A 72,089-nucleotide genomic window follows, 5' to 3' on the forward strand; every position below is an offset into this window, starting at 1 on the left:
CCATGTTACTAGATTCAGGGGAAGAGTGGATAGGAATGTATCCTTGAGAGGAACCATTCGACTTATCTTTCTCATCACACCTAAATGGCATAGTAACAAGGTTTATGAGTTTTTGATAAAATGAAGGTTTAGCATCCTTTGGGTTCAAAAACTCATCTAATGCTTCATCTAATTCATCTTGGCTATACTCATAATAATCATCAAAAGTATGAACATTTTGCAAATAAAAATCTGACATTTTGAAAAGATCGCATAAAATTTAAACACACAATGCAAAGAAACACACTCCTCTTCTTTTTTTTTTTTTTCTTTTCATAAAATGAAATGAAAACACACTAAATCTAAATCTAGATCTAATAAATGCAATGCAAGAGGAAGCAATGATAGATTCACGTCGGGTTCACCAAAATGTGTAAGGGAAAAAGCGAGACTAGGTTAATCATGCCCTAATCCTACCTTTTGACACACATTACGGAATACGAAAGAGCCTAGAGATATCGCACAATTGGCTACTTCTTTTGGTGAAAGAGAGAGCCACGGTATATCTATTAGGATTTCTATTCCCTTGTTGAAATTGTAAGATCAAGTAATGCAAGTTCAAACCCTAATCTCAAAATGCAAGTATGAACTAATAACAAGATTGCAGAATTGAGATTAAACAATGAACAGCTGTAAGTACAAGGATGAAATAAGAATTCAGATATGTACCCAGAGTCAAAATCGGACTGAAAATGTTCGGGACGGGGGCGCGGGTGCCACTGTCCTTAAAACTGCACCGGAAACCACTGTTCTGCACTCTGAAACACTGTCTGGAAACTGTCTGTAAACTGTCTGTCCGGAGGACCAGGGCGCCCAGCGCCTCTATCCCAGGGACCAGGGCGCCCAGCGCCCCTGTCCTGGCAGGACCAGGGCGCCCAACGCCCCTGTCCCGGTCTTCTGCTTTGCAATTTCACACAGAGTGCTGTCCCAACTTTCTCTCTCCGGATCTGTATCCCGCGGCGTTGTCCGAATCTCGAAACCTGCAATAATATCTGAAAAGGGGGAGGGGCGGCTATATAGGGTTTTGCCTTAGTCAAACCCCCGCTTCGGTGATTTCCACCTCCACGAATAGCCAAGTTGTTTTGTAAAATGTATTGTGTGTGCAGACCTAGTGTGTGTGCAAGGTCCAAAATGCAAGAAAGCAAACTAGAGCAACCTAGAAAGTAAACCCTAATTGCTTGTAAATGATAATGTAAATGCTCTAAATCAAGATGCAATGTGATCTAAAGCATGAATAAATGATGTACCAAAGCTTATGCAAAGACATGAAAACAATACGAAATCATACCCAACCCTCAAGGGAGGAGTACAAGCCAATCTTCAGTTGGTAATCTCCTATTGTTCTTCAATGTCTTCCAAGCCCTAAGTGGATGAATGAATTTGATAGATTCTTGATAGAATGATGTTGAATGTTGTTGAAGTCCTCAAAGATCTGCTCTTTCGCTGCATATGAAGTTCCTGGAAACAAAAATCCGATCCTTCCAAATGAAGAAAGAGAGCTCTTATGTATGAAACCCTAGGTCGTAAATTCATATTTTGGCCGACCTAGAGATTGAATATCCCGCCAATTTCTTGGGGTTAAGCTTTATTTTATGATTGGATCACGCTCCTAAAATTTCGGGAAAAATGTCCGGGACCATGTGCACGGGCGCCACGGTCCCGACAACTTTTCACCAAATTTTCAGGGCCGTCGGATATGATGATTTTAGAGAGAATCCTGAAGTTACAGGTGATTCCGAGATGTTTTGACCCCGAAACCAAGCCCCCAAGTTTGGAATAGGACTTAATTAGGGTTTTTGATTAAGTGATGTATTGGAGGAATAAAATGCGAAGGGCGCGCTTTACTGAAAGGGCCCAACTTTATGATGTAGAGAATGATGAAATAGGAACCTTAGACCTAATTAATTTGATTAATTAAGTGCTTAAGGAGAAATGCAATGCAGAATGTAAAATGCACTAAGGCGGGTGCTAAACTAGGTGTGAAATTGTACCACCCTAGCGAGTGCGTACAATTTACGACGCTACAGATAGATAGATATGAATTAGAGTGAAGCAAGATTGTAGAAATAATTGGATGATAGAAGAAATGAATAGATAGGATATGGATGAGGTGAAGCAAGATTGTAGAAAGAATTGGATGATAGAAGATATGAATAGATAGGATAAGGGATATGGATTAGAGTGAAGCAAGATTGTAGAAATAATTGGATGATAGAAGAAATGAATAGATAGGATACGGGATATGGATTAGAGGACATGGGAGATATGGTAGGAAGAATAGAGTGGATGAACTTTGCCCCCAAGCATAGAGGTTTCCATTTGCAAAAAGGTGATATGTAAGATTGTCATAGTATTTAGCACCATCTGAATAAGTGTTTCTGAAATTTTCAAAGATAGAGACCCAACCCACACTTGGAACCTCTAGAAATTTCAACTGAACATTTCTAGCAACTAGGAAGCAGACTCAAAAGGGAGTAAGAATCCCAAACTAGATCAAGGTACTTAGTCTTTGATTACCCATGTGTGTGCAAGTGGGTTCATTCTGGCTCACATGATCATTGTAATCTTCAGAATCCAGCATGGCTAGCTACATGAGTTACCTTGACTTCAAAAGCATCCTGGATAGAGCCTTGTTGCGAGTGAGCGTCCATAGCCCCGACGAGGTTATCACTGTAATCTCACAAATATTGCTCCATTGCCAGCCAGACGTCCATAGCCCCGTTGGAGTTACTTGCATGTTCCCATAGCCAATCATTATGATATTAGATTTCATTGCATTTTCCTTTTCTTGCTCATGCTTTTGATATTTCTTTTTTTTTTTCTTTATTTTTCTTGCATTGGCTTGTAAGTGATAAAACTTACATGGGTCTGATAATTACAGTGGCGCTGAAGCAAGATTTTAGATTTTTCACTAGCCATGTCTTCAATTTAAGAGATCACAATGATTTTTAGAGCAATTGATTAAGTGTATGAGATATAGTAATCAAAAGATGTCGGTACCAAGATACGATAAGTGGTTCTTTTCTGGATTGAGTGTGTATCCCAACCAAAAGAAAATGTTAAAGAGGAACAACCTTGGATTCTGAAGCATTTCATGAATAGATATCTAGGAAAAGGACTGAACAATAGATTCGAGCATGGGAAAGTATGTGACAAAATGACACAAATTCCTATCTCACAGATGAAGGATTTATGCAAAGGATTGAATGAAAGGGATGGAAGGATAGAAAAGAGGTGTTGGATAATAGATAGAATGTTTGAATATTTGTGCGAGGATAGAGGGAAATGTATTCAAGATGAGTGTTGGTACTTGAGAAGTGATGAAGAGATGGAGGAAAATTGAATTTTGGGACAGAAGGACCCAAAATAGATAGAGAAAATGATAGAAGAATAGTTTTGGAAAGATGTTTAGATAGAGGGTTGAAATAATTTCAAAGATGTGCTCCTCGTTGATCTTTCTTATGGATCATTTGAGGTGATGGATTTGTGGATGGAGGGAAGTAAGGACCCAAGATGGATGAAAGGGATGAAGAGTTTGATTGTGGAATGAAAAGACCTAAGATAGATTTAGAAGAAGAAGAGTTTGACTTTGGATTGAAAGGACCTAAGATAGATTTGGAGGATGAAGAGATTGACTTTGGAATGAAAGGACCTAAGATAGATTTGGAGGATGAAGAGATTCCTTGATCTTGATCTTGACTTGGAGTAGGATCATTTGAGTTTGTGCTTTTCTCTTGATTTTGAATTAGAATAGTGGAGGATATGGAAGGAATATCATGATTTTGCTTAAGAGATGGATGTTGAATGGGACTCTGTGCTTGAGATGAAAGGGGATCATCGTGGATGGAATACCAAAATTTTAGGGGATCATCATAAGATTCTTGATAGGTGGGATCTTGATCAAAGATGGGATTAGATTGGAGAGCCATGATATCGTGATCTTGATTTATGCTAGGACTCATTTCCTTTGACTGGGTTTCCTTTTTTTTTTTTTTTTTGGTTTGATGATGAATGATCAAAGTTGATGCTTTTGATAGGTTGACGCAGAGAAATTTACTCCTTTTGATAAGGGTCTTAGGACTAGGTTGTCTCTTCTTTAACTTAGTTTTTTGATAAAGACTTGTTCGTCTCAAAATATGAGGAGTGGTCATACACGAATGATCAATGGTTTCCTTCGATGTTTGGATTGAGATACTTCGTTTGGAAACTTAAGTCTACTTTTATCAAATGAAGGTTTAGATGCCCCCTCACGACAAAGTGTGTCAAATGATATGGATAAAGTCTCCCGATATGGAAACTTGATTTGACAACTTAAGGTTTAAACTTGGTATGTTGTTTGATAGAATTCTTTAGATGATGGACCTTTTGATCAAGGTGATGATAATACCTGATTTTGATAGGATAAAGTCTTATCCTTGGCTAGTTTTGGATTTGACAACTTTTGTTCTAAGACTGACTTGTTTGATTTGGAAATGATTTCTATGGTGTTTTGATTTGATTTCTTGTGATCATGTTTGATATTGGACCTGAAAGGATACTCAAGAAGTTTGAAAACTTTTTCTAGAAAGGCTTGTTTTTCTCTCTGGTTTTCTGAGTTTTGACCATGCGCTAAGCCAGAGACTAGATGCGCTAAAAAAAAATTCTCAACGCGCTAGAGAAAAGACTCCATGTGCTACACTGCCCCCTGATACACACTAACTAGTTTATTTTTCTTTTGTCTTGGTACAAAAAGGTCATGCACCAATATGGGCCACCAATGCGCTAGGTGTTAAACCCTATGCGCTAAAGTTTGGTTTCCACGCGCTAAGCTGATGCTTCAACGCACTAAACTATTTTCAAGACACGCTACTTGAAACTGCTAGAATTGGACTTCTATGAAGCGCTAATGTTAAGACTTAATGCGCTAAGGTGAAGGTTTAATGCGCTAAAAGATGGTCCCCATGCGCTAAGAAGTTGCTCTCATGTGCTAAACTGCCCTGATATATTTTGACTTGGCTGTTTTTCTGTGATTTTTGGAATTTTTAACACTTGTGATTTTGATGGATGATTTCTTTTTGGATATTCAAGCTTACTAAGTCGAATAGATAAAATCTTGATTACTTGGTTTGATATTCCCCTAATCTTGTTGGGTGAACGTCTTTCCTAAAGATAGTTGAAATGTTGATAACCATCTCAAAAGATATTTTGTTGGATTTGGAAATTTTCTTCACTTTATGATTTTTCCTTGTTTGATTTGACTTTTGACTTTGATTGTTGGATACTTTGCAAGATATTTTAACATTTATAACAAGAATACATAGCACACATGAAGATAATGGTCATCCTAATGCTAAACATTGAGTGTATATTCTTTTGAGGATGTGTTCAAATCCCCGATGTTATCACTGGTTTGATTTACAACAAAAGACACATCAGATAGACTCTTTATTCAAAGGTCATTGACAATATCATAGCCCACTAGTCTCGATACTCCATTAGCTCAAACAGCCTTGTCACCCCCTAGGGGGTGCCCATTTTTTTGTCTTTTGCCAAAAATTAACTCAAAGTGAATTGCTTCACAGTTGAGTAGTTATCTTGGGAGATATATGGTGAGTAATCTTTGGGGCGGATTCTTCCCCACCCTTGCACTATGATATTGCCAATATTTGGCGACTGACTTAGCTCAAAGTTTCTAATGCTAAGGTTCATAATCAGGCTTCCTGTTCGGCCGTCAGTGATAAACTCCCTCAGGAGGCTTCCCAACCTTTAGAACAAAGGCTTTACATATCGTAAAGATACTGGGGGAAGGCTAATCACTGCCCGCAACCGTTGAAAGGGACTTTCATCACCCTCCACTTTTGATTATAGTGGGTTGGAATACTTGGCATCAAAATCGTTCCCCACTTAGGTCATTCCCTTCACACTGGCCAAAGAATGGCTTTAAGAGTTTTTCAACCCCTCGGGAAGGCAGGCCTGCTAAAGGATGTAAATGCTTGAAGTACAGAAAGCTTAAGAGTGGTTTGGCTTTTTGGTCACCCAGTTATGGGGAGAGCATATACCTTCCACTTTCGAGACAAGGCAATCAAGTTGTTCTTTTTAGCCTTCAAGATAATGATTTGCTAACTTCTATTTGGAGATGTTGCTCCAACAAGCATGATGTTCTTTTTAACCTTTCATAGCAAAGTGTGTATTTCCAAAACTTTTGTAAAACAAGCCTGGTCAACAAAGTAAATCGTGATGTTTGGTCAACAAAATTAAAGTTGATAGGGGAAAGTTTTCCCTCTTTGCTTTGCACAAAATGAAGATGAGGTTCTTTTACTTTGCAAAATGAGGTGAATCCTTTTAAACACCAAAGGATGGTGAGGTTCTTTTTAAAACTTTTGCCAAAGTAAAGATTGTTGGTTCTTTTTAGAGCTTCTAAAAATGAAGTGTTTTTCCTAACTTGTAGGAATGAAAGGTTTGCTTTGTTGTTCTTTTTACGATGCAATAAAGAAAGATGAATTTTCTTTTAAAACACCAAAAAGGAAGGCATGAAGTTCATTTTATGCATCCAAATGAAATGATGAAGTTTATTTTAACTTTTGCAAAAAAGGAGAGTGAGTTCTTTTTAACCAACTTTTGTTGAAAGAAAGTTAAAAAAGAAACTTGAAGCCTCTAAACTAACTCCTTCCCCTGCACAAAATAGATTAGAACCTACACATAGTCAGTGATCAAATGTTAGTGTGGGCTTACACAAGCCTAAATTCTGATCTTGGTTACAAATTTTACAATCCTGATCCTGAAATGCCCTGAAATTTGTCTAAGTCTGAATTTTGGAAGATCTTCCAAAAACTAGATTTTGCATTATAACTCCTAGAGGTCCGAAACCCCTCTCAAACATCCTGACAATATATATGGAATATAACTTAAAGTATAAGTTACTTATACTTAAATGTTATATTCCATATATATTATGCCTCCCACAAGCCTAATTTTTGACTCTGTCATAAATTTTTGGCTCTGCCAACTCTATGTGCTAAACTATTGCACGGATGCACTAAGAAAAAGCACCCACGCGCTATTATGTGCCCCCAATGCGCTAAGCTATTTTTCCGATGCGCTATTCTATTTTTCTTCTGTGTCGAGACCTACAGGAAAATATTAGTGGAAGTCATGCGCTAAAGAAAGGACTTCACGCGCTAGAGTATAGACCCCATGGGCTAAACAGTAAGCGGGATGTGCTAGACTGTTAACTGAATGCGCTACTCTATTTTTCTCCCGCATTGATACCTACAGGAAAAGATTAGTGGAAGTCATGCGCAAAAGAAAGGACTTCATGCGCTAGAGTATAGACCCCACACGCTAAACAGTAAGCGGGATGCGCTAGACTGTTAACCGGATGCGCCAGGGAATGTTTCCCACGCGCTGATTCATGTTTCCCGCGGACCTGCAAAAGTGGTTAAATTCAAAAACCGATTTGATATATGAGGTCTAGCCCCACGGTGGGCGCCAGAAATGTATGCGGGAAAAGCGGGCTGATAAAACTCAATATGTGAAAATATTGTAAAAGACTTGTCCACACACACACACAGGACTTCTTGGTGCAAACTATGGAGTAACGACATATTACTCAGCTTCCCAAGGTGGGTCCCATGGTTCTCTATCTTACAATGTCCCTCAAACCAATGTTTTTTGTCTCAGATCACTGAGCAAAATGGTTTAGGGATGGCAAATGCAAGAACGAGGGATGCTTTGATAGATTTTAGTATGAGATGCATTCTAAGCTATGCATGATTTTAAGATGCAATAAACTAGATGATAAGATGACAAGGTTAGTATGAGTACTATCCTAACAGGATATATTTAGTCTATGATTGAGCTAAATGATAAAGAAAGTATTCTAAACATGCATATTTAGACTAATTCCTGATTTAAAAGAGGCTAAAATGATGAGCATAAAAATGATATATGAGAGCTTGAATGTATTTGAGCAAATGTATGATACTACAATTTTGGAGGATGATTGTTAAAAATGGAGGAATGAGAGCTCTATTTATAGCAAAAATAGGGCAATGGATGGTCAAGATTGAATGGTTTAATCAAGGGTTGAGTTTGAAAGTTGGGGATCCATGTTTGTAATTTGCACCAATGAAATGGTGACAAGTGTCAACATAGGGTTGGGTTGAGAGAAGGGGTTGGAGGGCTTAAATGCCTGAGAAGACCTCATGGTTATCTAGAGGGTAAGGGTCAAGCTTAAGTTAGGATTACCCAATGGATTAAGAGTTAATCCAAGGATAAACCTTTGTGCAAATGATTAAGAGATAATCATGGTCAAAGCATTAAAGGCCTGATGAGACCCTTGGGTTGGATGAAGGTTGAGTTAAAACAAATATTTTAACCATGTAGGAGGGTTTGAGTTAACCATTAATGGTTATTGGAGACTTTGGGGGATTAAGTGGTTGAAAGTTGGAAGCCTTTAATGGTTATCAAAGACTTTGAGGAATTAAGTGGTTGAAGTCTTGAAGCCTTTAATGGTTATCAAAGACTTTGAGGATTTGAGAAGTGACCTCCCCTTGCTTAGGGATGTGACAAAGTTTAGAAGATGGGTTAGGCTAATTAGAAGTGATTAGAAGATTCTAGAAGGGATTAGAAAGGGGTTTAGGATTTTGCAAGTGGATGGAGGGATAATAGGATTTAATTGAAATAAAGTTAATTTAATTCAATTTGGTTGTAATTTGGGGAAATTAAATAAATTAGATTTATTCAATTTAGGATAACTATTTAATTAAATTTGAATTTAATTAAAAGTGGATAGGGGGGATTTAATTGGATAAAATGATTTATTCATTAAATGGGTATAGTGAATTTTATTTAAATAAATTGAGTAATTTACTTAATAAAATAGAAGAATGTGGATAATTTAATTAAATTGGATTTAATCAAATAGAGAAATGAACATAAAATATTCATTTAGGAATATGGTCATTTTTATACGTCTACAGGTATCCCCAGGTATTTAAGCGAAAATAATCTGATATGAAATTCCAACTTATTTGCAGTCTTGGCTTGTAGATGTTTGCTTGTGTTCAAGAAATAAATCTGAGATTTCTCCTTATTCATAAGTTGACTAGAGTCGACCGTGTACACATCTAACATGTCCTTAATGATGATAGCTTCCTCCATCGATGCCACTCCAAAGGGTAGAGTGTCATCTACAAATTGAGAATGAGTGATAGGCTCAATTTGTGGATGGACTCTAATACCCCTCCACAGTCCCTGCCTGCTGTGATTTTTATGCTATTACTCAACACTTCCACCACCAACACAAAAAGAAAGGAAGGCAATGAATCACCTTGTCTCAAACCATTAGTAGCCTCAAAAAAACCACAAACCGAACCATTCACCAATAGCCAAAATCTTATAGTAGAAATGCAAAATTTAACGCATTCTATCCACTTATGATCAAACCCAAATTTCCTTAAGACTTGAATAAGAAAGCTCCAAATGACCCTTTCATAGGCTTTGGATACATCTAACTTAATGGCCATACCTTTCATTTTTTCTTTGACCCTTGAGTGAAGTACTTTCGAAACTAGCACAATGCTGTCTATGATCTCTCTTCCTGGAGTGAAGCCATTCTTGTTTTCTGATATCAACTTCAGGAGAATCTTCTTCAGTCTATTGGACATCGCCTTAGCTATAATCTTATATATTGAATTGCAAAGAGAAATAGGTCGGAAGTCCACCATTGTTACACCACTTTGCTTCTTGGGAATCAGTGCTATCATCATATGATTGATAGCCTTGACAAACTTCCTCCTCTTCCTAAATTTCTCAACCACCTTTCATATGTCATCCCCCATAAAATTCCAACATTTTTGAAAAACTTATTTCATAAAACCATCCGGTCTAGGAGCTTTTTGAGGATGGAGGGAAAAAGTGGCTTCTTTCACTTCTTCAAGAGAATGCAGGCCCATCAACAAGGTGTTATCTTCCTCGGACACCAACTTTGCTATGGAATCCTCCACCAATGGAAAGTTACCAGTCACCGGATCAATGCCTCTACCCAAGACCTCTTCAAAGTGTTCAATGGCCACAAGTTCAATTTCCTTTGAGGACACACACCACCTGTCACTACTGTCTTTGATAGCAGAGATATTATTGAGAAATCTCTTCGCCTTGACTGAGGCATGAAAAAATTTAGTATTAGTGTCCCCATCTGCAATCCACAGCTCCCTGGATTTGTCCCTCCAATATAATTCCCCCCTCTTTAAGATTTCAAGATATTGGACTTTCAATCTCTTTTCCATTTCAAATTCAACATTGGACATACCAACTGCCACCACTCTAAAATTGAGCAATTCTAAATCCTCTTCTAATTTCAATTTTTCAGAGAAGATGTTTTTAAAAGATAATTTATTCGAAATTTTGATCTTCTATTTTAGAAATTGCAATTTCTTGACAAAACAATAGCTCGGGGAGCCTGAAAAATTGTCCACCTCAAGCCACCACTCCCTCAATTTATCTAAGAAGACTTCATCCCTCTACCACATGCAGAGGAACTTGAAGTAATTTCTTTGTATTTTCTTATCTTGCTCCAATTCCAAAACAAGAGGAAAATGATCAGATCCTGATTGAGGTATAATTGAAGTAGTAAGATCAAACTGACCCGAAATCCAATAGTCTCCAGCAAAAAATCTATCCAATCTCTCCTAAATATTTGAGATGTTGAGCCTTTTGTTCGTCCAAGTGAACCTACCATTCAAAGGGATAATGTCCACCACCTTGATAGTTTCAATGAAATCCCTAAAGTCGTCCATAACTTTAGAGATTTTTCTCAGTCCTTCGGATTTGTCTTCCATCTCCAATAATGCATTAAAATCTCCGCCTACAATAACATTGTTAATTGTTAAATTTGCCACAAACAAAGAGATCTCTTTCCAAACCTGAAGCTTTTCTTTAGTTTTAGTGGGACCATAGACATTAATAAGGGGAAAAACAATTTGATCTATGCTACTTTTGACACTACAAGCCATCCAATGAAAATTTGATGCAATCGGTTGAACATCAATCGATATCGGATTCCATATGATGCCCAACTCCCCAGAAGCACCTCTAGAGGCTTGAAACAATCCATCCCATTTATACATAGATTTAAAAAATCCCAAGGCTTTTTCATCACTTAGCTTGGTCTCTTGAAACAGTATAACATCTATGTTTAATTTATTGATTGCCTTCTTGACCAAGCATTTTTTGTTAGAGGCCATTAATCCCCTGACGTTCCATGTTAGTAACTTCATTTCCCTCCAAGGGAGGGGCATCCTCCCTTGGTTCTTCTCATGAAATCCACCACACTTACAATTCTTTTTGTAGAGGCTCTATCTTCTCTAACTTGTTTGTGACTTCTTCTGCCCTTGCTCCCCTTGGCTCTCCCCAAGAGGATATTAGCAGATTGACTGATACACCTAGGATCCAGATTGTCCAATCCATCACTCTGATCTTTGTCTTCCTCTAATCCTCTTCCATACTCACCTTCCGAACTAGAGGAGGAGACCGACTCCTCATAAACCACTTCTGTCTTCTTTTCCATTGATTGCTGATCATTGGGAATTGATTCCTCCATCATCTGGGCCTCAGATTCTTCCTTCCTAGTATTATTGTTTTGACTAGTTATCGACCCTTCAGAATCTTTCCCCAAACCCGCAATGGAGGGAAGGCACATGACTTCCTTTTTGGGTTTATTCTTCTCCGCCTAGTGTTGTTTGGACTTCGTCCTCTGAAAGGGTCTATTCCAGGATCTCCTGACAAACATTCTGCAGTCCTTTACTGAATGAAATCTACTACTGCAATGTTTACAAACCGTTATTCCTTTTTCAATCTCTACCTGTTGCTTCCATTTTCCTTCCGAAGAGATTAAAAGGATAAAAGAAGGGATCTCCTTAACCGCAACAATTTTTTAATCGAGCATAAGTGTATAGATCCTTTTCCACAATTTCCTTGTCTATTTCAAGAAAGGTTCCCAAAGATCTGCCTATTTTCTCCAGACTCTGGTCCCCCCAATATTTAATTGGAAGATTGAATAGTCTGATCCACACAGGGTGATCATATACTGCCAACGGTAGGGGATTGAAATTCGGAGCCCAAGGTTGGATATAAACTGGATGATCGCCTACGAACCAGTTTTGTTTGCACATAATTTTATTCCTTTCTGAATTGTCTGCAAAAACCACAACAAAGAAACCTCTAGGTATAAATTTAACCACTGGAGACTCGTTCCCCATCTCTTGGCAATCCACTCTTTAGTTGCTGCTCTTGACATTTTGGGTCCTATTATTCTCCAGATAATAGCTAAGTCCACCCACAAGGATTTGTCCTCCTCAATGTCACTGGTCAGGTCGATTGCACACTCCCCATTCTCCTAGTCGCCATTAACGCCTAACCGATTTTGCAGAGAGGATCCTCCCGCCATATCAAATTAGAATGACTATAATTTTGAAACCAAGCCAATTAAAATTTAAATTTACCACTTGGAAAAATATAAAGAATACGAATTTAAAGAATTAAAAAGGGTTTCAAATTTTTTTATGGAAATTTGGGTCTATTATGAAAACAAACTACAACAAACCAATCTCTAAACCTCTAAACATATGTATAGATGGAATAAAGTAGAGAGCAAATTATTCATCAATTTTTATACTAAGATTCATCACTTGTATATTGGTCATTCTTCTAAAAATAACCCCACAAAAATTAGTGCAAAAGGAAAAAAGTGCAAGATTTAAGGAGAGAACTCAATACTTGAATCATGCATTTCAATAGTTGTGATAATATTTGTCAATTTGAAGTCCAATATTTTTAATAGTACAATAGTTTTAGCTGTTGTTACTTCAAGATTATAAATGTTAACCATTATTACAAATAATTGAATGAATGAGTTCATTTGATTAAAAATATTAAATCATATGATATCATATTATCATATTAATACCAACAAAACATAACTCAATACACAACTATTATAACATAAAACATATATACATCTAATTCAAATAAATTAATAATCTTAAAATATTGCCAACCTCTAAAAAATAATTATACAATAATTTTGACAATGCCGGTGCTAAAATTGTATTTGTTAAAAATGGAGGACTCAACCACAACGGTCATAAAAACAATGCTTTACCATCATTGGTGACCATCAAATCTTATTATTCTCTTAATTTTGGAAATCCCAAATTTTCAATTACCCAGTAAAAGCTAACGGCTATATTCCGATCTCTTGGGAGAGAAAACATTTAACTAAACCGTACCCTGGTTATGTCAATGTCTCGGGGTGGGCTCTTGAACAGCGCATTTATGTATAGTTTAATTTAAATTCACTTCATTTATTTTTCAAGCATTTTTCTGAGAGTATCAGGTAGTAGACATAATCAATTGGTGTATTAGAAAGAAATTTGAGTCTAGACATTGCTTGGCATTACCAGGATATTTTGTTTCACATCATTAAAGCAGAGAAATTAGGTACAGAGTCTGGGTTTCTGCAATTTGGTTTTATTCTGAAGGGCATCGTTAATTTAGGTATGCATTCTTTTCACATTCTATAGCCTTCTTGAAAATGAACTATAAATTTTCATGGTTTTTGTAAATATGCAAGCGTTCTTGATTACACATTGCCCTGTATACTTGAAAGTGAATGGAGAGGCAATTGTTACTTTTTTTATTTTGGTCTTTTTTCTTTAATCTTGTGCACCATTGACTTCTACCTTTTTGTGTAAACTGGAGTATAAATTCCCTGAAATTTACATAAGGTAATGATGTGCTTATTTCGTTGAATACAGGTAACTATGGATCCCAAGTTCTGTAGCATATTGCTTTGAGGATCATTAATTTTGTTGAAGCTTTTTCGAGGACAACTTTTCAATCTGAAGATCTCTTTTCAAAAATCATGGTAAGATTCTTATGAATTTTATAGCTTCATCAATTATATACAGGACGAGAACAAATCATAATTATAGTTCTTCTCTCTGTAAGTTAATTTACTTCCCTTGTTTGGCAATATGCTTATTAAATGCAAAGCTGTGTTGTCTAATGCAACCTGATTAAATCCAATTTTGTGCTTTCTATTTCTTTCGACTATTAATATACTTGATCAAAAACAGGAAAGTATGTCTGGTTTCTCTTGGAATTCCAGAGCATACTCTGTTGTCAATGTCCTACATCTTTAGGAGTGATTAGATGATAACCCCTAGTGTTTTTTCTTAGATGCCAATGCACCTAATCGATTACAATTATGCATTCTGCATTATAAATACTGCCTCAAGGCTGGTGTTTTGATTGAAGGAGCCCTCCATAGGCTTACCAATTATTCGTGATTGGGAATTTGGGACATGTAGCTTCAGTTTATATTTGCTGAGCTTGGATCACTTGTCACACTACAACTATACTCGTTGATTTCTGATATGGCCATCAAAAGTATACAATAGATATGAAGTCATTGCTGAGAGCATCTTGTTCCTGTAAAAGTTAATGGCATTGCTGAGAGCTTTTTGTTCCTTTTGCCATCAGCTGCACTTGTCATATTTATGACTCTGCTAAACTCTGCATTATCCTCATCACAATAGATATGAAAACAGGAAATACAATGTTACAATAGTTGTTCACTTGTTCTTGTGAGGCTCAATAATGCTCTGTTGTTGTACCGTCCAGGTTGGAAGTAGATTTGTTTCATATGCTAAGAAGCGATGAATTTTCTAGATGTGAGGAACTTGTGTTACCGTTGAATTTGGTCTAAAAGCCTTTTGCATTATGTTTTGTTTTCCCCCAAAAATTGACGTTCTGTTTATCTTTGTTGTTTTACTACATGGTTCCAATAAATATAATTTGAATTTTCTGGTACCCTAAGAAGGACATTTGATATATTCATCTGTGCAGACATTACTGCCTTGTTGCAAACCTTAACGAATCTTTTGAACTTGCCTAAGAAATGCACCTATTTATCCATTGTTTAAGGATTACCTCATTATTGTCTTCATGAAAATTAAGCAGCATTCCTACTAGATTATGCTTTACATTACCGTTTGTTTCCTTCAAATATTTGTGAATGTAATCACTTCTAACCTATTGGCTTTCATGTGCGAAATTGCTAATACAGTCTTCCTGCGAGAGTCTCCCTTTAAAAGTTATTAAAGAACTTGCTAAAGAATTGAAGAGTCTTGCAGATTCCTCCCCTGAAGGCATTCGGGTTCTCATGAATGATGACATCTTGTCAGTGATATTTGCAGACATTGAAGGACCAGGTATAATTGATGTTTGTAAGTTTATATGCTTATATTTGATGCCTCAAGTTGAATATATATTCCTTATCTTTAGTATAATTATTTATATGAAACAGTAATTTGTTATTTAGTGAGAACTTCATTAATGAACCATGACTATGATATTTTAAGGACATGTTAGGCTATGCATGGTGAAACATTTCAGTACTCCAGGAGTTAGTGAATTTGATGATAGCCCAATTGTAGGACCATGGGGATTAAATATATTCTTTGTAACTTTTGATGAGCCCTCAATGTCTAGTTTGGATTTATTTTGTAGTTATGTACATAGGTTTGAAGCCCTTGAGGTGGGGAGTTATTAGGGACTTAAACGGGTTGGTTGAAATTACTTTGCCTGCATTTTCTACCGAGCTTGTTGTGGTTAGCCACCTCTAAAATATCTAACTTTACTTTTTAAAGATAAAATCCATCATAAAATAAATAGCCCCATTTTTTTTTAGTGTTAACCTCAAGCACTTTGATTTTTTGCTATTAGTTATAATGTATTCTTGCCCTTCAAGTTTCACCTTTGTAAATAACGTTAAGGATGATTGGAACACAAGTTAAATTAGAGACACGGAGTGCAAGTCAGATAAGTCATGTGATATTGTGCAAAGTCATGTCAAGTTGAGTTAGAAGCTTGTGTGCAAGTCAAGTGTACATGTCATGTCATATCTAATCAAGTCAAGTAAGACTTGGAGTGCAATTCAAGATTAGAAACTTGGAATGCAAGTCATGCACATTGCAGACATTAGGTATTATACATCTCTTTTAAATACATAATAAATAGGAATTAGAATTGGAATGCAAGTCATGCACATTGCACACATATCCCTGCTATCATGTCTCCTCAAATCTGGCCAATTAGAATTTTTATTTATTTATAAGACATCACAATTTTCTATAAACCTAGCTGACTCCCTTTGGTATACGCAAATTACCATTAACTTAACATCTGTCTTTGGGCATACACCACTTTGGCATATAAGTAAAATTACTATATCCCATGCTGGTCAACCATACCTTAACATATGTTCCAAGATATATATAAATAAAGATTAAGTCACCCAAATTTAATAGGCCATAGATTATATTATGAAGAGCAGCAAGTAATGATTGAGAAGCAGCGATCATTAAAAGGCAGCAATTCATTAATAGGCAACGATCCTCAAAAAGGAAGCGTTTGGAATTTTAAAAGAAAGAATTGTTTAAGGCAGCGACTAGGATAAAGGTTTCTTAACAAAGGTTGTGTCTATTTAAATAGTCACCCCTTTTCAAAAGGATGTCTCTCTTCATAGAGACAAGGATATAAATGGAATAAGAAATATGTGAAGTATGGGAAAAAGATACATGAATATATAAGAGTGGTCAGCACTTCAATACAATCTGCAGTCTCTCTCTCTCTCTATATATATATCTGAATATTACATTGCTACAGTTATATCTGTTCCTATATTGTTGTTCTAAAAGAAAGAATTGTTTAAGGCAGCGACTAGAATAAAGGTTTCTTAACAAAGGTTGTGTCTATTTAAACAGTCACCCCTTTTCAAAAGGATGTCTCTCTTCATAGAGACAAGGATATAAATGGAATAAGAAATATGTGAAGTATGGGAAAAAGATACATGAATATATAAGAGTGGTCAGCACTTCAATACAATCTGCAGTCTCTCTCTCTCTCTATATATATCTGAATATTACATTGCTACAGTTATATCTGTTCCTATATTGTTGTTCTTGTTATAATTCTGCCTATAGAATAGATATAATGATTCCTCTAAAGCTTCATCCAATTTGCTGCCTCGTTATGGAGGGGAGATATGGGCATATAAGGAAAGCAATTAGCTGGGTTCCATTTGAGTTAAGTTAGGAGGCCAAATGACGGATGCACTTCTGCACCCCTTAGGAGGTCGAATGGCAGATGTACTATTGTGCCCTTGAACTTGATGAATAGGCTCAAGGCGCCTTGTATGATTTCCCGTGGGCTTTGTTGATGTGTTTTTGTGACACTATGCAACACAAAATAAAATACCAAGTACTTTGCCCTCTCTTGAACAAAATCTTCGCAAATGCTAAATTATGTGATCAACTGAGTCAACTCTAAGGTTTCCATTGTTAGGTCTTGAAGTGTGGGCAACTCAATGGTTTGATGTGATTTAACTAGGTACACAAAGGGACTTACTATTTTGTTCTAGGATCGATCAACCTAAGGACAACTAGCATTAGGAATTGATCACCACAATTTAATTAACTTATGATTTAGCAATATGAGTACTTGATCCTAATTCTGGCAAGGTTTTTTGAATAAAATGCAAAAGAGGTAAGGGCTTGGAAATCTAACTATCAATGAAGGAAATTATTGACAATTTAGTGAAACCAAACCACACTTTGCCTTACCATTAAGAACAATTATGTGAAGATGGTGCAAATCTTCTAAGGAATACGAAAGATTTTCTCATCACCTATGCACACCAACGTTATGAATGATGAGCATACAATGATTGAAGTTAAATTCTTATTAAGTTCACTTTGACCACACACTGCATTTTGTAATCAACAAACTTCAAGTGGTATGAACATAGCTTGCACCATCAATTATCAACAATATCTTTCATGCAACTATGATAAACAAATTTACTTTAACTTGAGAAGTAAAGAACCATACAAATACTACAAAATATCAAATAGAATCACCCGAGTTCAATGACTTATTTCAATTCTAGCAGCATCAAAGTAACAATTCTCCAAATCTCCTATTAGGTACAAATGAAATGATTTGAGCTTATATAGAGCCCTTATTGCAAATGAAGGGCCAAGATTGATCTAAAATCAATGGCCAAGAGAAAACCACCTAAGCCCTAATTAGGGTTTACAACAAAATCATCACACCATCTTAGCAAACTAGATGACACTCAATCATCTTAGCAAACTATTTTTTCTAATGGCATATTTGATGAATTTGGACATCACCAATTCAAGCTCCTCCATGGTGACATTTTTCAAGGCATCCTGTTGAAACTCTATCACGTCCAATCTTTCTGTACAAGAATTGAAGATGATCTCCCAATTGGCTTCTTGCTTCTAAAAATTGTTGATGTAGATCATGAGGGAAAGAAGATCATCCAATTGATTTCTTTTGATGGATTCTACCTCTCGGAAGTAAACAACTTTAAGCTTTTCTTTCAGTTCTCCTAAGTCCAAACCACATGTGGTAGCAACTTCTTGACCCAATAATTCCTCAACTGATGTAAGGACCCTTGATTGTATTTCCCTAATTGATCCTTCCATCTCAATACAATCTTCCTTAGCTCAATCAATTACTTTCTCTTGAATCAATGTTGTCATGGGGATCTTCTTCAATATCTTAAGATGTGGAATTGTCTTATCTTGGACCATTTGAAAATCTTCCCACGTTCCATCCAAACTATGTATTATATTCAAGCATATAACTATCTTATTATATATACTTGAATGAGTCTAGCTAGGAATTCCTCTGCTTGCTTTGAAATACCATCGATCTATTCCTTCACTTCCTAATTTGTACTCTTCATTGCCTCATAACTATTAAGTGATTCTTGAGGAATAGATATTGGTGGAACAAATGTAGGATCCTCTTGCCTCATTGGGTTCATCAAACGTTGTATGAACTCTTTCAACCTCATATTTTCCAATTCCAACCTTTCTTTTTTCTCTTCAACTTTGTCAAACCTTGCCTCAATTGCCCCGATGGTATAACGGATTTCTTGAAAGTCTTGTTTCTTTGTTGATGGCTCAAGGTCAAGTGTCATTTTCTCATAGTCCATAGGAGTTATTTCTTCCCTTGACTTATCAACCATGGGGACTGCCACCTGTAAGATGCATGATCTTGCACCATCTCTAGTAATTTGAGATAATTTCTTGGCTTTCATTTGCTCCTTAGTTTTGCCACTTCGAGCTAGGAAATGATCTATATCTTCAATTGCTTGAATTTTCTCCACCGTTTTTTTCTTCAAGTTGTTTTTCAACCAATCGGGAACTATAGATAGCTCCATTCCATCCTCGAGTTGATTATCCTCATTAAGTCCTCTCAAAGATGAAATGATTTCCTTATCTACCTCTTCATTAGTATTGGGATCGTTGGATTCTCCCAAATTTTCTTCTACCTTAGTTTCTAAATGATGTCTAGTTGGAGAACCCAGACCTTGTCCTTGATTTTCATGATGTACTGATGGTGATGATATATGTTCATAATGACTCCTCTGAGGTAGCATCTATGTTTCTAATTCCCATATTGATCTTCTTTTTGTATCATATGTATCAATCGCTCTAATGGGTGAAGTGCTCATGGTGGATTGAGAAGTATTGGACTTTTGCTTCTTATGCCTTGATTCTTGACTAGGAACCTCCTTGTCCTTTGCTTGTAAACTTTCAGCCATATCCTTCCTCTTTCTAGAAACCTGAATTTCCCCTTTGCTATTTACCTCTTCATTGCTTTTCATCATTTCATCTTCATTGGAGGAAGATTCATCATCTTCCATGTTTCCATATGTTAAAGGAGTACCCTGTTTCCTTAGCTTGTTGATTTGTTGGTCTATCCATTCCCTTGAGTAACCAATTACTTCTCTCATCCATGTATTTAAGTCTGTCATTTCCAGTTGTGACCAACTAGGTGCTGGGATACGTTTGTCCTCTTGCTCATATTAAGGTTGTATATGATTCCCATTATCCTTCACTTGATCAGGAATTGGAAAGAGATTGCATTTCCTCATGAAGTCCATGAACATTCTTAACCACATCTTCCTTCTAACTCCAAATTCATCAATGAGGTTCGTCCAATAGTCTTCTATATCAATTCTGTGCTTGTGTTTCTTTCCTTCAGCTGTAAGAATATTATGAAAAGGATCGAAGTGAGTCCTAGACTCGTATGTTCCAAGTTGATAGAATTGCAACTTGGTATTAGCTATTTTTGCCACCAAAGCTGTAGGACATCTCTCTAACATTTTCCTAAGTGTGATAGGAAAGTTAACACTAGGTCTATGCTTCTCTTTTTGAATGAAGTCAAACCCAGACAACTGTCTCGCTACCTCAAGCAACACTAATTTATCTATCTGATTCCTCAAGAGCTTATAACTTATTTGAGCATCCTTGAATCCTTATAGGTGAAGTTCAGGAATTGGATAAACCATGATCCATATTTTTCTATCAATGCCATTGCTTCCTTGGATAATCTTCTATGGAATCCACCTTATAACAAACGAGTGAGATACATTGAGAACATATCATTCACTCTTCTATATTGTCCTTTCTCATGCAACTGCAATTGAGGATAGCAATCATATACCTTGAGTTGACCTCTCTTACTTCCCACTTCACCTTTGCATGATCAACCCACTATACTATATATGCCTAGCCAACATCTATACCATGTAGGAACTCATATAAAATGTCTTTGTTCTTTCCAAGTTCCTTAGTTGAATAGCGTGCCTTGAGGAGCCCCCATGATCCTATTCAATAGGAATATCATGTCACCATATTCTTCCTTGAAATCCATACTTGTGAGTTTCTTTGGTAACTTGGAATGATGTCTCCTTGATTCACTGACCCATTAATTGTTGATGAGAGTCATACATGCATCTGGTTTCTTCTCAAACATTGCTTGAGATTCTTCCTTAGTCCAAGTTATCATTCCTTGATGATGAGGAATTCCAAACAAATGCAAGAAATGACAAGGGAATTGGAGCTCTAGATATTTTAAGTTAGTAATGAAGAAAGGAGGAAAATGAGAGAATAAATATCTAAACGGACCTCAAAATCCAACAAAATGGAAGATTGTAGAGAAACTTTGTGGAAGAGGACAAGGGAATGGGAGGAGAGACATGTCTAGATCCCCAATGAAATCTCAAAATAATGAAAAGGGAGAAATATGGGAAGAATGAAGGGATTGATAGGCTTTGCAAGACTTTTAAGCAAGATTGGACATAGGAACCTGTTGTGACCATTTCACACATCGCCCCATTGCAAATGGGGACCCCTATTTTTTTTGCTTTTTAGGGTTTGCTTTCTAGGTCATTTAGGGTTTTATCTGTTAGCCTTTGCATTTTGAGTGTCGTCAAGGGGATCACATGGATAGCAAGTCCGGCTTGAGTGATGCCTGATCCTAAAATTTGGCTAAGTCTGAAAGTCCTGATCCTGAAATTTGACTAAGTCTGGAAACTGAAAAACCTCAAAAAACTAGATTTTGCAACATAACTGTTACCTATTTTTCGCTTCTAGCTGAAAAATAGGTTAAAGAGATGCTAGTTTTTACAAAAGAAGCAAGTATGTACTAATTCTCTATTTTTGTGTTTCCAACTGCACTAAGGAATGAGCTAAAGATGGTATTTTTAAATACTTCTAGTCTGTAACAACAAAAGAGAGAGACATCTCATCAAAAGGAGCAGTATTTTATTCATATTCAAACATGCGTCCCACACAATGAGCCATGAGACTAGCTACATACATGCCAGTGCAGAAAGGAAATATACAAATATGTATGCACAAGTACAATAGAAAAATGAGGAAAGACATGTCAAGAATGGAACCAGTCATTGCCTGAATGACTGGAACAGTTGATGCAGACTCGACATTGCCCTGGTCTTACTGCTTCACCCTGGTCTGTATCTGCTTTCCTTCCGATACCTGCAAAAGAGTTAAAACATGCAATGCGTTAGAACATTTTGTTCTAAGCAATGGCTGGCTACATTTCTAACATGTGTACTAATGCACGCATATATATATATATATATATATATATATATATATGATCCCTACATGCATCAGATGCATATAGCTCGCATCACAAAGGGAGCTCGAAAGGCGAATATCAGATCAAAGGAAAATCACCATACATATGCATATTTAAGCTAACAGGTTTGTTTCATGTGCAAGATTAGGAAAAAGGACAGCTTGCTGGTCATAACATTCACAAAAATGAGTGGAGATGAATGAGGCTCCCACAAGGGTTGAGCCCAGCTCATGTGAAACGATAGCAAGGTCTCACACAATGAAATTATATCAGAACTGGTAAAAGGGAAAAAGAATAACAAAACGTAAGTATGCAATCACATGATCAGCCAATAAACATGATAAGACTGTCCTTTTGAAGGACGTGGTACACTAAGTATAGAAAATGCAACATTCAATTTTTCAGATTCTTTGGGCAGCAAATAATGAGGAATACAATACATTTTCAGAATCATAACGAAGACATTTTCTAACACAATGCAAGATACCATTAAACGCAATTATAAAAGGCATGCAGTCATATTCCAGAAAGTGATACAAACAGGATGTGAAGTCAGTATGGGCAGCAATCATTCATGCAGCAGGCTACATATCTTCCATTACAGCAGGTGCACAAGTCTTCAAACAACATTTAATACGCCTTTCCAAAAGGCATAAGGGATAAAGAGAAAAAGATAGCACACTTCTAAAGTCTTAAGGGTTTCATTGGCATGTTATGTGGTAGAGCCTTCATGGAGAGCGGCATTATTCACCACTCAAACAACCAACTGCACAAGAGGTGATGTTTGAAGCATTGTCATCAGGTCCAACTACTGTTGTCCTCATTGGTGCACATACAAACTTTGCAATATTTCTCAAGACATATCCTCATTTACTGAAGAGTGTGAACCATGTTTACGTGATGGGTGGAGGAATTAGGTCAAAAAATCCTACAGGGTGCTGCCCTAGGGATGGAAACTCCTCTTGCACACCGGGACAGTGCGAGGATCATGGGAATTTATTCACTGGTTATCATAGTAACCCATTTGCAGAGTTCAATATATTTGGTGATCCATTTGCTGCATATCAGGTTATTCATTCTGGTCTTCCCATCACACTTGTTCCGCTGGATGCAACAAACACAATTCTTATAAATGAAGAGTTTTTCACAGCATTTGAGCAAAGCCAACATTTATGAGGCTAAATTTTGTTTTGAATCATTAAAGTTTGTCCGTGATACCGGGTTTGATGATGAGTTTTACACAAGCTACTTCATATGGGACTCATTTACTTCAGGTGTTGTCATCTCAAGCATTCTTAATGGGCATACCAATACCGAGGACAACGAATTTGCTGAGTTGGAATATGCAAATGTTATTGTAGTTACTTCAAACAAGCCGTATGGAGTTCAAGATGGTTCCAATCTCTTCTTCGATGATCGGACTTTGCCCAAATTTCATCTTAACAAAGGAGTATACAGTGGTCACGATCAGACAAGTCTTGTTGACCCATTTTGTTTTGTCAGAACTGGAAAGGGAAAATTCTACGATGGATATACTAAAGAGGTATCTGGAATGGAAGGAGTAGGAAGATTGTTAGCCACTAAGGCAAAGCCAAATCGCAATAGTCATAGCCTTCTCAACAGGGAATATTACATGAGTTTCCTTGATGTATACTGCCCACATTTCTGTGAAGTATGGAGCTCCAAGAAATACTGATCACCCTGAATTAAGACAACCCAAAGCAGAAGAAATTTGGCAGAATGTGTCACAGGAGCTCAAGCCAGGATCAAAAGTGACAATTTTGACCACTGATTTGCTAACAAACATAGCGAATTTACTCTCTTCTGACACAAATTCAAGTTCCAAGATTGAGCATATATACATTGTTGGTGGCAATATTGACAAATGCAACAAGTCATCAAATGGAAATGTCTTCACCATGCCCTCAAACAAAAATGCAGAATTCAATGTTTTTTTTTGACCCAAAGGCAGCAAAGCAGGTTATATAACAAAGCCCAGTCTGCTGTAATTGCTAGTTACTCTGAGCAAAAAACGACTATGGAGTACACACCCCTAGTCCTGTCCTACTTCTACACCACCCTCAAAGACCAGAAGCTATGAGGCCTTGAGAGCTGTCTTTAATGAACCTGAATTTTTTTGTCTATGGAATGAATGAATGACAATAGTTCCATATGCGTGGAGTTTTAAACCCTTATTTTTTTTCAAAAGGGGAAAAATTATTATTTTCAAAAATGAGAACTAGAGCAGAAGATGTCAAAAGGGGTAAACAGTGGTAGCCATTAATGGCGAAAGTGCCTGCAGTTCTTTCAAAAAACCAGCTGGTGACCTGTATGTATTTCTTAATATACAGAAAATGCAAGGAATCAAAGGATGGCGTTGGAGGAGTTCAAGCATTTTTTTTTCAGTTTATCTATTTCTTCTACGTGTTTAGAGATTTCAAATTAAATTAGAAAGCTATGCAATAATTCATAAGATACAACTATTCCTTCCAGACTTGGTAAAAGGTAGCGAACCTGTAAGCAGAGTGAAAAGCCAAGAAAAAATCGCGCCCAACAGCAGGGATCAATATCGAACGCCCAAGAAATACACAGAAATACAAGAAAATTTCCATGGCGACTCCCTAAAATGGGCCCGAAATTAGCAAAAACACAGAGAGAAAAGCAGGCTGTAAACGCCACATAGGCCCAGCACTCATGGCGGCACCCAGTACCAGAAAGAAACTGATATTTTCTCCTTTCACGCCCCGTTCCAAACCCTAGCGGCGCCTAGCTTCAGAGAGAAGTTTCCAGATATCGAATGAATGGTAAATGAAAACTTTAGGTTTTCATTTTGCCTTTGTTCTTTTTCATTTTTTCTCTCTTTCTCCTCGTGAAATACCTAAGAGGAGGGGAGCGAATATTTTATGGAACAATTACATTGCTTCCCAAGTGATTATATCACTTATTTCCACATTAAGTGAGTGAAAATCACTTTCAAAAGTATGTAACCTTTACCTTAAGTTACTTCTTAAGTGATTTAATATCACTTAATTTTTTATTTTCATATATCTTATTAAGTGATTTTAAATCACTTAAGAAGTATGTCCTTCAATAAATATACATAAATGTTTTTTTTAAAGTTTAAAAAAAAAAAAAATCAGAATCATTACCTAATTAAACATTTGTAATTTTTATTTTATTGTATATTTATAGTAAATAAATAATTAATATAATAAAGAAAATTATTTACTAAAGTGTAAAATAAAACACTTTAAAAAAATATTTTTTTTTATTACATTAATTATTTAATAAATAAAGATAATAAAATTATCTTATTAAAGTGGTTTATTTTTATTTATCACTTTAAATAAAATAATTTTATTGTTTTTATGTTATTAAAGCCTTTACTATAAATATAAATAAAATAAAATCAAACAAATGTTCAATTAGGTAATAATAATGAAAAAAAAAATAAAAAAATCACTTTATCAGATATTTGTTTTCATTTATTTGGAGGTCAGGGAGAGATATTTTTGCATTTATGAGGGGTTGCAGGCCTGTCAGAGATATTTCAGGGGCATTTATGATGCATTTATGGGGTTTTATGGTTGCAGAATGGGTGGCCTGACTTTTTGACTCAAATACATTCCTTTTCAAATATGTTTGAGGCCCAAAAAGTAGGTTTTTTCAGTTTGCTCGACCTAAAATGAGGAGGTGGAGTCGTTTTGATTGCTTTTTAAAAAAAGCATATATACTAGAAGCCTTCATTTTGGTTATGGTTCTGATTCATTCATCCTTTAGCAGACTGTAATTTTTGAGTTCTCTCTGCAGGAAGGAATGTTTTTGTAACACATTTTCAGGAATTACAGAGCTTGGTGATACCTTTTTGGCAGGGATAATAGCTTGGCATACATCTCTACTTCTCATCTTTTCTGTTATTGTGTCTTTAGTGTTAGTCAGTTCTTTGTGGTTGGCTTTTTGTCCCCCTTAAAATTGCACTTTCTGTTGATGCCCTATGCAGAAACATATATGCTCTTGCAGGTCATAAGCTGTGTTTTTTAGTAATTACCAGTCTTAGGTTGTGAAAAGGGTTTTTTCCTCTTAGGACTGTGATTATCCAGCCTTCTTATGAAGTATTGATGCAAAGATCATGGGTTGTTGGTTAGTGTAAAAGAGGTTTATTATCACTGTTATATTGTGTATCTTGTGCTTAGTTGGATTTCAAAAATATCATCTAGTGCAATCACCTTAGATTTAGATTTCAGTTTTACATGTTCTTCTCCTTACTCTTTTCCCTGAAGAAATTGTTAATTTAGGTGCAGAATTTGAAAAGAACCAGCTTACTCTGGAGGTTCACTCCAATTTTTAGGCAACCCACAGGCCTAGGAGGGTTCCCATGTGTCACAAGCCTGCTGAGTTGATAGCTTAGCAAACAACGGTGCAGGTTCAAGTGATAACAGTTTTTGGCACGCCCAGTGGGACAAAGAGTGTAATCTTTTCAGTCTCTATTAGATGTTTTATGGTGCTGTTTGGTGTGTGCAACAGTAGTTTTAGTCTTTCAGAGACATCCTTACAACATACCTGGCGACTCTGGTTTTTGGTTTAGTAAAGACAGTGCACTTTTGCTTATGAGAAGGATACAAACTAGGAGCAGTTCTTCATCCTTCGAATTTTTGCAGTTTTCCCCTTCTAGAAGAAGAGGGAGAGTAGTTGAGAAACAAAAAGAGAACCGTGTTTATTCTAGGAGAGCCAAGTCTACTCCCCCTGCTCTTAGGGCTCATACTGTGTTACCAACAATCGCAATAATCATGATTCCAGCAGGCAGAAATCAGCCATTTGTTGCATTTAACCAGGGCAGTCCACTGAATTTAACACAGCATGATGATATTCCCGTGGCTGCTTTGAAAAGCTTACCGTATTTTCATGGTGAAGATCAAATTACTCCAGCTGAACACATAAAGGACGTTGCAAGCCTATGCGCTGTTCACCATGTGACAGAGGAGAATGTTGCGGTCAGATTGCTTGCAACATCTTTCAAGGGTAAAGCCTTGCAATGGTTCAGAGGCCTTCCTATCAATTCTATAGCGACATGGGACCAGTTGGGTGACCAATTATGCAGTTTCTTCGAGGACAAATCCGACCATTTGTCGCTAATGGAGCAGCTGTCAACAATAAAGAGGGCTCCCCACGAGGTCATGTCAGATTTCAGCCACCGTTTTCAAAAAACTTGGGATAGAATCCCGCAAACGGTAAGACCCACTGCTGACTACGCTTTCTTATATTATTTAAGAGCTTTGAATAGTGATATCTCAGTGATGGTGCAATCGATGGGAGGCACTTCTTTACCCCAGGCCTATTCTATAGCCATTAGAGCAGAGAACAACCTTATACAAGCTGGTAAAATTGCCCCGAGACCTGCTTTGCCAATTTTTCCTACCATCCAGCCACCGATAGCAATGCAAATAGCTCCCATAGCTATCATCCCAGCTGCACGAGCCTTACCAGCACCAAGTTCTCAGTCTGTTAGACAAGAGAATAACTTTCCGACGCAATCAAGTGATTTGCAAGAGATCAAGGGACTGCTGCAAACATTTGGCAGCGAAATAGTAAACTTGAAGAGGCAGCAAAATCAAGGTTTCAGGCCTTACCAGCCTCCATTTCAGTCTAATTATTAGCAGAATCAGTCAAATAGACCACCTTATTAGCCAAATAATCAAGGCCCAAGGCAAGCCTACAATCCAAGGCCTTATCAAGCTTATAACCCCAATGCTGCTAGCTCTTCAAAGGAGCTCATGCCCATTCAAAACAATTTGGCACAGGACTTTGACTGGTGTTTTCCCTGCAATTTGCCCCATAACCAAAGCACTTGTGCAAATGGGGTGATTAACCAGGCCTTGATGGTCCAAAATAATTCAAGTGGGCAATTGGATACGCCCCGTGAAGATTCTATACAGCAGCAAGGGGATCAACAACTTGAGACAGCTCTTCTAAATTGGCAAGGAGGAGAATTTTGTGGGATTAACCAAGCTGATCCAGCAGCTATGGTCTATACAAGGTCCAAGAAAAGAGCCATAGGAGGGCAACAATCTGATAATAATCAAACCTTGATACATCAGCTGCCGAACTTGGATCAGAGTGCTGCTATCCCATCAACCACTGAAAATGTCAGGCAATCGCCAACAAGTCAGCCCTTGGTAGGCAAGAAGCAACCCAATCCATCAGTCCAAACAACTGCTGCTCAAGGTGAGGTTGCTGCCCCTAAAATACAAGCAAAGTCAAGTGCATCTTTCAATATTCTTGATCATATGAAAAAAGCAAGTGTATCCATGACTATGTGGGATTCCTTGTGTATCCCCGGCCAAAGGGACTTACTCCAATCAGCATTGTCAAATTTAGATATATTTGAAGAACTCAAGGAAGATAAACCCAAGACTGTGTTGACCAATGCTACTACAAATAATAAAGAACAACAAGCTTCAAAAGTTAAACCCCCACCCTTTTACGTATCTTTAATCATTGGAGATCAATTAGTCCATAACTGCATGATAGACTCAGGTGCTAGCAGTTCGGTCATGCCCAAGCAGATTGTAGATAGGTTGGGGATTGAATATGAGCCTTTAGAAAGAGGAGTTGTCCAATTAGACGGGACTGCTATTAACACAGTAGGAGTTATTAAAAACCTGAGTTTAACCCTTCATGCTTGCCCAAATTTCTCTATCCCACAAGACATTTACGTTATAGAGTTACCTCCTTATTTCGCTATATGCTTATCAAGAGATTTTACTGCAAAAATAGGAGGTTATTTATCTTCAGATTGGTCCCATATGCTGTTTAGGACCAGGTATGGCACAAAAGTCACTGTGAGGTCAGAATCTATAGCCAAAGATCATATAGAGCCTTACAATCCACCACCCCTTAATGCCAATCTGATTGCAAGTGAGGATGAGGAGCAATCTGCAGTTCAAGAAGGCAATACACCCACAGAAGGTATACCTGATATTCTTCTTGATGAGTGGGCAGCTCAGACCCACACTGCTGTTCCATGTGAATAGTATGAAGAAACCGATTTTGGTGTTTTTATGATACTTGAGGCTGATCCCTTCATGCCTGATATAGAAAAAAATCCAGAACAACGTGATGATCAACAAGATTGTGAGCTATGGGAGCTTTTTTTTGATGGCTCAAGGAACAAAGTTGGTGCTGGTGGTGGATGCATGCTTGTTTCCCCAAAGGGTGAGAGATACTATTCAACTTTTAGATTTTGCTTCAGCTGTACTAACAATGTTGCTGAATACGAGGCTCTTATCCACGGTTTGGAATGGGCAAGACAGAGAGGTATTAACTGTCTGAAAGTGTCTAGGGACAGCGAGTTAGTTGCTAATCAGGTAAGAAACATTTGTCTTACAAAGAATGATTTGCTCAAGTCTTATAAGCATAGGGTGTGGGACATTTTAGAGAGATTTGATGCCTTCAATCTGATATCCATACCCAGAAATCAGAATAAGTGTGCTGACAGATTGGCAGCCATAGGAGCAGAGTTTGATATTCCCAAGGAAATTGGTGGCGATGGTAGCCATCAACATGTAAAGATTATTATTAGGCCTGCTGTACCAGACAATGACATACATTGGCAGGTTTTTGAGAGTGACCAGCAGATTGTGAATTTCCTGAGAGAGGAAGCTGAGTTCTCTCATACTAACCAAGAGAGACTACAACATTAGTACGGTGACCAGATCATTCAGCTGAAAGGTAATAAGTTACCCAAGGGATTGGTCTCCTTGGAATCCATCTTCAATTCTGATGACCAAGTTAGGAAAGAAAGGTCCAGCATTCAGATTGATCAGAAACACTATGAAGAGGTTGAGATTTCAAGAGGTAAGCTTCTTAAACTTGGCAAATTTCATATCAAAGGAAAAGAGGAAGCTTTTATATCCCTCTGTCAAGAATTTAATGATATATTTGCTTGGCAATATTCTGATTTGAGGGGATTTGACCCTAAGCTTGCGCAACATACAATAGAACTCGAGCCTAATTCCAAACCAGTAAGACAAAAACAGAGACCATTAAATCCCAAATTGGAGCCCCTGATGAAAAAGGAATTAGACAAGCTGATTGAGAGTGCCATAGTTTTTCCCATCAAGCATACTTCATGGGTTTCAAACTTAGTTCCGGTAAGGAAGAGGAATGGTGAAATCAGGCTCTGTGTGGATTTTAGAGACCTTAATCGAGCCTCACTGAAAGACCATTATCCTTTACCTTCTATGGAGCAGATTTTGCAAGTAGTTTCAGGTTTTGAGATGTTTTCTCTGTTAGATGGTTTTTTCGGTTATAACCAGATTTTAGTCAAAGAGGAGGACCAGTATAAGACAACTTTTACTACTAAATGGGGTACTATGGCCTATAAAAAGATGCCTTTTGGGTTGTCCAATGCAAGGGCAACTTTCCAGCGAGCCATGGATATGGCGTTTCAAGGTTTGATGTATAAAATGGTGCTGGTTTATTTAGATGATATCACAGTGTTCTCAAAGGAAGCAAAGGATCATCTAGACCATTTGAGGCTAATTTTCGAAAGATGCAGACAGTTTGGGATATCTCTTAATCCAAAAAAGTGTATATTTGCTGTCCATGAGGGCAGATTGCTTGGGTACGTGGTCTCCAAGCATGGTATTACCATTGATCCTGAGAGGATAAGTGCCATTTTGGCCCTTCCTTTACCAGCTCATAAGAAAGGTCTGCAGAGCTTCATAGGAAGAATTAATTTTGTCAGGAGATTTATCCCTGATATTGCAAATTTGCTGAACCCTCTAACTGCTATGTTGAGAAAGAATATGTCTTATAGCTAGACCAAGGAGGGCAAGAGAAGTTTTGAGCTGATTAAAGACGCATTGGCTGCTGCCCCTACACTTCTAAATCCTGATTTCTCTAAAGATTTCACTTTGTATGCCTATGGTAATGTGGATTCTATCTCAGCCATGTTGGTGCAGCAAAACGATGAAGGCTCGAAACAACCTTTAGCCTTCTTCAGTCAAGCATTGAAGGACTACGAGTTAAGGTACACTTTTGTTGAAAAACATGTGCTGGCTGTTATCAAGAGTTTGAAGAAATTCAAATACATGTTATCTAACAATAGCATTAATTTAATGGTTGCTCACCCAAGCGTAAAAGAATTTCTATTGAGAAAGGATCTCAATGACAAGAGAGCTGGTTGGGTAACCAAGGTCATGGAATATGACGTCAAAATTCAGGTTACCAAGCTGGTTAGAGGCAAAGGCTTATGCGAACAGCTTGCTGATGGCATTTCTAGTTCACCAAAGTATGAACAGGAAGCTGTTCTAACATTGCAAGGTGACGAGCAAGCAGAGGTTGGGACTCCTACTGCTGATTGGGTGCAGGAAATGACTCATTTTCTACAAATTGGTGAGTGTCTTGAGTTGCTGGATAGAGCTAAAAGAAGGTATTTCAGACTACAGTCCATACCTTATGCACTCCTTAATGGCATCTTGTTTCGTAAAGATTTTAATGGTGTATTGCTGAGATGCATTGGGCCTGACCAAGTAAGTAAGCTGCTGCATGATTTTCATGAGGGATCAGCTGGAGGCCATTTTTCACCAAGAGCAATAGCTCTTAAGGTGATGAAAGGTGGCTATTATTGGCCCACGTTATTCAGAGATGCACACATATGGGTTAGAAAGTGCAAAGAATGCACCCTATTTGCTGGCAAGATAGGATTGACAGCTTTACCTTTGCAGCCAATTCAGGTGGAGCAGCCTTTCATGAGGTGGGGTCTGGACTTTATTGGAGTGATAAACCCTGCATCCAGCGCTGGCCATAAGTGGATACTTACAGCCATTGACTATTTCACCAAGTGGACTGAAGCAGTGGCACTCAAAGAGGCAAATGAGACTGCTGTCCTAAATTTCTACAAAGATCTGGTTGCCAGATTTGGGGTACCGGAGTCCATAATTTCAGACAATGGGCTTGCTTTTGTTGGTCTTAAAATCTCTGATTGGGCTGTCAAGAAAGGGATCTACCTAAATACGTCTTCCAACTATTATCCGCAAGGCAATGGCCAGGCATAATCGACTAATAAAAATCTGATTAGGATCATTAAGAAGACCATGGAAGGCAACCAACGGGTTTGGCATACTCAGTTAAAATCAACCTTGTGGGCTGATAGGATCACCCCAAAAAGGTCCACAGGACAATCACCTTTTATGTTGGTCTATGGTAGGGAAGCAAGGCTTCCTATCTCATTCGAGCTTCCAGCACTAGACCTGGCAAATCAGTTGGACACACTGGAGGAAGGTCCCCTAACAGTGAGGTTAGCTCAATTATTTGAGCTAGAAGAGACTAGAAAGGATGCTATGAACAAGATAGAGCAACATCAGGCTCAGATGAAGCGATCCTTTGATAGAAGAGCGTCTCCAAGAAGTTTCCGGGAAGGAGATGTGGTGCTGAAATGGGACACCCTCAAAAGAAAGCCTGGAAAACATTCCAAGTTCGATGCATTTTGGAGCGGGCCTTACATTATTTCTAAATGTAAGCAGCACAACGCTTTCCAGCTTTCCAAGCTGGACAGTGATATGGAGCCAATCCCAGTCAACGGGATTCACCTCAAGCATTGCTTTTGAGGTATGATTGTAGCTTGTATATAATAGAGTAGGTTCTGGATGTTGAATAAGTGCTGCTGCACAGTTGGTTAGTTGCTGTCTAGTTTTCCCTAAGCGCTTCATGCGCAGTTAGTTGTTAGTTGTTTCAGTTTTTGCGAAGGTAAGACTGTTGTAAGTTGCCACAGTTCGATGAAGATGATACCTACCATATGAAGCAGTGAATACATTCCACTGCCACACATCATACATATCCACCTCATAAAGCTGGGATAGCTCACAACAGTCTTCTAGAGATGGTTTTGGTGAAATTTTCAGCTTGAATCTAAGTTTCAGTAGTGCAGGAAAGTGTTTTTCATAGGTGCTTTGTTGCTGACCTGTCCTAATTTATCAAATACACATGTAGAGTTCATGATAGCGGGGTGTCAAGGCCACTACCATGAACCCCACACCCATACTCAATAGGTTAGGACAGGTTCAAGGAGAAAAAAGAGAGTTTTGCAGTGTTATGATGCGTTTTCCCAGTTTTCACAAGGTTGCAAGTGACTCTGTGCCCAATGAATTTTCTAAAGGCAGCTGGTCAAGATGTTTAGCAGGCAAACACATAGCAGATGTCGCCAAAAATGTTACCTATTTTTCGCTTCTAGCTGAAAAATAGGTTAAAGAGATGCTAGTTTTTACAAAAGAAGCAAGTATGTACTAATTCTCTATTTTTGTGTTTCCAACTGCACTAAGGAATGAGCTAAAGATGGTATTTTTAAATACTTCTAGTCTGTAACAACAAAAGAGAGAGACATCTCATCAAAAGGAGCAGTATTTTATTCATATTCAAACATGCGTCCCACACAATGAGCCGTGAGACTAGCTACATACATGCCAGTGCAGAAAGGAAATATACAAATATGTATGCACAAGTACAATAGAAAAATGAGGAAAGACATGTCAAGAATGGAACCAGTCATTCCCTGAATGACTGGAATAGTTGAAGTAGACTCGACGTTGCCCTGGTCTTGCTGCTTCACCCTGGTCCGTATCTGCTTTCCTTCCGATACCTGCAAAAGAGTTAAAACATGCAATGCGTTAGAACATTTTGTTCTAAGCAATGGCTGGCTACATTTCTAACATGTGTACTAATGCACGCATATATATATATGATCCCTACATGCATCAGATGCATATAGCTTGCATCACAAAGGGAGCTCGAAAGGCGAATATCAGATCAAAGGAAAATCACCATACATATGCATATTTAAGCTAACAGGTTTGTTTCATGTGCAGGATTAGGAAAAAGGATAGCTTGCTGGTCATAACATTCACAAAAATGAGTGGAGATGAATGAGGCTCCCACAAGGGTTGAGCCCAGCTCATGTGAAACGATAGCAAGGTCTCACACAATGAAATTATATCAGAACTGGTAAAAGGGAAAAAGAATAACAAAACGTAAGTATGCAATCACGTGATCAGCCAATAAACATGATAAGACTGTCCTTTTGAAGGACGTGGTACACTAAGTATAGAAAATGCAACATTCAATTTTTCAGATTCTTTGGGCAGCGAATAATGAGGAATACAATACATTTTCAGAATCATAACGAAGACATTTTCTAACACAATGCAAGATACCATTAAACGCAATTATAAAAGGCATGCAGTCATATTCCAGAAAGTGATACAAACAGGATGTGAAGTCAGTATGGGCAGCAATCATTCATGCAGCAGGCTACATATCTTCCATTACAGCAGGTGCACAAGTCTTCAAACAACATTAAATACGCCTTTCCAAAAGGCATAAGGGATAAAGAGCAAAAGATAGCACACTTCTAAAGTCTTAAGGGTTTCATTGGCATGTTATGTGGTAGAGCCTTCATGGAGAGCGGCATTATTCACCACTCAAACAACCAACTGCACAAGAGGTGATGTTTGAAGCATTGTCATCAGGTCCAACTACTGTTGTCCTCATTGGTGCACATACAAACTTTGCAATATTTCTCAAGACATATCCTCATTTACTGAAGAGTGTGAACCATGTTTACGTGATGGGTGGAGGAATTAGGTCAAAAAATCCTACAGGGTGCTGCCCTGGGGATGGAAACTCCTCTTGCACACCGGGACAGTGCGGGGATCATGGGAATTTATTCACTGGTTATCATAGTAACCCATTTGCAGAGTTCAATATATTTGGTGATCCATTTGTTGCATATCAGGTTATTCATTTTGGTCTTCCCATCACACTTATTCCGCTGGATGCAACAAACACAATTCTTATAAATGAAGAGTTTTTCACAGCATTTGAGCAAAGCCAACATTTATGAGGCTAAATTTTGTTTTGAATCATTAAAGTTTGTCTGTGATACCTGGTTTGATGATGAGTTTTACACAAGCTACTTCATATGGGACTCATTTACTTCAGGTGTTGTCGTCTCAAGCATTCTTAATGGGCATACCAATACTGAGGACAACGAATTTGCTGAGCTAGAATATGCAAATGTTATTGTAGTTACTTCAAACAAGCCGTATGGAGTTCAAGATGGTTCCAATCCCTTCTTCGATGATCGGACTTTGCCCAAATTTCATCTTAACAAAGGAGTATACAGTGGTCACGATCAGACAAGTCTTGTTGACCCATTTTATTTTATCAGAACTGGAAAGGGAAAATGCTAGGATGGATATACTAAAGAGGTATCTGGAATGGAAGGAGTAGGAAGATTGTTAGCCACTAAGGCAAAGCCAAATCGCAATAGTCATAGCCTTCTCAACAGGGAATATTACATGAGTTTCCTTGATGTATACTGCCCACATTTCTGTGAAGTATGGAGCTCCAAGAAATACTGATCACCCTAAATTAAGACAACCCAAAGCAGAAGAAATTTGGCAGAATGTGTCACAGGAGCTCAAGCCAGGATCAAAAGTGACAATTTTGACCACTGATATGCTAACAAACATAGCGAATTTACTCTCTTCTGACACAAATTCAAGTTCCAAGATTGAGCATATATACATTGTTGGTGGCAATATTGACAAATGCAACAAGTCATCAAATGGAAATGTCTTCACCATGCCCTCAAACAAAAATGCAGAATTCAATGTTTTTTTTTGACCCAAAGGCAGGAAAGTAGGTTATATAACAAAGCCCAGTCGGCTGTAATTGCTAGTTACTCTGAGCAAAAAATGACTATGGAGTACACACCCCTAGTCCTGTCCTACTTCTACACCACCCTCAAAGACTAGAAGCTATGAGGCCTTGAGAGCTGTCTTTAATGAACCTGAATTTTTTTGTCTATGGAATGAATGAATGGCAATAGTTCCATATGCGTGGAGTTTTAAACCCTTATTTTTTTTCAAAAGGGGAAAAATTATTATTTTCAAAAATCAGAACCAGAGTAGAAGATGTCAAAAGGGGTAAACAGTGGTAGCCATTAATGGCGAAAGTGCCTGCAGTTCTTTCAAAAAACCAGCTGGTGACCTGTATGTATTTCTTAATATACAGAAAATGCAAGGAATCAAAGGATGGCGTTGGAGGAGTTCAAGCATTTTTTTTTTCAGTTTATCTGTTTCTTCTACGTGTTTAGAGATTTCAGATTAAATTAGAAAGCTATGCAATAATTCATAAGATACAACTATTCCTTCCAGACTTGGTAAAAGGTAGCGAACCTGTAAGCAGAGTGAAAAGCCAAGAAAAAATCGTGCCTAGCAGCAGGGATCAATATCGAACGCCCAAGAAATACACAGAAATACAAGAAAATTTCCATGGCGGCTCCCTAAAATGAGCCCGAAATTAGCAAAAACACAGAGAGAAAAGCAGGCTGTAAATGCCACATAGGCCCAGCACTCATGGCGGCGCCCAGTACCAGAAAGAAACTGATATTTTCTCCTTTCACGCCCCGTTCCAAACCCTAGCGTCGCCCAGCTTTAGAGAGAAGTTTCCAGATATCGAATGAATGGTAAATGAAAACTTTAGGTTTTCATTTTGCCTTTGTTCTTTTTCATTTTTTCTCTCTTTCTCCTCGTGAAATACCTAAGAGGAGGGGAGCGAATATTTTATGGAACAATTACATTGCTTCCCAAGTGATTATATCACTTATTTCCACATTCAGTGAGTGAAAATCACTTTCAAAAGTATGTAACCTTTACCTTAAGTTACTTCTTAAGTGATTTAATATTACTTAATTTTTTATTTTCACATATCTTATTAAGTGATTTTAAATCACTTAAGAAGTATGTCCTTCAATAAATATAAATAAATGTTTTTTTTAAAGTTTAAAAAAAAAAAAAATCAGAATCATTACCTAATTAAACATTTGTAATTTTTATTGTATTGTATATTTATAGTAAATAAATAATTAATATAATAAAGAAAATTATTTACTAAAGTGTAAAATAAAACACTTTAAAAAAATATTTTTTTTTATTACATTAATTATTTAATAAATAAAGATAATAAAATTATCTTATTAAAGTGGTTTATTTTTATTTATCACTTTAAATAAAATAATTTTATTGTTTTTATGTTATTAAAGCCTTTACTATAAATATAAATAAAATAAAATAAAACAAATGTTCAATTATGTAATAATAATGAAAATAAAAATAAAAAAATCACTTTATCAGATATTTGTTTTCATTTATTTGGAGGTCAGGGAGAGATATTTTTGCATTTATATGAGGGCTTGCAGGCCTGTCAGAGATATTTCAGGGGCATTTATGATGCATTTATGGGGTTTTATGGTTGCAGAATGGGTGGCCTGACTTTTTGGCTCAAATACATTCCTTTTCAGATATGTTTGGGGCCCGAAAAGTAGGTTTTTTCAGTTTGCTCGACCTAAAATGAGGAGGTGGAGTCTTTTTGATTGCTTTTAAAAAAAAGCATATATACTAGAAGCCTTCATTTTGGTTATGGTTCTGATTCATTCATCCTTTAGCAGACTGTAATTTTTGAGTTCTCTCTGCAGGAAGGAATGTTTTTGTAACACATTTTCAGGAATTACAGAGCTTGGTGATACCTTTTTGACAGGGATAATAGCTTGGCATACATCTCTACTTCTCATCTTTTCTGTTATTGTGTCTTTAGTGTTAGTCAGTTCTTTGTGGTTGGCTTTTTGCCCCCCTTAAAATTGCACTTTCTGTTGATGCCCTATGCAGAAATATATATGCTCTTGCAGGTCATAAGCTGTGTTTTTTAGTAATTACCAGTCTTAGGTTGTGAAAAGGGTTTTTTCCTCTTAGGACTGTGATTATCCAGCCTTCTTATGAAGTATTGATGCAAAGATCATGGGTTGTTGGTTAGTGTAAAAGAGGTTTATTATCACTGTTATACTGTGTATCTTTTGCTTAGTTGGATTTCAAAAATATCATCTGGTGCAATCACCTTAGATTTAGATTTCAGTTTTACATGTTCTCCTCCTTACTCTTTTCCCTGAAGAAATTGTTAGTTTAGGTGCAGAATTTGAAAAGAACCAGCTTACTCTGGAGGTTCACTCCAATTTTTAGGCAACCCACAGGCCTAGGAGGGTTCCCATGTGTCACAAGCCTGCTGAGTTGATAGCTTAGCAAACAGGGGTGCAGGTTCAAGTGATAACAATAACTCCTGGAGGTCTGAAACCACTCTCAAACATCCTAAAAGTATATATGGAATATAACTTAAAGTATAAGTCTTATACTTAAATGTTATATTCCATAAAAAATTATCCTGATAGAGAGTTCAAAAACTCAAATTTCGCTCCTGACCCTTCATGAGGGTCCAAAGCGAATTTCGCTCCTGACCCTCTCAGGAGGTCCAAAGCGAAACTCGCCCCTGACCCTTCCAGAGGGTCCAAGGCGAAAATCAACCTAGGATTCATTCCTGGCCTTATTCGACCAAATTTTGATTTGCAAAGCATTTTGTTTGGACTTTGGAATTGATTGAACACCTTGAAGAAAATGATGAATTTTGGCCAAGATTAGAAATTTCGCTCTTGACCCTTGCTGAGGGTCCAGAGCGAAATTCATTATAAACTTCATTTGCCACCTTGTTTGAGCTTGAAACCTTGTTCCTGGCCTTGAAAACGATCTTACCTTGCCTTGCGAAGTGATTTGAAACTTGAAGGTTGAGTAGTTTAGCCTAGATTGTGAATTTCGCTCCTGACCCTTGCTGAGGGTTCAGAGTGAACATTTTATTTGAGCCTATTTGTCACTAATTTTGGCTAAATTTTTATGTGCAGGGTCTCCTAGAAGGAAGGTTGAGCATCATTCAAAGGTTTGGACGCTTGAAAATTGATGAATTTTGGGCAACAAAAGCAAATTCGCTCCTGACCCTTGCTGAGGGCCCAGAGCGAAATTCTCCATGAAGGTCATTTTTAGCATTGTTGTGGTCAAGATGAGGTATTAAAGGCAAGAAGAGTAGTGGAGTGAGCATGATGAAGCCCCAAACCAGTTTGAAGACCCAAAGGATGAAGGAGTTTTGCCTAGAGAAGGCAAATTCGCTCCTGACCCTCTCTGAGGGTCTAGGGCGAATTTCTTGTGGACACACTATTTTATCCCTTGTTGGATATAAAAACCTATTCATAACACAAAACAAGGTGAAGTCTTCCCTAACAAAGAGGTTTCAGCGAGAAAAGTGAAGAAATCAAGCTTAAAAATGAAAAATCGCTCCTGACCCTCTGTGAAGGCCCAGGGCGAAATCCTCATGAAAACTCATTAAGCCTTGTTTTAAAAATTAATATTTTCCAAATTGCATTAGATCGCCAAAAATGCTAATCTTGAGGCATTTGGGAAATCAGAATTAAATTAAAAACATTTTGACATTTAATAAATTAATTTTAGGCCTTGAGAAAATCGAAATTTTACTTTGGAGGCATTTAAAATTAATTTTTATTAAATTAAAATTAAATGTGGAGTGCACAAGGCCTTATTTTTCACTTATTTTGCCAAGTCAGCCCCCCCCTTTTTTTTTTTTTTTCCGGGAAATTTATTTATTTTTAACCTCTTTTTGCCAAGTCAGCCTAGAGGGAGCAAAGGGGTGAGCGCTCTATATATTGGAGGTGTCTTTTCACAATTCAAATCATTCAATCATCCTTTCAAGTGCGAATTTTGAGAGCTAATTGAAGGTGTGAAATCTAGCTAAGGAGGGTGAAATTCATTTTGAAGGCTATTGGAGAGGCGAATTTCTTGCTAGATTGGAGGATAATTTCCAGATTTTTTGAAGGTATTTGAAGGCGAATTTCCAGATTTTTGAAGAAGATAGTGGAGTTTTTATTCTTTTCCAAGCTAGAGGAGGTGCAATTTGTTCAAGAGAAGGCTTTGATCTACACTTTGCCTAGCGAAATCTTTTTTTTTTTTTTTACATCATTTCTTAGAGTTTAATACTCAAGAGGAGGTATGGCAAAATCATCTTGACACCCTTGTTGAAGATTTGAATTTTGGACATTTGTTTTGGAAAAATCTAAGTATTGCATGGTTAATTAGGAAATGATAACTCAAGATTTATCATGAAGTTTCCTAATTAAAATCTTAAATCTTCCTTTTGAATCCTAATTTCTACACTTCAAGATATAATACTAATTGTGAAATGTTGTGTAGGTATCAAGATGGCGACTCCAAAGCCCAGAGGATCTACAAGTCGGCAAGTTCTCATCAAAGACGATCAAGCAAGGATAAGGGCGACCTCTTCCAATCCAACATTCCAAGGCGAGGTACATCAATCATCCTGCACATCAAAGACAAAGAAGTTAGAGCAAGGGTTCGTTGAAGGAGCAGATAGTTCCAGAAGAGTTGATTAAAGCTAGCTTCTTAGCAACATCAAATTTGCATCAACCAAGTGTCAGACAAGTTGGCATCCTAGTCATCACTTCTCCAGTCAGTATGGTCCACCTCAACATGTCCAGATTCAATGTACCTAACTCATGGGAGGGGGCACAAACTTCGATATACCTACCCCAACTATCTATTGGTCGAATTTTCCAAAGAAGACATGTGTCCTAAGGATGTAATTTTATCATTGGTCAAGCATTAAATGTTATGTAATGGTTGTAACAAACCCTAATTAGGGTTTTCATTATTGAATCTTGGCCATTGATCTCAAATTGATCTTAGCCATTGAATTGTATTGTGGGCACTATATAAGCCCCGACTCTTCATTTGGTAAAGGCAGTTAGAGAGAATGAGATAATAGAAGATAGAGAGTCAGTAGTTAGAATAGCGAATTAGTCTAACAATTAGAGTAGAGTAGAGAGAGAAGGCAAAGATTGTTGCCAAGATGTTGTTGTAAAAGACTTGTAAAACTTCATTGAAGAAATGGTGAAATTTATGGGTCGATTCAACAATTCGCATCATCACTACAGGCATGGTCTCTATACTTCTCATGTTTGATTTCATGTTATTAGATGAATGGAAGAAATGTGCTTGATTGATGGTGAAATTCGTATATCCATACTACTAGCAGTTTGTTGATTGCAGACTTGCCTTGCATAGTCAACTGGAATCATTCAGCTTAAGCTTAACTTCAATTGTCGCTTCTTCATTGATATGCATCAGTCTGATGGTGTCTATGCCTGTAGTGATGATTTGAACATCATAAAGCTTTCCTTCGAAGATCGCACTAACCTTGTGGAGATGTTCCTATGATGTCAAAACAAGACTTAGTTAGAATTTTATCAAAGATCATTCATTGTTCTTACATTCTTAGTGTTAGGATTAGATCCTTTTCTCGCCCTTGTCTTTTTTCCTTTTTTTTTTTTTTAAATCTAAGGCAGTAAAATCCTGTGTTCCAGCAATATTCAAAGCAAATTAGAAGTTCAGTCATCAAGTGTAAGTCCCCTTGTGATTCCAGCAAATCACATCATACCACAGAGAGCTTATCCACATGTAGAGATCCTACATACAAGAACCTTGAAGTCATCCCGATTGATCCTTTTCGCGATATCTTTAGCATTCGGAGACTTTATTCAAGAGAGGATAAGGTACCCTTAGGTATTTTATTTTGTGTTTGGCTGTGTACAAAAAACACGTCAACAAAACCAAATATTGGACAAGAAGGAAATGTTAAGATTCACTTTGAAAGTCCATAACGTTGCAAAAATAGTTAGATTCTTGCAACTTCATCTAGAAACTTTGGTGAAATTGTTAGCAATTATCACCAATTTGAGACGTTTGTCGATACTTTGGCAAGTTTGAGAATTCGTCGATATCCTTATTAATTAGGCATCTTTTGGAGCTTGTTGGTAATTTTGGCCAACTTAACTTCTAATGGTACATTGACAATTTCATGAACTAGTGAAATCACTGCCATTTTACTTGGTGATCTCTTATTCAAAAAACTTTGGGCTCATAGAAAACCTTGTGGGTGTTTTCAAAGGTTCACAAAGCATGAAAATCTCCACCACTTCGCTTGTTACCAATTTAAGATTTAAGCAAACCTTTTCGACATTTTTGGTAGTTAGCAAACCTTAAAAAATTCAAACACCTTGTTTGTTGGCACCTCAAGAAGTTAGGAAACTTATGAAATGACCGACATATGTCCACTCTTCAAACCTTTTGGATCTCTACAACTTCTAGCACCTAGGGGAAAATGGGGGACAATGAAGGACAATTAAGCCATTTTGACCAAGGGTGTTGTTGACAAGTGTTTTTTGACACTATACTAAGTATTATATCCTTTCTTGAACAAGGAAACCTCAAATGCTAAAGATATGATCAAATAAGGTTATCCCAAGGTTTCTATTGTTAGGTCTTGATGCACATTGTATAGTCTTAGTGAAATGATGTGATTTGCTATTTACACAAAGGGACTTACACTACTATGAAACAACTAGAACTTGAATATCCAATATAGCAATTTAAGTGATGCTTTCTTCCTAAACTAACTTAAATTTATACCAAACAAAGATCAAAAGGATAAGGGTTAGAGTAATCTAAAACATTTGAACAATGATGATAATGGATAGTGCTTTAGATAGACAAATTCCTTAAATCAAGCTTTTCTTCTCAATGATAACAACAACTACACAAAACATGCAATCTTCGAAGGTAGTGAAAGATTTTCATATTGTAAACACCCATCTAAATACTCAATGTTGGTGTAATCCAAATGAACATCCACAATCTAATTATTGCCACAATAAGGTTCAGACTATAACCATACATTGCAATTTGGAATCAACAAACTACAAAATGGTATCAAGGAACTCATCAAATATCTTCACATCTCTTCATTAAAATCAATGAGGGAACTTATCAAATATCTTCACATCTCTTCATTAAAATCAATGAACTTCAACTAAAACTTGAGAAGTAGAAACCACGCAAAATGTTGAAACTTCATACAAGGATCCACCATATCTTCAATGAACATTATGTATTGATTTTGACATAGTCTTGGCAACAATTTCTAGTCTCCTCCTTTACAAATGAAAAGGACAAATCAAGGGGCCAGAATGATTCTAAATCAATGGTCAAGATTAAACAATAAAACCCTAAGATGGGGTTAGTTATAACTAACACCTCATACATTTAATGCCAACCAATGAGAAAACTGGAAGTCTTTGAATACATATCCTTTTAGAGAAAGGACCAATAATAATAAAAGATTGTAATATCTCATTTAATACCTCCTACCCATCCATCTTCTCCTCTTTGGATGAGTCAAGTTCGATGAATTTGGACATGCTAACCTTGGATTGTTTGATTGGTGGAGGTGAGTAGGTACCACCTCAACTTGCATGTTTTACAAAGTTTCTCCTTTCTTCACCTAGCTCTTTGTTTCAACTCCACTTCTATATCATCATAAAGAAGTCTGTACATCTCCAACAATACCTCTTGATACTCAATATCACCTGGTTTTTTGACTAGGTGTGATGGTTCATATTCCCAAATTGTGTCATCTTTATCAAATGTAATACCATTCTTTATATCTCCACTGGATGAGTTTCTAACTTTGATTAACTCTTTTGAAACTTTAAAATGCTTTCTTTAGGCTTCATTACACACTTCCATCTTCATCTTTGCTATCCTCCTTGGATATCCTTGACCTTATCTTCCCTTGTCTTAGTTGAGTTCTTCATGCTGTGATGCCCTTCTTTGTCATTTCTTGAGTATCTTGATCTTATCTGCCCTCATGTCCTTGCCTCTTCATCCTACTCCATTCCATGCAATCATTCTTGAAAAGAGAGAAAATTCCTTGGATTACAATTGTGAATGGATCCTAAATCAAATTCGGAATTCCTAAAGTGAATTGCAAGAAATTCATGATACGAAAATGAAAAGTTAAAATCTTGAATTCCTAATTCTATTGAAGAACTTAAAATAATTTTCATGATAATCATTGTTCAAAGAAAAATTGTGAAACAGATTGTATCCTAAAGCAACAAACTCATTTGGATTTGTACAATATCATCAAGAATGCTTCACAAAATGCTTCACAAACCCTTCCGATGATCTGGAAATAACCCTTTCAAACTTGGAAATACCTTCACAAAATGTTTCGAATCTCTTGCTCAGGTCTGCATACAAATTTCCTGTATTTCCTCCAAAAATCACTTCCTTTCAGCTACATCTGATTTGTTCTTTGACAAAATTTGCCCTCTTCTCATTCAACACCTAGCTTTGAATTTGATTTCTTGTACAAATTCGTCTTCTTCTCTGCTAGAATTCAAGCCCTAATTCTGCTCCTTATTCGCTCTTGAACTGTGCTATTGAATTGCTTGGATTTGATGTGAAAAAAATACCCTCGATCTTTCTTTTATATGCACTCCATATAGAGATTGCTTCTTTGATAAGGGCTGACCTAGTTATAAGTTTTCTTGTTTTTCAAAATGCAAACCACCTCCACTCCATTTCAAGTAGACCTCTTTCTTTAACATTACATCATCCATGAGAAAATCACCTCCACTTGGAGGCAAGTCACACTTCTAACTTGACATCTTACATTTCATCTTATCTCTTCCATGTTGGTCACAAACAACTCACCCTTTATCTTGGCGGGGATTGAAGTTATGCTTTCATCCTTGGGTGGGATTTGCATTAATGCATGCATAAATTTGTCAAAATGCAATGCGGAATTTCATGTAATGCATGCATTCTTGATTGGAATTTCATGTAGTGCATGCATAAAATGCCCTAGCGCATGGCAGAATTTCACTTGGTGCTTACAATTTCAAGTAGTGCATGCACAAAATGCAAAAATGTTGGGCATGAATCTTGCAATGTTGAGAAGGATTGCAAGGTTGTGCAACATTTTTGGGCAGAAATCAGTGTTCCATGGGGATGCGTTCCCCCCCCTTTTGGGCCGCGTCTCGAAGATGGGTATGTTTCTGGGACGAGGGGATGGGGACGCGATGTCTCCCACCATCCTGCCACCACCACCGAAGCTCTGTCAGAGACGGGGAAACGTCTCCGCATCTCCCAAGGAGAAGTGGAGACATGGGGACGTCCACGTCTCCTTGGGAGATGTAGAGGCGTTTCTTGAGGGGTGGTGAGACGCTTAGATGTCTCCCGCCGCCCCACATCAAATGCAAAAATTAAAATGAAAATTTAACAAAAAGGTGACATTTTTAGGAGTTGGGGGGGTAACCCTAATTTGACGTGGGCCCCACCCCTTCCCCCAAAACAACAAAAAACCATTTTATTTGTTGATTTCACTCTCATTTTGAATGACTAATTTTTTTTCTAGCAAGTTGAAGAGGAGGAAAGACTTGTAAAAGATTGATTGAAGGAGTGAGAATAAGCAAGAAGAAGAGGAGGAGGAAGAAGATTCTACTGCATTTTGGAGAGATTTTTCAAGCACAATTTAGGGTTTTTCTTGTTTTTTTTTGTTTTATTTTCAGGTTTTCAATGTTATTTTTGGTTCTTTCATCTTTGTTTGTTTAGCTTTAAATTTGTTTTTTTCAAAGTTACCCCGAGTTTTCGGGACGGGGATGACAGGGGACGGCAAATTTTTTTGCCAAATTTGGAGACGGCGAGGGACGACAAAGGGGACGGCTATATAAAATATAGGAAAAATTTAAAATATATAGGAAAATTTTAAAATTCTAAATGTTCATATGAAAACATGGATAAAGCATGCATACATACATTATATTCATATGAAAACAATAAAACATGGATATAGCATGTGTATGATACTATGAAAAGTTGAAAAAAATTTAGAATGTAAATTCTAAACATACAACATTGTTAATACTCAATAGACAATATGCAATTATGCATTCATAAATCAGAATTTCATTTCATTCACATTGTCAATATGCATATCAATAGACTCGGAGGTTAAATTTTCCCTACTTCTATCGACGCAGTTTCCCCCCATATTTTTCAACGGGGGTTTGGGGGCAGCGCCCCCAAGGTGGGGTCAAGGGGCAGCGCCCCTTGCGCGCTTCCTGTCGCGATACAAGGCGGGGTCGAGGGGCAGCGCCCCGCGAGGCCAAAAAAACTTATTCTTTAATAAAGGCATTGGGTGTTATTTTTCTATTAACTCGCCGAGTTTGGCGATTTTCTAATCTTTGTGTCAAAATGCCCAAAGGCTACACTGCTGCCATATAGTTTCATTGTCAAAATTATGAATTAAATTAATAAATTTAAAATTTAATTAATGTTATCTTTTAATTTTTTTTATTTTTAATAACAATTTGAATTAATAAGGGGCCTATATTAGAAAATTTAAATAAAAAATTGAAAATACAACTTTTTAAATTTTTTTAATAATTTTTAAGGGCCTTAGATATGGGGGACGTCTGGCCGTCCCCGGGACGGATTGGGGACGTCCCAGCCGTCCTCGGGACGTACGAATGTCCCCCAAAGCTAGGGCAGGCGTCCCCCCGTTTCGGGGACGTCCCCTCAAAATACAGGGCAATTTGGGGACGGGGGGAAACGTCCGCTGGCCATCCCCAAGTCCCCAAAACATCCCCAGGACGGGGATGGGGGTTTTCAGGTCGGGGACACGTCCCCGGGTAACTCTGGTTTTTTTCCCTATTCATTTCAAAATCAGATTTGATGTCGAGTCTTGAAGGCAAAATGATGAATGAATCATTCATCATTTTGCCCTCAAGATTCAATATCAAATTTTATTATTTTTATTTTAATTTTTCAATAAAAAAAATCATAAATTGTAAATTTTAAAAACAAATTTGAAATTTCAATTTTGAAAATAAAATTTACAATTTATGATTTATTTTTATTTAAAAATTAAAATAAAAACAATAAAATTTGATATTGAATCTTGAGGGCAAAATGATGAATGATTCATTCATCATTTTGCCCTCAAGATTCAAAATCAAATCTGATTTTGAGATGAATAGGAAAATAAATTTATTTGTTAAACTAGGCTGATTTTATTTTTTATTTTTATTTTGTGACATGCAATGTCAATTTCACAATGAGCTCCCAAGACATGAGTGAGGATGAGATGGAAATCCATTCTCATAGTGAAAATGAGTCAGAATTTGAACCTAAAAATGAGGGGGGTGACCATGGGGCTGATCATGGAGTGGAATCTAGTTCCATGGCGAGTGCACCAACTAGTACAGGTTGCCCTTCAAAGTTGTTGGCACCGTATGCTAGGGGTCCTTTTGATCCTAAGTCTCCTCTCTAACAATTTGCTTCAAGAACATTAGTACAAGGCACACCACATTTAGATGGGGGAACAAGGAAGTGGAAGTGCAACATTTGTGACACTGAATGGTTTGGTAGCATCAGTAGGGTGAATGCATACTTTCTTTTTTGGAGAGGAAAAGGTGTGAGTCATTGTAAGTTTTTGAAGGAAGCTAAAAATATAAAGTACATAATTGAGTTTAACAAGCTTTGGGGGGTTCCAAATGACACAAATATTTCATTGCCTACTACTTTGTCTGCTAGGGCAGCCGTTTAGCACAACCTGAATCCGCCACATACTTCTCATGCTTCATAGACATGAGGAATGATGTTTGGATCTCCATCCACTTCCAATTCTGGTACTACTAAGGCATGGAAACGTAGGTTGCAGACACCACAGAGTAATCCCATTGCTGATATGTTCAATGTGCAACTGAGAGGGATGACGACGGGGGTTGGGGGGGCGTGCTGGTGCTGATATAATTATACATATACATATAGTACATGAAAAACTAGTTTTGAAAAGATGTATGACATTATAACAATATAATAATTACATTTCAAATGAAACTATAGGAAATTTGAAATACTAAATCTAAATACCAAGATTTCTTCAGTGCTAATTGCTAAATAAAATTTGACAAATGAAATTGTCAAATTGGAGATTTCTATTATATTGAAAATGGCAAATATGAATATCAGATGCTATTGCAAAGTTTATAAAGATGATTACATGATTCATCATTACAATGAGTAGCCAAATACAAATACTAATAGCAATAACATTACAAAAGAGTCAGACAAAATGCCAAAATGTAAATGACAAAACTCAAAATGTAGCGAATGGAGGCCTCTAATCATCTATGAACTCCTCCTCACTAGAACTATTGGACTCCTGAAGATCAATATCCCTCAAGCTCACACCAACCAGCTGAGACAACTGGCACCTCATTAGAGCCATTTCTTTCCCTTGCATCATTTCATAGCTCATTGTCCATTTTCTTTCCTTCTTGAGACAGAACTTCCATATTAATGTCCACAAAATCTTGATGAATAGGATCCTTGACTTCCTAGCCTGCCATTTTCTGTCCACCAGCCAAAGCTCCTTCCTTTTCCAGATCCCGAGGAGGAGGGGAACGCTTCTCTCTATCAATGTACTTGAAAAAGTAGTTTTGAAAAGATGTATGACAATATAACAATATAAGAATTACATTTCAAGTGAAACTATAGGAAATTTGAAATACTAAATCTAAATACCAAGATTTCTTCAATGCTAATTGCTAAATAAAATTTGACAAATGAAATTGTCAAATTGGAGATTTCTATAATATTGAAAATGGCAAATATGAATATCAGATGCTATTGCAAAGTCTATAAAGATGATTACATGATTCATCATTACAATGAGTAGCCAAATACAAATACTAATAGCAATAACATTACAAAAGAGTCAGACAAAATGCCAAAATGTAAATGACAAAACTCAAAATGTAGCGAATGGAGGCCTTTAATCATCTGTGAACTCCTCCTCACTAGAACTACTGGATTCCTGAAGATCAAGATCCATCAAGCTCACACCAACCAGCCCTGCATCTGAAGTGGTAGGATCATCCTCATCAATCTGTGAAGGCTTCTCTACCTCTACATCCCATCGTGCCGCTGGACTCTCCTTGTACACAAGTGTCTTGCGGTCCATGAGACGCAAAGCACTGTGTACAACCACAAGCTTCTTTGCTCTCTTAGAGGTAAGTTTGTTCCTCTTAAGGGAGTGGATGATGCTATATGTAGACTAGTTCCTCTCAGCAGCTTAAGAATTGGAGACCTGGGATAGCAGATGGATGGCTAGAGTGGTGGTAAAAAATTTCGGGCCATGACAATTCCACCACAAAAGTGGGTCCTCCTGTGCCATAGTTTCTATATCCATCTTTGCCGCATATGAATAGCCTCTAAGAGTGGCAAATCTTCCCCACTCAGTGCGAATTGTGCTGGCATCTCTGGAATCAAACATCTTCTCTATGCACCAAAAGAAACCCGCCTTCACCTCATCATCCTAAATTGGTGTCACTCTACCCGATCTAGCCTTGTACCACTTAGGATTCAAGGCAAAGGCAGTCATATGCAAAGGAGTGTTCAACTTGTCCCATTTGCGCTAAATGATAGGCCGGATTTGCTCATTGTAGAATGCTAGAGAGGGGTCCTTCACTCGCACAACAACCCTCATCTGGTCAAGCATATAGTCAAAGCACTCATACACCTCTCCAGGGTTAGTTGCATCCCCATCCCCATATCTGATCACCTGGAATACTGGAGAAATGATGGAGACAATGTATTTTGCATCAGTCCAAAACACATCACTCTTCACTATCTCCTTCACCCTTCTCCCCTACTCTACTCATTAGTCATAACCATGAGTTGCAATGCCTCTTGCAACTCAATCATTCTCTCCAAGAGAAATGAAATAGGATGTGTATTTGGTCTCAACTGGTTTCAAAAACTCCTTCGCGAAGGTCCTGAAGAGTGCATGTGAAGTGTGGTGGTTGCAGATAAACGTGTGCACATCTCTCGCATCGGTGACCACTCCTCTAATCTAGTCAATCTTCCCCATGTCCTTGAGTGCATTGTTCATGGCATGCACACAACACAGGGTCCACCAAATGTGTCTATAGGCTGGTTCAATGAGTCTCCCTGTTTCTCTACACACATGGGCTGTATCTGTCACTACTTGGACCGCATTTTGTGGCCCAACCTCCTCAATAGCCTCCTTGAGGACCTGAAACTAAAAAATCAGCATCTCTGCGATACCCTGTACAATCAACTGCTCTAAGGAAGTATGGGCCCTCTACACATGTGACCATGATGTTGATGAGTAGACGATGGCTAATGTTCGTCCACCCATCCATAACTACGCTGCACCCGGATGCCACCCAACATGCCTTCATCTTCTCCATCAAAATATTGATCTTGGAATAGCACTTATCCAAGATCGAGGTCCTCATTTTCATCTCACCTGGTGGCACATAAGATGTTCCTCCCTTCCCCACCATAGCCATCATCTCACTATAATAAGGAGATCGTGTAACATGAAATGGAATGCCATTGGCAAAGAAGAACTTGCCAATGGATTCATCTATCTCATCTCTCAGCTACACATTAAACATATCAGCAATGGGGTTACTCTGTTGGTGTCTGCAACCTACGTTTCTCTGCCCTGGTAGTACCAGAAGTGGAAGTGGATGGAGATCCAAACATCATTCTTCTTGTCTGTGAAGCATGAGAAGTATGTGGCAGATTCTGGCTATGTTGAACGCCTGCCCTAGCAGATAAAGTAGTAGGCATTGAAATATTTGTGTCATCTGGAACCCCCCAAAGCTTGTTAAACTCAATTATGTACTTTATATTTTTAGCTTCCTTCAAAAACTTACAATGACTCACACCTTTTCCTGTCCAAAAAAGAAAGTGTGCATTCATCCTACTGATGCTACCAAATCATTCAGTGTCACAAATGTTGCACTTCCACTTGTTCCCCCACTTGAATGTGATGTGCCTTGTACTGATATTCTTGAAGCAAACTGTTTGTGAGGAGAATTAGGATCAAAAGGACCCCTAGCATACGGTGCCAACAACTCTGAAGGGCAACCTGTACTAGCTGGTGCACTCGCCATGGAACTAGATTGGGCTCTACAATCAGCCCCATGGTGACCCCCCTCATTTTCAAGTTCAAATTCTGAATCATTTTCACTATGAGAATGGATTTCCGTCTCATCCTCACTCATGTCTTGGGAGCTCATTGTGAAATTGACACTGCATTTCACAAAATAAAAAATAAAATAAAATCAGCCTAGTTTAACAAATAAATTTATTTTCCTATTCATCTCAAAATCAGATTTGATGTTGAATCTTGACATCAAATTTTATTATTTTTGTTTTAATTTTTAAATAAAAAAAATTATAAATTGTAAATTTTATTTACAAATTTGAAAAGGAAAAGCAAATTTGAAATTTCAATTTTGAAACAAAATTTACAATTTATGATTTATTTTTATTTAAAAATAAAAATAAAAATAATAAAATTTGATGTTGAATCTTGAGGGCAAAATGATTTATTTTGCCCTCAAGAGTCAACATCAAATCCGATTTTGAGATGAATAGGAAAAAAAAAGAAAAGATGAAAGAACCAAAAATGACATTGAAAACCAAAAAGTAAAACAAAAAAAACAAGAAAGACCCTACCTTGTGCTTGAAAAATCTCTCCAAAACGCAGTAGAATCTTCTTCCTGTCATCTTCTTGCTTCTTCTCACTCCTATCACACTTGCAATCAATTTTCTCACTCCAATCAGTCTTCTACAAGTTTTTTCTCCTCTTCAGCTTGCTAGAAAAAAAAATAGTCTTTCAAAATGAGAGTGAAATCAACAAATAAAATGGTTGTGTTGTTTTGGGGGAAGGGGTGAGGCCCACATCAAATTAGGGTTAGCCCCCAACACCCAAAAATGTCACTTTTTTTTTAAATTTTAATTTTAATTTTTGCATTTGACGTGGGGCGATGGGAGGTGTCTAGGTGTCTCCCCGCCCCTCGAGAAACGCCTTCGTGTCTCACAAGGAGACATGGAGCCAAGGAGACTTGGGGACGTCCCCGCATGTCCACATCTCCTTGGGAGAGGCAGAGACGTTTCCCCGTCTCCGGCGGAGCTCCGGTGGCTGTGGTGGTGGCGGGACGGCGGGAAACGTTGTGTCCCCGTCCCCCCGTCCCGAAAACATCCCCGTCTTCGAGACGCGGCCCAAAAGCGAGAGGAACGCGTCCCTGTGGAACATTGATAAAAAACACATTTTCGGTGATATTTTCACAAAAACTCGGCGAGTTTCTATAAAAAACTCAGCTGCATTTAAAAAAGAGGCTCAAACACGTCAATTTTTTTTTTTTTTTTTTTTCAAGTCAGTCTCATTCTCTTCATTTCAATATGTCTTTTTCCTTATACTTTAAGTTATATTTCATGTATATACTGGCAGGATGTTTGAGAGTGGTTTTAGATCTCTAGGAGTTATCATGCAAATTCTAGGTTTTAGAAGATCTTTTAAATTTTAAGACTTAGTCAAATTTCATTAATCAGTATGCTCCTTTCAACATTCTCTTGATCTCACTCACTTTATCTGCCTTGAATTTTAGACCTATCTATCTCCCTATCACTCTTCCTCTATCCCCCTCTCTACCACTCTCCATTTCACTCTCTCTTCTCTCCCCCAAGATCTAGACCTACCCCGTCCCCCCATCCTGGAATCGTCCCCGTCTTTGAGACGCGGCCCAAAAGCGGGAGGAACGCGTCCCTGTGGAACATTGATAAAACACACATTTTTGGTGATTTTTTCACAAAATCTCGACAAGTTTCTATAAAAAACTCAGCTGCATTAAAAAAAAGAGGCTCAAACATGTCAAATTTTTTTTTTTTTTTTTCAAGTCAGTCTCATTTTCTTCATTTCAATATGTCTTTTTCCTTATACTTTAAGATATATTTCATGTATATATTGGTAGGATGTTTGAGAGTGGTTTCAGATCTCTAGGAGTTATCATGCAAATTCTAGGTTTTAGAAGATCTTTTAAATTTTCAGACTTAGTCAAATTTCAGTAATCAGTATGCTCCTTTCAACATTCTCTCGATCTCACTCACTTTATCTGCCCTGAATTTTAGACCTATCTATCTCCCTATCACTCTTCCTCTATCCCCCTCTCTACCACTCTCCATTTCACTCTCACCTCTCTACCCCTCTCTTTCTCACCCTCAGACCCCTACGAGGGGTGCTACCCTCAACCTAATTTTATTTTGTAGATGCTTGGTGGCAAAGTTGGGGTGGAAATACCCCAAATCTCAAAAAAATTGCCCTTGGAATCTTATGTTAACCTTGTACTTCATCCAGTTGTGAGTGCAATTGGAGCTCGTTTGAGGCCATCCACATGAAGAAGAGGAGCAAGTTAGCTCAAAAACGCCTCAATGGCCTTGTCTTTGTGCAATATAATCTTTGGTTGTGCATAAGGAAGATAGAGGAAGCACGAGCTGGTCTAATTGTTTTGGATGATATAGATCCTTACAGTGATTGGACATTGCAAGAGCAGCCTCCATTGTTTACAAAGGATGACATTAATGATTTGGAGAGGCAGGCTATGGAGGAGGAGGGGAGTGGATTTGGTTTCACACTGGATGATATTGAGGGGGATGAGGAGTCATTGCCAGTGCTAGGTGCAGCTAGAGGTAGACCTACATCTAGGATGGAGGATGAGCCACACAGCCTGAGCCCACAATAGACTTCTAGGACTAGACCCTCTAGTTCTACAGGAGGGGAGTGGATTTGGTTTCACACTGGATGATATTGAGGGGGATGAGGAGTCATTGCCAGTGCTAGGTGCAGCTAGAGGTAGACCTACATCTAGGATGGAGGATGAGCCATACAGCCTGAGCCCACAATAGACTTCTAGGACTAGATCCTCTAGTTCTACCTCCCCCCTAGTTTTTACTAGAGTTGGGAAGAGGAAGATGTAAATCAAGGCATCTCCCCGAATCCCTCCCAAACTGAAACCACTTTGCATTTAAATATATCTAGATTCAACTTGTTTCTTTTGTGTTCTCATTTATTGACTCATGGGATGCATCTTCTCATTGAATTTTGCAAAAAAAATGCATTTCAAATTAAATTTAAGCAATTTTTTAAGTTCACGAGTTTTTTGCTGAGTTTTTCTTGAGTTTTTTTTTCAGGGCTTGGCGAGTTTTTGGTTTTGGCAAGTAGTTCAACTATCTTATCACTTCAATGAAGTTCAAGTTTATGGATTTTGTTTGTTTCAGTTGTCACATTGATTGATATCAGATAGTTTGTGCTGAAATAGTATAAACATTCAAATATACATTACTCTGAAATGCCCAGTTGAAGCATACTTGTTGGAAGGAAAATCAGGGAGCATCTTATATTTTTACTGGTATATAGTATGTAAAATCAGGGAAAACCTTATATTTTTACTGGTTGATGGTAAGTAAAATCAGGGAGAATCTAACATTTTCACTGGTTATTTTACTGCAGCTGACACTCCATATGAAGGTGGTCTTTTTCGCATAAAATTGATCCTGCCTCAGGATTTTCCATGCAGCCCTCCAAAAGGTAATCCATGGACTATGTCATAACTTAATCTTCTAGAGTTGAGTTGCATCATACCTAGCCGATGCTTCTCTTTTACAAACTTTGAAATACAAAATTAAACAAATGTTTTTCTTCCCTGCACACAAGCTTTTGCAATTTTCCTGTTTAATTTTCATATATATTTTAGGTAGTTAGTCAAATGGTCCTGCATGGATGCTTTACTTCCTGCATTTGGAACCAAAACTCCTGTATAGTTTTATTTCCCTGTTAAACTCCCCATTTCACAATCTCTCTCCTTACTTGAATTGCAGGCTATTTTATGACAAAGATCTTTCATCCTAACATTGCACATAATGGAGAAATCTGTGTAAACATTCTGAAGAAAGATTGGCAACCAGCCCTTGGATTGCGGCACGTGCTTATTGTATGAGTCGAAGTTTCCTTTCTCTGTTCTATCAACATTATTGACTCTTAAATTTGATATGAATGTAAAATGCAGTTGGATTACGCCAGCAACATCATTAACCTTCCATGTTTATTTATATATTTCTGGAGAAGATACCTGATTTGATTCTTTACATTTCCTTCAAATTTTCTATATGATTCTCATCAGCCATATTTTTGGAGAAGCAACTGGTTCTATTTGTGTTTATTATTTAACAAATATTTGATTCTGATAAAACATATGCTGTGTGGTTGCTTCTCTCATAATTTGTTTCAAGAAAGCTTCAAGACGTATCATATTATGTTCACTCAAACATTGTTATAATTGTGCATTAGAAACCCATCTTAATCAAAATGATTCATAAACAGGTAATGGGAAGAAAGTTACAAACAGGTTTGCATCCATCATTATCTTGGGATTCTTAATTATTGTGCATTGAGTTTCTAATTTCAGCTAGTGACAACAAATCTACAACTGACAACAAATCCACAACTGTTTCCACCCTCATTCACTTTGATTCGTTAGTAACTTAGTAGTATGAATTGAGTTTCTATTTTCAGGGCTAAATGTGTTGGTTGAGTTTCGGTATTCGCCATCTATGTCTCTTCCAATTTTTGTAATCTCTAATAACGATTTATGGGACATCTTTCCCTATTCTGTAACATAGAGTAGAGTAGACAAAATATATTTTGCCCAAAGTTTTTTCATCATAGCATTCCTGAATTTTATGCACTATCTTTCAAGAGTTTGGTTTTCTCATGCTATTACATTTGCTTTACTGATATGGGGCTTTCATTAGCTATTGACCGTTTTACAAAGTTTAGGCTAATTGTAAAATTTTGTAATCAGGTTGTCCGATGCTTACTTATAGAACCATTCCCAGAATCTGCTTTAAATGAGCAGGCTGGAAAGATGCTAATGGAAAATTACGAAGAATATTCAAGACATGCAAGGTATATTTCTCTACTTGTTTCCTTTTGAAGCGAAATTTGAATTTTTGAATTTTGATCAAATATTGTAATCACTGTATTACCTCTTTAGTATTACCATGTTGTTTCAAACCTAAATAAGTTGCAACTGATTTTTTCAGGAATGTCAAACTTTTGATTTTTCTCTACTTGTTTCCTTGTGAAGCAAAAGTTCTTTTTTTGAATTTTGATATCAAATATTGTAATCATTATATTGCCTCTTCAGTATTACCATGTTGTTTCAGAAATCTTAAACTCTGTGATTTTTGTGACATCTTTAGGTTTTATACCAGCATTCATGCAATGAAACATAAAGCCCGTAAAAAGGAGACACCTGAGTCGCCTGCTACAAATGAAAGACCTGAAAATGACGTTATTGTATCATCTAGCCCTCTTACAGCATGCAACACAAACAAAGAGAATGCTCCTGATCCAAATGTAGGTTCAATAGAAGAAATTGGAGTTGGTGAACTTACCCAGAAAACAGATGCTTCACAAACAAAAGTGTTGGTTGCTAAAAAGAAGATAGATCAGAGGAAGAAGTGTCTCAGAAGGTTATAGCCACATGATCAACATGATCACTGGAATCATCCTCCCTTGTAAATTGTAAGGAGAGAATAGGTCAGACGAAGAATTGTCTCCTAATTTTTTAGTTTACTGAACATTTCAATTTGGGGATTTCAAATTGATAGAAATGAATGTTCTGACATAATTCCCAAAGGTGTACTGAACAAGATTACTGGAAGCATCTTCCCTTGTAAATTGTAAGGAGAGAATAGGTCAGAGGAAGAAGTGTCTCCTAAGTTTTAAGTTTACTGAACATTTCAAATTGATAGAAATGAATGTTCAGGTGTACCGAGCAAGCCTTAGTTAGTCAATAGAACTGTGCAAGAGATGCACAAGCGTGGTTTTAGATGCTTTTTAGAGCATATTTGTACACTTTTGTTTAGGATCTTTTAAGACATGAATAATGAATGAATGATTTTAATGACATCCACGAGACTGAACAGTCTAAAAATCTAAGAATAACACCCTTAATTTATCTTCAGACTCCTTTCAATGTCTGACCGTCAGATTCGTCCTCCCTTGTATAAAGAGTCATTTTGGACATTTAGTTCCGCAACTCACTCTTATTTATTTGCCAATTCCGTCGAAGTCCTGTTGAGATTAGTTGAATATATTCAAGAAGCCTCAAATCTATTGGTTGAAACTTTAAAGACGATTCTTTATACTTGTCTTGTGACTTAAAAGTTACCTATCTGTTATGTAACTTTAAATTCTGTGTAAGGTTCTCTTCCTTTTGTCAGTCAGTGAGTGCGGCATTAACTATATTATTGCTTCAATTAAAGGTTACTATTTTTTAGCACCGCTATTATTCCATTTAAGATGTGACTGGTTGTTATCATTTTTTCTCCCTCTCTATCTGGATCTCATTGGTTAAGTTCAAATTTGGTGGATTGTTCTTGAACATGTAATGTTGGTTATTGTAAGGGATGAGTTGTATATTATATATGTTTTATATGTTAATGGATTTTATATTTCACCTCAAAATTGCAGTTTGTGGTTTTTATGTTCATTGTATTGTAATATTATTTAGTGGTTTCATATTATGGATTGGGTTATTATGGATAAGAAGCATTGTACTGTATGGTTAAGCTACCAAGCTGATTGTAAAAGACAAAGATGAAAATCTCTTGCATCTCTTAACTATAATCTTCTTATACAAAGATTGATAATTAAACCTTGTATTGTATTGTGATCAATTATTAAAATTACTATATATATATGTTAATGGACTTCAAATTCCATCACAAAATTGCAGTTTGTGGTTTTATGCTCATTGTATTGTAATATCATTTAGTGGTTTCCTATTATGAGGTGCCTATAAATAAATGCATGTGGATTGGGTTGTTATGGTCAAGAAGCATTGTATTGTATGGCTAAGCTACCAAGCTGACTCTAAAAGACAAAGATGAAGATCTTTTGTATCTCTTTACTAGAATCCTCTTACAACGATTGATAATTAAAGATTGTGTTGCATTGTGATTCTATTATTAATATTAATATATTGAATGTGCTTTGGAGGCAAGGTTTTATGCTCAATGTATTGCAATATTATTTAATAGTTTCCTATTATGGAAGAAGATTAAGCAATCAATAATAGATATGAAGCTTGGTTCAACTTTGTCTTTTTTGATTTGTTGTTTTTGAATGTGTCAAAAGAACCCACCACCTTTAAACATCTAAATGAACTTATGGAACTTGTAGTAGATCTACCTTTTAGACTCTTAGGAACAATATTTTCTAAGAAAGAAGTTACATTTATTGATGATTTCATGGAAATGTTGGAAACTTGAGTTGTGTTGTGTTCTCATTAATGTCAACCCTATCTTGTGTTGTCATTGATGTCACTATGTGTTGTAGATAGTTTGGAAGTGAGTGCTCTGGTGTTGGGTGGTTTGGTGAAGATGTTGAGGTGTTTTTGGAAGGCTGGTGTAGTGGAAGTTTTATGCAAGAAACAATATTTTTGCAGGAAAGAGTTTTTAATGTCCCAATGCATTCTTCCGATATGTGAAGATTATGGAGTGTGGTTCTGTTATAATGTTTATGATCTGTGTATTTTCTACTATCAAGTTTATAGGTCTTATGTTGCTCAAATGGTAGAGGTGGTTGCTATTTCTAATAGTGGCTATCTATCAAAATTGGTCCGGAGAATGCTTGGTGGCTTTTAGATATGTTGATTCAAGTGTTGTGGTTTGGAGGACATGTTCATTTGGTTTGTACAGTGTTCCAATTCAATTTTTGGGTGTTAAGTTGATTGGCAAGTGAAGTTATGTTGTTCTGTGTTCGACATGCTCAGTTGTGTTGTGTTCAGGTTGGTCTAGGTGGCTTATCTTACTCGGATCACATTCTTTTGGTCTAGGTTTGCTTTGGAGAATGAGTTTGGTTAGTGTGTTGGGTCTCACTATGATGCGTGGAGATCTGCATTGTGTAATTTGCATTGGAGGATAGTTTTGGGCTACTGGTTAGTATGCTTAACTATTTATCTACACATTTCTTTTGATGTCAACTTTGGAGGATGTATTAGCATGTGTAGATTGTTGGAATTGACTTAGATGGATGTGGTATGATGTTTTTAGGTCCTCTCTATCTCCTAGAGTGGACCACATTTGATATTTTTGGTCTAGGTGGCCTAATTTATGTAATAATATATATTTTGTCTATGGCCGACCCAGTCAACGGTTTTAATGAATAATCTTGTATATAAAGAAGTGCAGATGCATGAGTGAAGGTATAGGATGTGTGTGAATTGACAAGTAGCGGATGTGAATGATTTGTAAGCAGTTTTGGTGTTGGAGATGTGCGAAAGTCATTTGTGAAGAGATTTGATGATGATATATTTAGTGTGACAGTGTTTAAAGTCAGATGTGTTTGCCATGATATTGGTCGTTTGACACAGTGGTTCAAGAATAATTTCATGATCAAGAGATCTTGTTATTTTCAATTTAGCCATTCTTTTCTCTATTGGAAGATGATGAGTCTCTTGGTAGCTTTTTGTAGCTTTTTTATATCTTGCCCTAAGGTTGTGTGCCTTAGTTGTTGCAAGTCCTCCTAGGGGCAGTGAGTTTCAAAGGCAACATTGTAATAGATTATATTCATATTGTGAGTGTAATTTTCACCATGTTTTTTCCTTGCTTAGGGTTTTCCACGTAAATTTGGTGTTCATGTGTTTGTTGTGCTTTGTGTTTTCATGGTTTATTACTGCAGTAATTATATAGTTGTGGTTTAAAGTTTAAAAGATTAAAAATTAAGTATTTTGAGGTTCAGATTGATTCACCCCCTCTCAGTCCTATGGTGTGTTCAACATGAAAAAAACTTGAATGCCTTCAAATGTGTTTTCTTGAATCAATGGGCATGAATATGAACAAATAAAATAAGTGCACCATGTCGTGGTGTGCTTTTCTAGATTGGTGGAATAACTTAGTTATGGTGATCAATTGAGTTATCTTAATGCTAAATATTGCTGAGGTGGTTGGTGCCTTATTGTCAAAAGTAATAAGGTGGAAAACCTAAAGATCTATCAAGGATGCTTTGGTTGTTAGAGATTGGTGAAAGGAGAAGGGTAAAGCTTGATGAGATGGTTGGTGCCTTACCATTAAAAGAAATGATGTAGAAAACTTCAAAATGGATGCAGGATGCTTTGGTCATTAGATGTTAGTGAAACGCGGGGAAGAACAATAAAGGGGACAAGAAATCCAAGTCGAGGGAATATTTAAATCGCTTAGAAAATAAAGTGTCAAATATTTATGGAAAGATGGCTCATAATTACAAGCAATCCAAGGAAAAGAACATGTATTTTTAGCAGCTACTATTGCACACACACTAACAAAAATAACCTACTTGTATACACATAAAAAATGGCTATGAGCGATTAAATAAATATTTAATATTTATTCTTCTATTAAATAGTTAATTTGAAAAGATTAATTTATTTAATTCATTTTGTGTCTTTCTATTAATTAATTTAATGGAAATATTTTATTAATTAATTCATCTGTCCTATTCCTCTAATTAATTAAATATCTAATATTTAATTATTCTTCTGATCAATTAATTGAATATCTAAATATTTAATTATTTCCTCCAATCATTTGAATATCTAATATTTAATGATTATTCTTCTATCCTATAGTCTCAAATATTAAATAATTCTTAATTATTTAATCTCTTTTCCAACTCATTCTTCTATCTCCACTTCATCTTTCCTTTGCCAACTCATCAATCATGTGGCTAAAGATATTAATATTTCTTAAATATTAATTCATCATTTATCTCCAACTTCCAAATTTTATGAAATATTGTGTACATACACATATTTCATAACCTTCTTCTATATTCTCTCCAACACCCCTACATCTTAGGAAGGACTTGAGTCCACTTGTCCTCTCATGCCTCAATCTTCTCCAACCATCCCTAGATTCTCTCAGTCAGCAACCCAATCAGGGTGAGATGAGTGAACTTGTCTTCTCCTTCCCCCTTTCTCTCAACCTTCACCTTTGCTCACAACCATCCAAATCTACAGATCTGATCATGACCGTTGATCCAGGCCACATCATCTTATCCTCTCAAAGTCTATAAAATTAGAAGTTTGAGTTGAGAAAGAGTTAGTCTTCAAGTTAGTCTTGAAGTGAGTATTCAAGCTAATCATTTGTGAAAACTTATGCATCTGTGAGTTTTAATCTTGAAGCAAATAACATAATCATTTAGCATAATCATCTATTATTGCATATCATAATATCAGTTAACTATCAATTATTAGTCCATTCTTCATATGCCATCTTGGAAGCTATCAATGCTTGTCTGAGAGCACACCATCTGCAACCAGGAACAGTGGAGTTAGGACACAATGAGACATAAATCATGAAGGTAAAAATAGTATTTTTATTTTAATATCAATTTCATGTAGTTTCATTGGTTGAGTTTGGATTTTCTGTAGCATTTCCTTTGTATTTTGTGAAACTAACATGTTGCAGGTAGTATTCTGATGATGAAATTCAAGTCAACACATTTTGGCACCCATCGTGGGGCTTAGAGCCTCGCATATTCTTTCTAATATCCTGTCTAATTCTCGCAAAAAGCAAATTTAACGCATTTGTAATACAGATTCACGCTTGTGTGAGTTCTAACAATGCCTTTATTTGATAGTTTAGCGCTTTTGTCCTGCAGGTTAGCACATTTGTCATTTAGGTTAGCGCTTTTATTTGTAAATCAATGCATTTAATCTTCATAACAACACTTTTGTCCTTGAGGTTAGCACATTTGTTAGTTTGGTTAACGCTTTTGTCAGAGAATTCTCGCTTCTTAGTCTGCAGAGCTGCGTTTTTATATTTCAGGTTAGTGCTTTTGTCCTTTAGGTTAGTGCTTTAGAGGTGAAAGACATCGGATTTGTTAGGATAGCACTTTTATTTGCAACTGCATGAATTTTCTTGCAGGTTCGAATGTCCAAGAACTTAAATTTTTCAAACTACTGACATGTATGTGCAGGATTGTTTTTAAAGAAAATTTCATGCATTTCCTCACCTAGTTAATTAAGAATTCTATTTTGGAAAGTAACACATCATGTCATTCTCATTTAGCTTAACTAAGGGGATAAATTAACAACATGCAACTTGCATTTTGAGTGACTTCTTTAAAATAGTTGCACATAGATTTTAGAAGGCTAAAATGAACTTGTGTTTTCCGTGCTTGATGAAGTAGTAGGTAAGTATGCTCTCACCATCATACGGTGATCAGAAAAATAGACCTGCTTTCTTTTATGTATAACCTTTAGAGGGTCTGCCTTTCCGAGTTGCCTTGAGGGGGTTAGTGAGAGGGGAACGACCCAAAGTGAAAATGGGCTAATACCGAGTCCTTCCAATCAACTCTAAATAAATCGTGTTTGTAACGAAAGTCACAAGCAACATGTGCTGATAAGTTCATACCGACACTATGTTTCTCCATAAACCCTATGGAGTGTAACCTTTATAGGCTGGGAATCTTTTGTATTTACAGAGCTAAAAGTGCTGCATGTATGACCACATGACTGGTATCATTTACTAAAAACCACTTGTACTAGTTGCCAAAATCCTTTTAATTGTTGGCGCAGGAGGTTGGATCTCTGAAGTGGCTCACACACATACAATTCTTAGTAGAGATATAAAGTTTGCCATGGGGAGTTTTCATGGAAACTGGTGCTTGGCTGCCTCAGAGAAGTGAGTGCCGAGGGTGGAGCCAGTGGGGTCAAGCATCTAAATATCCACTTTGAATAGTGTAGCCTCGGGGGAAACCCCATATAAGATTCAACAATTATTGTCTCAGCCTGCCATAGGATTTGTACTTGCTTATGCATTCTGTTTTTCAAAAACATTGTCTCTTCTATGTCTATGACATGTTCAAAATGGTCAAAAATTGAAAAAAATCATCATCTAAAAATGAACCAAAAATCCAACAACTTGGTGAAAGATTTGAGAAAAATCCTTGAAACATAATCAGAATAGCGCTTTGAAGCAACAAAATAGTGCTTTTATCCCATAAGTTAACACTCTTTACCACAAGAGTTAGCACAAAGGCTTTTTCACATCTAAAAAGCATATCAAACCAAAATTTCAACATCAGTATCAAAACACTTCTTGAGTAGATTTGTCTCTAAACTATCACACATTTTCAAGCTAGTTCAATAATGGGGTCACTAATCTGACATGCTATTTTCGAAAGGTTTCCATAAGCATAAACATTCAACAAGCTATTGATTCAAACATTTTAAGTGCAAAAATCAACATCATTGTCAAGCTTCTCATCAGGATATATCAAATCCTTTATCACGAAGCTTGATCAATTCATCTTGTGCTCATTATCTTGGATATATCTTTCCTATTTTGAACCTAGGTCATATCAAAATCAGAATTGCACCAACTTTGGAATCAAACAAACTTGTAAACTATCAGATGCTTATATGCCTTTTAATTATCGCCTTAAGAAAAGAAAACCCAGTTATAAAGCTACTTAGAAAAGAATAATAGTCTTGTATATCAATCGCAAGATCTTATTAAAACATAGGACATTCCTACACCATTTTCATCACTATCTACATGGCTGCGGGACAAAGTTTGATGGAGAAATTTTTCAAGGACGTGCTTTTCAACTAAGAGAGGCTTTATCACAACGAACAAACAATAGTGGTAAAATCAACAAAGTATATCTTCCTAAACCAATAATCACCTATTGACTTGTCCTTCGGAAACTTCAAAATTTTTGAAACAATCACATGCCATTTTGGACTAGAGCTCAATACGAACAACTTAGAAAAGAACAAAAACAAATGGAGGAAGAAGATAATCCGATGTTACAAACTTTTGGGTATACCACTATTGATGAAGAAGCGGTCAATAACACCATTAGAGACCTTGAACAAGATTTCAAATTTGATAGACTAATGGAAAAATTATTGGAAAAGCAAAAAAATAAATATCTTTTGATGTTGGCAAAATCAGGAGCTAAATTGCCACAAGACTTTAACATGGAAAGCTTGAAACAAGATGTGGAGGCAAGTAACACCCAAAACACAGATGATCCAAATAACAAAGATGTAAACAAAGAAAGTCATGAAGAGACAAGAAAATAACGTGATGACACAAGAAGAGAGCGCAGTGATAAAAGAACTTACAAAGAAAATAAGGAGAAACTATATGGATAATCCGTTGTTAAAGCTCACTCAACAAATCCAAACTCTACAACAACAGATACAAGATATGCAAAATGGAACAAGCTCCAAGAAGTATTCATTGGAAGATATTTGCCCATATCCTTTCGATAAAAAATTGAATATGATACCATTTCCACAACATTGCGAGATCCCTAAATATGACAAATACGATGGAAAATCTGATCCTTAGGATCACATTAGGGAGTTTTGTACTATGAGTATGGAATTTGCACACGACGAAACTTACCTGATGCGTCTTTTCCCTAGGAGTTTAAATGGACAATCAATGGAATGGTTTTCAATATTACCATCTAGAATCAAATCTTTTTGAAGAACTCATGAATAGATTTATTTCACAATACTCCTACAATGTAAGGAATGAGATAACAATGCTGGATTTATGCAATGTTAAACAAAAGAATGGTGAATCTTTTATGATCTTCTTGCAGTGATGGAAACATATGTTTAATAGGTATCGAAGAGATGTACTTGATCAAGAAAAGATGGACATATTCATTGATAATCTTATTAGTGAAATGAGTTATTGACTAAAAATGCAATGTCCTCCCTCCTTCGCTAAGATGATTGAGAATTGTCTGAAAATAGAAAGCGCGATGGTAAAGAAAGGAGAGCTAAAACTTTACAATAATTCTTACAACAACAACAACAACAACAACAATGGTAACAATGACAAACCCAAGTTTTGGTCAAAGAATAGGAATGTCATCAACGAAGGAAATGACGACAATAGTTCTACGAAACAACAACCAATATTTAATCTATCAAGTCAAATCCCAAACAATAACAATCAAGAAAGCAATAAATCCAACTCTTTCTTCTCCAATCCTCGCAAGAAATTCACAAACATTGGAGAACCATTGGAATCAACTTTAAAAACTCTTATTGCAAACAAACTAATTATTTTACCAGAAGCAAGAAGTTATGAACCACGAGTCAAGCCTAACTGGTCGAATGGAAATCATTTTTGTAATTACCATCGGAATAAAGGACACCAAACAAATGATTGTCAGAGATTGAAACGCCTTATCCAAGATCTAATCGATAATGGAACTATCACAGTGGATAGCCATAAGACAAACGAATCACACCTAGCTTTCAAAACTCCACTTCTAAATTATGACAAAGGTGAACAATCCCAATTAAAAGATGACAAAGAAAAAGCCAAAGTTAACTACACTTACACATATGATGATGAGGTAAATGTCATCATTGTTAAAGATAACACACCTTCAGAGCCAATCAATGTCATTACGAGAAGCAAAGCAAAGGTCACCTTTTCGGCTATAACAAAAGACTCAACATCCACTTCACAACAATACAATTTAGTAGAGCAATTACAGAGAATACCCGCTCAAATATCAATTTTGAAACTTCTCAAAGTTTCACCTATGCATAAGGAAATTTTGGAAAAACCTTTAGTAGAAACAACAGTTTCAAAAGAATTGGATGTGGATTAGTTCCAAAATATGGTGGGACACCTTATAACCCCTCATTGCTTATCATTTTCTGAAAATGATGACACGTCCTTGCAACATCCTCACAATGCTCCCTTACATGTTGAAGTCACCATTAATAAAACTCGTGTCAAACGCGTACTCATAGATGGTGGAATAGGCTTAAACATTTGTGCATTAAGTTTAATAAAAACTTTGGGATATTCAGAAAATGCAGTAGATCCAAAGAAGAAAATAACTATTAAGGTTTATGACGAAGCAGAGCGTTCTTCTAAAGAAACTGTGGTGTTACCAATCAAAATAGGACCTGTGGAAAGGAATACATTATGTCAGGATTTAGATTTGAACCTCTCTTATAACATTCTTCAGGGAAGGCCGTGGATTCACAACATGCAAGCAATTCCTTTTACATATCATCAATGTGTAAAATTTCCTCATGAAGGACAAGAGGTCACTATAATTGTAGACTCTAGCCAATATTGCAATAATATGAAGCCAACACAAGATACAAGAGTTCCACATAACAAAGAATCAGTATATCCTACCAAAGAGATTCAAGAAAAGTTATGGGAAACCTTTGAGAAAAAGCTCAAATTAAATGATGAAGGAATGGGAAAATATTCTTTGCATAATTTTCCACTTTCACCTAAGTCATATGGAAAGCCTGCAAATATCCAATCATAGACCTCAAACAAATCAAAAGACATGTTTAACGGAGCATTTGTTAGAGCTGAAACACTTGAAGAAGAAACTGAAGACAAGGACATTCTTGGTTGGTTGGACAAAGATGAAAATGAAACTATAGCAACAGCTGCATAAATCAATATTCCCATAGAACAATATGACAATGGTTATAAAATCATGCAAAAAATGGGATATGAAGGAAAAGGACCAATTGGTAAGCGACATCAAGGTATTTCAGAACCTATTTGTCCTCACTCGCAATATAAAGAAGATAAATCAGGACTTGGATATTTAAAATCAAATCAAAAGCACCATAATTATCAATAGCCAAAGTGGAGAAATAAATCAATCTCTAAAGAAGAAAAATGGCAAGAAAAGCTACATCAAGCAACAAAAATAGTAAACAATAAGCAGAGACAAGAAGAACATGAGAAAAAAGAAGAGGAGATTGAAATCAAAAGAAAGTAAGAATCTTGTCAACAAGTTCAAGAAATACAAGCAAATGCAAAATCTGAACAAGATATTCCAGAAACAGTGAAAATAGAGATGGCAGAAATTAGGGAACTTTTTGCACCATACAACATTCCTGTGTGGTATAGTGGTGTAGTCCTAGATAATGGTTTAGAGATAGATTCAAATGAATATGAATGGGGTGCAAATGTCTCATCTAGTATATCAAGTCAAGAAAAAAATGAAGAGCAAGCAACTATCACAAAAGAAAACTTGTCTATTACAAAACAAAAGATGGAGTTAGAAAGAAGATAAGAAGAACTCAGAATCCAGAGAAAAGAGGCATATATAAGACAACAAAAGAAAGGGAATTAAAAAGACAAAGAAGTAACACCACAAGAAGTACAAACAAACATCAGGTTTCTATCAAATAAAGAGAAAGATGTACTGAGGTATGGCAGAACCATATAAGAACTAAGAGATAGTCAAGTAGGATTGACTATTAGTTCAGAAGAAGCTGAGTTTGAAAGAAGACAAAAGCTAGCAAAATAAATCTCTATATCATGTACACAAGTATGTCAACTTTAAAATGCAAATGAATTAATTGAAAATAATCAAGAAGGAACTTGCAATACTAAAGATGTGTGTGTTGATATAATCCATTCGTTTAAGGGAAAAATGTCAGATGAAGAACCATTTGAGTGTGAACTACAAAATACTAATATTAATTTTGTTAGAACTAATTGGAGAATATTTGGGAGAGACTATCCTCAAGATCATTCTATCTATGACATTACCTACTCTACGCCAAATTATGACCATTATGTCATGAACTTTGAAGCACCTAATGATGACAATGATTATGACTTACCCCTTCTTCATCCTGAACTAATTGATTGGGATAATCTAGAAAGCCTTGAATTAGATGTCTTTTCCAATGATCATGACTTAGCTGTGTATCTTAATGTTGTCGAACCCATAACACCTAAGATATCTTGCATTATGGAATCGAGTAACATTTCTTACAGTCAAGAGAATGCTAAACTTTCTAGTCGCAAAATTGAAATAAAACAAGGAAAGAGACCTACTGTTGAAAACCATTTCATGGCAACACTAGATCAATCAAAAGGGAAAATAAATGACATATTTGACGGTGAAAACCTCTTTGAGGTGCCAGAAGATGGAAAGTTTGACATACTCCTTGCATATTTTTAGGAGAGATTTGCTATTCTAATAGAACCAACAGAAGCAATAAACATTGGCACATTAAAGGACCCCAAGATACTTCATTCTCCTGCATCTTTATCAGATAAAGACAGGAAAGAATACATAGTGTATATGGTGAAAATGGATAACAATAATAACGATATTGAAAGGCTAAATGAATTCAACCACAAAACCCTAGCCTAACAACAACAAAGATCCACCATAACATATGAAGATTACCTAAGACAATGCAAATCAAATAAATCACAAAGATTATACCATCACATGTCCAATAGGGTTTGGATCTCCATTCTTCCTATCTCCATTGATCTTGCTTGATATATTTGCTCTCAGGTTTTATGTGCACAAGAGCTCAACAAAGAACAAAATGTGGTTGCAAGTAGGATCGCATATGCCAAGTAGTCAAATTGATCAAGTAGTTAGGATGCATTGATTAGGGTTGATAATGAAGGAAGCATCTCCTTATATAGAAGACACTATATGAAATGGAGGGATAAGATTGAGAGGTGTAAAAGGAGGTCGGCTATGATTAGAGGGTAGGTAAAAGAAATAATGAAATAATGAAAGGGGTAGGTAGTGTATGAATTAAGAGATGAATGACATGTGTCATGGGTAGAAAAGGTTAATGAATTAATTAAATAAATAAATATTTATTTAATTAATAGAAGAAGTGGGATCAAATTAAATAAATAAGATATTTATTTAATTTAGGAAAAGGAAAATTTAAATAAATAAATGTATTTATTTAAATGAGAAATAAGGCTAGAAGAGGATAAATGAATTAATTAAATAAATAAAGATTTATTTAATTAATAGAAGAATTAAGCTTAGATAATTAAAATATTTATTTAATTAGATTGGCCAATTTTGGGCGTCTACATTTTGCCCCTCTTTGAGACAATGCGGCTTGTCGTGTTGTTTCAAAGAAGCTAATATGAACTGATACAGAGTTGCCCCAAGATGGGAATGATATGCCCCCTCGAGAGATTGGATGAAAAAATGTCTGAAAAGATCGCAGACAATCTCTCGATAAGAAGGACGAGATATAAAGGACTGACCGGATAAAGTGACAGAGTCATGGGATAATGAAGACTGACACAGGAGACTAGGGCTAGGGCAGTCTATAAGATAGACCACGAGGGAAATACATCCTCATTGTCATCTACACCTCCAAGAGATTAGAGTGCAAAGAGAGAAAAGAGCAGCAGCAGTCAACAGCGATGGCTTTGGTTCACAGATTCAATCACGTTCGCCGATTTCAGAGGCCAGCAGAGGCAGGAGAGCCAGTAAGTACCACAAAACCTCCTTGTACTTTGATGCATTTATTGTTGTCATTAATGCATGCTAGGTAGAGTAATAAATGCGCTTTTATGTCAGGAAAACGCGTTTGTGTCTAAAAATGTGAATTTGTGTCTTCTAGGTCAAATCGATAGTTCTGTGATGAACATACGTTGTCGATTGGATAAGCTACTGAGAGGATACACTCAAGCAGGTTCTCTAGGGAAAACTAGGATAGCAAATAGGGCTAGGATTGACAATTCTGTGATAGAACATACGTTGCCAATTAGGAAACTACTCAAGAGGATTCACTCAAGCATAGGCCCTAGGATAAGATAGATCAAGGCACTTTGTGATGAACAGTGAGTACCAAGATATAGTACTTTGTGATGAACAGGGAGTACTAAAATATGAGCAGCACTTTGTGATGAACAGTGAGTGCAAATGTGAGCAACACTTTGTGATGAACAAGGAGTGCCAAACATGTAGTACTTTGTGATGAACAGGGAGTACCACTAGGATAGAAGCAACACTTTGTGATGAACAGTGAGTGTCACTAGGACTGAGATGATTGATTTGTGTGACTGCAGGAGTATTTGCCTATGCTGGAGTCATGGGAGAGATTCCCATCGACTCAGAGGTTGTGACCTGAGTTGACAGCTGAGGACCGAGCTGCGATTGAGGCTATGGGATTGAGACATATTCTATATGTGCCTAAGTTTCAGGTGAACATGGGATTGCTGACTGCACTGGTGGAGAGGTGGCACTCTGAGACATGTACGTTTCATTTGCCGATGGGTGAGATGACAGTCACCCTGGAAGATGTATACTGGATCCTGAGGATACCGATCGATGGGGAGTTGATTCCGTACGATCGAGATGGAGACAAGGATGCCCTTAGACGATTGTTCTAGGATCTAGGACTGGAGATGAGGGCAGGACATGTGGCATGGGACAAGATTAGCACTATTGGCGGTGTTGGTAGGAGTGATCAGTGGGTTCCTATGTATCAGTTTTGTACCATTTTGTATGATGATGTAGACACCTTCGGGTGATTGTAGCCATATGATTTTGACATCATTGTATCATGACACTTATGATTATATATATGAGATGATTCATCTTTGCAGCAGCTATATGCATGTGTACCTATGTGATGAGATGTTCTTATGTGATGCTTATGATATGGATGCAAATATGTATATGATGCAATGCAATATATATATATATATTTTGTTCTTTTATGTTTTATATGTGTATGCATGATGCAAATGTCAATGTATGTAATGCAGATGAATATGATAATGCAAATGATTATTTACATGATGAAAATGTAAAATGTGCTAAATGTGTTGTGTGCAGGATGTGATGCAATTGTGATATCTATATGTATGTATGAAATGCTAACATGTGATAATGCAGGTGCAACTACATGAAATGCAAATGTTTTTGGTATGTCATTATACTCAGTCATGTGATAGCAGGCTACACAGACTCGAGAAGGATGATGGAAGTCAATCAAGAAAGGGGGATGGAAGACAGAAGATATGAAAGTGAAAGAGCTTCTTGTGCGTTATCATCATTGAGCTTTATTATGGCAAGTAGGTTATGACAATCGAGGCATATGTTTGACCTAGAAAGTCATTGTACCTGTTTGCATGGAGATAAGACAGTCATAAACAAGTAATGCCCCAGTTCACACTAGACTCACAGTGTCCTCATATCCTTGGACAAGTCATAGCATTACTAAGAGACAATCCACAGACAGCAAATACAAATAGGTGACGATACCCCATCCTCGCCTTTCTAGTCAAAGACATCCTGGAGATAGAATCTCTAGTTAGAGACATCCTAAAAAAGCTAAAAGATATGTCACCAAAAGATAAAATCAAAAGAAAACCAAGACTCGACACCAACATCCACTGTAGTCCTCAAATTTAGTGTCTCTTGTCACTTGTATAAGTCTTATTTGATTGTGGTCACAATGTTAACTTTCACAAAAATGATAGATAGCACAGAACCATATGTTGTTTGAGTCTATTGAAAGATTTGATTTTGTTGAAGCCCATTGTTGCTGCTGTCTCATCTGAAACTGACTGAATCCATGAAACTGATACTTTATTGCGGAGAAGATGAAAATTTATTGTGGATCTGTGATGCAAATGTTGCTTTATTACGGATTGTGCATGGATAGATTGAAGGAAGCTGGAAGAAACTGTACTCCTCGAAACATGTGATGTTCTCAGTTCCACACCCATCACTAGACGTAGGATTTGCCTTAGCCACAGATAGGAGCTGATTTATTATGGATGGAAAGGGAGGTGAAAAGAGAGGTTTATTATGAATGGCGAACCAATCTTAGGTAGATCAATAACAAGCCATGATGGGAATGGGTAAGTTTATTATGGATGAATTGGTCGTGAGTGTGTGCAAAGTGAAAGGATGAAAGTGAATCCTAAAGGAGGGAGGAGCAATGTCTCTACGCATGGCGCTGGTGACCCATTTTTCACCATGGTACTTGCCCAGGGCGCCACCGAATTGGTTTTCACCCTTGGACGAAATGTTTTTCTTTACTTTTTTCAAATTTTCAATGTTTTTTGTGTCACAAGGCGCCTATTTGCCAGGTTTTCACCAAGTAACGATTTTTTTTGTTTTATAATTTTTTTTGTATTTTAGAATTTTTTGATTTTTTTGTATTTTTGAAAATTTTGATTTTTTTGTATTTTTGAATTAGGATATTCCAAAGAGCTATGTGTAGAACCTGCGAAGGTGCATGCTGTTGATAGGATCCTCCAAAGGTTCACCTTCTGTAGTTGAGAGCTGATATGCCCCAGATCCATATGTTGCTGTAATGATGTAAGGACCAAGCCAGTTTGGTTCGAATTTTCCCTTCTTCTCTCTGTCTTGCTGATTTTTAGGATGTTCTTTGAGAACTAAGTCACCCACCTCGAATGTGTGAGGCTTTACCTTATGATTGTAGTTGCAATGTT

General features: G+C 36.8%; 1 protein-coding gene across 2 annotated transcripts; it reads left to right on the forward strand.

Moving 5' to 3' along the window:
• Positions 1-13,257: 13,257 nt before the first annotated feature.
• LOC131079125 (ubiquitin-conjugating enzyme E2 22) lies at positions 13,258-56,960 on the forward strand. 2 transcript variants are annotated; one of them, XM_058017006.2, is made up of 8 exons: positions 13,258-13,355; positions 13,482-13,575; positions 13,836-13,945; positions 15,149-15,293; positions 54,274-54,351; positions 54,642-54,754; positions 55,625-55,728; positions 56,025-56,960. In XM_058017006.2, the coding sequence occupies exons 3-8, from the start codon at positions 13,943-13,945 to the stop codon at positions 56,302-56,304; spliced, it is 723 nt and encodes a 240-aa protein (XP_057872989.1). In that variant the 5' UTR covers positions 13,258-13,355; positions 13,482-13,575; positions 13,836-13,942; the 3' UTR covers positions 56,305-56,960. The 2 variants fall into 2 exon arrangements, with proteins under 2 accessions (XP_057872989.1, XP_057872991.1); XM_058017008.2 differs by having other exon boundaries at positions 13,325-13,575; positions 15,216-15,293.
• The last annotated feature ends 15,129 nt before the right edge of the window (positions 56,961-72,089 follow it).

Source organism: Cryptomeria japonica, chromosome 10 (genome assembly GCF_030272615.1).
Source record: "Cryptomeria japonica chromosome 10, Sugi_1.0, whole genome shotgun sequence".
Taxonomy (NCBI): Eukaryota; Viridiplantae; Streptophyta; class Pinopsida; order Cupressales; family Cupressaceae; genus Cryptomeria; species Cryptomeria japonica.

What these genes read in the sequence shown, in the direction of transcription:
- LOC131079125 (XM_058017006.2), top strand. An exon ending in TGCAGACATTGAAGGACCAG is followed by an intron (nt 15,294 to 54,273) that starts GTATAATTGATG and finishes ATTTTACTGCAG; the next exon opens with CTGACACTCCATATGAAGGT. An exon ending in GAATATTCAAGACATGCAAG is followed by an intron (nt 55,729 to 56,024) that starts GTATATTTCTCT and finishes TGACATCTTTAG; the next exon opens with GTTTTATACCAGCATTCATG.